The sequence below is a fragment of the Mytilus galloprovincialis genome, chromosome 13 (genome assembly GCF_965363235.1).
Source record: "Mytilus galloprovincialis chromosome 13, xbMytGall1.hap1.1, whole genome shotgun sequence".
In the NCBI taxonomy this organism is placed as follows: domain Eukaryota; kingdom Metazoa; phylum Mollusca; class Bivalvia; order Mytilida; family Mytilidae; genus Mytilus; species Mytilus galloprovincialis.
In genome coordinates this window covers 54,491,178-54,563,266 of record NC_134850.1, presented here as the reverse complement: position 1 = coordinate 54,563,266, position 72,089 = coordinate 54,491,178, and the positions used below count along the sequence as shown (strand labels likewise).

The window sequence follows — 72,089 nt, the reverse complement described above, 5'->3', positions numbered from 1 at the left end:
CAAAATCTTGTAGAATTTTGCAGATTTAGAACGACGAATCATAAATTACCCATTGAAGCTGGTAGATGGTTAAACACCAGCAGACAAATAGAAACTGTATTCTGTGTAAAAACAATGAACTTTATTTTGGAATGCCAATTTTTTTAAAAGGAGAGGGAAAATTACATAGAAAAGTATAGCTACACAAAGCCAAATATTTTAAAGTATAAATTATTAATGTCATCAAAAAAGAAGGTAAAGTTGATTAAACTCTGCAGATTTATCAAAACTATAAATAAATCTGTGTGAACTCCTGGCTTTATCTAGTGTGACGCCACCCCTATTAATTATTTTTGTAACATGTCTTGTACAAATTGTATTTATTGAATATTGTATATATTGTAAATATGTATTTCTCTGTATACCTTTCGATCTTTCATTTGCGCCGATTGTGCACCGGTAAATTGCAGGTGAATGTCACTTTCTATTCATCAATATAATTGTCAACTAGTATCATAAGAATTCCTATGATCTCTTATTGTTCTTCCGAATTCTTATGATATCTTATTGTTCCTCCGAACTCTTATGATATCTTATTGTTCCTCCAAATTCTTATATCTTATTGTTCCTCAGAATTCTTATGACTTTTTATTGTTCCTTCGAATTCTTATGCCTTTTGATTGTTCATCCGAATTCTTATGATCTCTTGCTCTTCCTCAGAAGCCTTGTGACTTTTTATTGTTCCTTCGAGTTATTATAATCTCTAAGACTTATATTGTTCCTCCGAATTCTTACGACTTTTAATTGTTTCTCTAAATTCTTATGATCTCTAATACTGTTCCTCAGAATAAATTATTGACAAAGGTTTACACTCGCTTTAGGATATTGGTTTAATTGAAAGAAAAAGAAAAAAGAAGCCACAACCAGGAATTACTTACAAAATACATTACATTAAGGCTATTGGTAATTCAGTGTTTAAATAAGGGAGCTACCATTTGATTTTATTTTACTCAAAACTCCTGTCCTGCCTTTTTTTTCAAATTTCATGTTATTTTAATTACTCCATTTTTTTCTGCCGTGAAATAATAATAATAAAAAAGATTTACTTGCTCATTTGATTGTCATCACAAAGTCTATTAAAATAATTCAACAATCCAATGTTTCACGCAAAAGGTGTCAAATACTACACTAGCAATCATAATCAAGCATGTATATAAGTTAGATTTAAAGGGGCATTAGCTCCGAGATATAATGAAATAATAAATAAAAATGTTCAATAAAGTGAAATAATTTTATTTCAGCAGCCATTGTCAAAATAAACTAAGATACATCGCTTATGAATTATTCACTCGTAATCTCCGTATCAGTAGTATTCCTTTGGTAAGATATACAGAAATAATCTTGTGTTATATATAATGAGTGGCAAAAGTTTACAAGGCCGTATACGTTAACCGGATGGTACTCTGAATAAAATCTTCTGCGGCTCCTCATTGGATGATACAAAGTTGGAGTTGCTCCAATAAAATTTAAGCGGCGATAGATCATCCATGTAATACACATTCTTGAACCGGTGAGTCCGGACTGTGACCTGACATGACCCCGGACTAGCTTGAAGTTTACTATACCTGCGTGTATTGCATTACGACGACTAACTGTATGTAAACTGTTTATTGTCGTAAAGTATATTGACGGGACATTTGATCAAGCATGTAATACATAAGAAAGTTATAAGATATTTATCCGACATTTAACGAAAAAATGAAATGTAATAGGCGAGTCCGGATGGTGACCTGAAGTAACCCCGGACTAGGTGTATTCGCAAACTATAGACATCGATAGAGATATAAAACTTCACACATTATTTGATGAGACGAACTTCTTCATTTTTATTCATTCAACTTTTTCCTTATTGTATTGTCGTCGGAAACATTAATAAAAGACGTTTACCTTAGAATCAACAAATTAATATTAGGCGAGTCCGGACTGTGACCTGATATAACCTCGGACCAGGAGTATACGGATTGTATATAAATATACTAAATTATTTGTTTAATTGAAAGATTTTTTTCCCTTTTTGCTTTTTACTTTTCCTTTATTCATTTCTCTATTTCTTCAGTTCTTCGTTTGTCATCGGAAAAATCAATAAACGACACTTAAGCGGCGTTCAACAATGTAATACACATTCTTGAACAGGTGAGTCCGGACTGTGACCTGACATGACCCCGGACTAGCTTGAAGTTTACTATACCTGCGTGTATTGCATTACGACGACTAACTGTATGTAAACTGTTTGGTGTCTTCCTCGAATGCCAACATTTTATATCTTACCTATTCCTTGAATGCCAACAAAAATATTTCAATAGATGTTAATATAATAACAATAAGTGTTTTTATAAGTATTTAAATGTTAAAGATAATTATATATATACTGAACTTATAGAATTGCAACATTTCACTTTCTCATATGGAGTAAGCCAAAGGGTTACAATTATTACGAATTTTAAAGAAAGAAAGAAAATTAAAACCTTTTATTACTTTTAATCAAAAAAATATGTTTGGAATAAATATGTTAATTACATAAAAAATATTAAAAATTTGAATGAAATTTAAGTTTACTACAATTATTTCAAACTAAATAAAGATTAGAAGAGATTTGTTTAGTTCCATATCATTATAAATATTTTTCAAGAAAATTCATGAAATAGGGTAACAAGAATTTCAATGAGTTGCGAACAAGACAAATAAACTTAACAATGTTACGAATCACTTACAATAAAAAGGGTGAAATTTTATAACCAAAAAAATATCAGGAACAAACTGAACAAAACAAAATAGTAATCAAACTAGAGATACAAAGTTTCAAGAAATTTAATCAAGTAATAAGGTAGAATATTACAGCACACACAACTATAGAAATAGTGAGAAAAAAAAACCAATCAATTTTTGTTCAAGAAGAAGCAGCAAATTATAATTTTTAACAACTTAACAAACATGAACTAGATTAAGCTACCTGTAATTTACCTATCTGTTTAGTTAGTATGATTGTTTTGATAAGCATGTACTTTTGTTGTGATAACTACTTGTACCTATTCCTTGAACGCCAACATAGTTTTACAGGTAAATTGTCGGTAGATCAAAGGATGTTGGCATTCAAGGAATAAACCAACTGTTTATTGTCGTAAAGTATATTGACGGGACATTTGATCAAGCATGTAATACATAAGAAAGTTATAAGATATTTATCCGACATTTAACGAAAAAATGAAATGTAATAGGCGAGTCCGGATGGTGACCTGAAGTAACCCCGGACTAGGTGTATTCGCAAACTATAGACATCGATAGAGATATAAAACTTCACACATTATTTGATGAGACGAACTTCTTCATTTTTATTCATTCAACTTTTTCCTTATTGTATTGTCGTCGGAAACATTAATAAAAGACGTTTACCTTAGAATCAACAAATTAATATTAGGCGAGTCCGGACTGTGACCTGATATAACCCCGGACCAGGAGTATACGGATTGTATATAAATATACTAAATTATTTGTTTAATTGAAAGATTTTTTTCCCTTTTTGCTTTTTACTTTTCCTTTATTCATTTCTCTATTTCTTTAGTTCTTCGACACCCCGGACTAGGTGTATTCGCAAACTATAGACATCTATAGAGATATAAAACTTCACACATTATTTGATGAGACGAACTTATTCATTTTTATTCATTCAACTTTTTCCTTATCAAATTGTCATCGAAAAAATTAACAAAAGATTTTTATCCGAGAAGCAACGAAATAATACTAGGCAAGTCCGGACCTTGACCTGAAATAACCCAGGACTGGGAGTATACGAGTTATATATACATATACTGTATTAAGTGTTAAATTGAAAGATTGTATTTCCATTTTTCCTTTTTCTTTTTTCTTCATTTATTTCTCTATTTCTGTAGTTATTTGACTATGATCAGAATGATCATTAAAAGACACTAAAGCAGCAATCAACCATGCAATACACAATCTTGAACAGGTGAGTCCGGCCTGTGACCTGACATGACCCCACACTAGCTTGAAGTTTTCTATACCTGTGTGCAGACCTGTGTGTAATAAATTAATTTTCAAACGCCATAGATGAATATTATAGGACAGACAAGGAACAACCAATGAAATGCATATTCTATGTTTTTAATAAAACTTGGGTCAATCGATTGTGTATGAAAGCTCAAAGTGATTGTACAGTAGATGTGCAAGCGATTGTACAGTCAATAAACATATCTGACATAGAGAAAAGGAATATATTTGGAATTCTTCGGGGACAAAGGCTTTGAAACTTTCAGACAGATGAGACTATATATCAGAAAAGGTACGTGAAAAGTCTGATAGAAATGATTGTTTTTTCGATGTTTATTTGACATTTTTGATCGCTGTTGTGAGACAGTTTCAATCGTTTTACTCGGATCTCCACCATTCTAAGAAAAACGTTTGGATGCAAATATCTTTTTTTATTATCTAATTGGTTCATATTTACATAGAAAATGATTTAGATACCAAAATTTGAAGCAGAAACGTCATTAAGTAATATTAGAGTTCATCAAAGTTTCCATCAAGCAACTTATTTTTCAAATGTCGGAGCTATGCTTGAGAGTCTCCCAAATGACAAAAAAAATTACAAAACTGTCAGCACTTAGATGTTATATCCATAGAACATATTTTATTTTGAACAGACGAAATTACTGTTGAACAAAACACAATCCTTTTCAAAAATGTAAATACCTATATTCGCCATACAAAAAGATTCTTTGATTAATATTACTGTATTTTAAAGTGTACTCGTATCCAGCTATTATTGTGTAAACATAATATATTTATTGTATATATTTTTCAAACTATACTGAAATATATAATTGCTGTCATCTTGAAACTTTGTAGATTGTACTTATTTGGAGAGGATTATCTTAAGTTGTTATAACTGGAATCAAATACTATTGTATATTTAGACAATAAAATATGTTTAAACTAATGAGAAAACCGTACAGTTTCGTTCCCACACTGTGTATATGTTACAGAGAATTTGTATAATCAGGGATTATGTAGAATCCCTGATTTTTCAGGGAATATGTAGAATCACTAAAATCATTAGTAATTATATATAATCCCTGAAAATTACCAGTGATTTTACATAATCACTGAACATTTTAATAATTATTCTACAAATTCCCTAATATGATTTCAGGGATTATGAATAATTTAATGATCCTTTGTTTGATAAAAAAAATAATATAGACAACTTATATTTTTTTCTTTCATTAATTCCTTGCCAGATGAAATAATTTTGCTTTTAAACACAGAGGATGATCTAAAAGATATAATAACCAACACAGGATTTCGAGATAAAGTTGAAGACTTCAAAATTAATAATATCAACATTTCCTTTATAGCAATAGCTTTACATGTATTGTTCGTTTATTAAAAGCCAGCGTCAAATGAATATTCAGGTAAAAAAGAAGATGTGGTGTTATTGCCAATGAGTCAACTGTCAACAAGAGACCAAAATGACACAGAAATTAACATCTATAGGTCAACGTACGGCCTTCAACAATGAGCAAAGCCCATACCGCATAGTCAGCTATAAAAGGCCCCGAAATGACAATGTAAAACAATTCAAACGAGAAAACTAACGGCCTTATTTATGCTCTATTTTTAAATCCACAAAGCATGTTATTTGTGATACATGTAAAACAAATGGTGAAGAAGATTATGGAACATCTGTTTTGTGTGGTTTGTGTTTGTTAAAATGAACAAGACATTCAAACTGTGAGAACTTAGGCATCTAAATGTAGGAAAAACAGGCAGAACTTAGGATTGACACATAGAAATGTTTTTTTAGAGGAAGCTTGCATTTGGTGTAATATTCTCATAGCAATTCCACATGGTAAAAAAGGAAAGGGAAACCCGAAAAACATAATGACAATTGTTTAAAAAAAAGTCTGAAAATGGATTTCGCCTGACTACAAAACATTGTATCTTTCTTGCTCGAACCGGTACAAGGTTGCAAATTCCCATCTTTTGTTGGGGTACCTCCTGATGTTTTACTGAACACTTTATTTCACTTAGGCGTGTCGTTAAAATCTGATTCGATATGTGCAGGAAAAGGTTTTCTAAAATGTGGATGTTGTGGTAAAAACAGATGTGAAGCATATTATTATGATATATTGTGTTTCACATTTTCATGTAGTGTGCCTAACATTTTAAAAAAATTTGGGTTATCATTTTGATATATTGTGCTTAACTTTTTACAATTTATGTTACTTTATAATGATGTTTTTATGTGATTTTATAGAATAAATAATATCAATTTTATTCATTTTCTTTATAAGTAAAACTATTTTTTCATTTCAGTTATTATGTAGAATCCCTGACGTTTTTTCTAGTGATTATACATAATCCCTGAAAATTTTAGTGATTATATATAATCCCTAAACTAGCCAGTGATTCTACATAATCACTGAAATTTCAGGAATTCTGCATAATCACTGATTATACAAATTCACTGTAACATATACACAATGCTTGTGACCACAAAACACAGATCAAGTTTAAATTTTGTAGGTGTCATTTAAACCATTCTATAGTTATGTTCTTTTACAAATGGGAAAAATGCTGAAATTTTCGTTTCCGTTCTCTTACGTACATGGTTTGACTTTACCAAATGTTAGGAAACTTATACACAATGCTTAGTACTACAACACAGCGATAAGTTCGAATTTTGGTAGCGTCACTGAAACCGTTCTGGATCCCGTCCGTTGTTATACTCCGTTACAAATGAATAATGAAAATGATATATGATATGCAAGCGGTTGCATCGTATGTGTCCCATGAACACATTCCCCATTTACTCTGAAACATGTTTACTTCTTACTCAGTCGGAAACCCGGTTGAAATAGAACAAAAGAATCGAAGCTTTTTGTTAGAGAAGGCGAGAAATGTTTACTGTAATGTTTACTATAGTGACAAATTTTTTAAAAGTTAATAGAAACAAACAAAATTACAATTTTCTTCTCAATTACGAAGTGTTTTATTTTAAAAACACCATTTGCATAAGTTTTCAATTTATTTAGTACATAGTTGAGCAGAACAATTAGATATCAAGTCGACGACATGGGTATCTTTCAAGTTAGATGTAGAAAATGTATAATCTCCGATTCTTAAAATAAAATTACCACGGACGGAAAACATATCAATCTATTAGTTCAGTAATTTTCGTGTCTGCCCTTCCATTGTGTGATTCAAGAAAAAAAATCAAAAACATGGGTAACAAGTGTATCGAAAAGAGAAAATAGAGTGCACCTTTTTATGTTAGGGCGTGTTTGAGTTGAATATTTTGTCTTGATATCGTACAAGGCAAGAATATTTCATACATCGTCTCGCTTCAGATTCTATCAATTTTATATATCAAAGCTACAGGTTGACTTTATAACATAAAAAAAATCACAGTATTAAAAGATGACATATATGGGTCAAGATATATACTATCACTAATGAATCACAAAAAACAGAGTAGGTGTGTTCGAATAGCTATTTTTTTACTGAAAGTACTTGACGACAGTCTTTCAAGTTGGATGATGAAAATGCATATCTTCGAAAAATTACAATTTTTTTGTGTGTGATAACTAGGGTTTATAGTCTTCAACCACTAAAAAATCTAGTCTGCCCTTCCACGAAATATTAAATTAGAATTTTTTTAAATGTTTATGAATTTTCGAATTTTCCACCTGACAACCGATTAGACAATATTTTTAAGTTGAATCATTGCAGACTAGATCATTAACTGATGCTCATTAGCTAGTTGATACATTTGTCTTTTAAAATACAACTGACATATAAGGATCGTAATGGTGCAATGTGGATAAATTTATCGGTTTCCAAGAGCAAAAAGGACAACTGCCAACTATAGTCAGTCGTTTTAAGCTTTTTTTTTCTTTCTAAGTTTATGATTCAAATACATGTATACGGGATTATAAATAAGATTATTTTTTTAAATCATTTCATAGTTCAACAGTTTTCAAAATATCATTTTGTTCATAACACTTTTATGTAATGCATTTGTTTATGATTCGGTCCTTCCCTAATTTGATTATCAGTATGACTAACGGAATTATTGTGAGGTGACATGACCAGGTATTCTAGTGATTTCCTGTCGGACTTTAAAACACATATAGTACACAGTTCATGCATCGCGTCACTGCTGCCCATAAAAACTACTGTCACGGTATATATCAGTATATGGAGCCGGTTATACAGGTCTGATTAATTTTCATAATTATTATACATGTAATGCATCTTGTTTATTTTTGCAAAAATTAACTTCCTTCTGAATAATTTTAATAAAAAACGAAAAAAATAATTCTAAGAAAATCCACTTTCTCCCTATAATTTATAAAAAAATATTTCCATGTTTTTTAAAATCATTTGTAAACATTCATACTGTATGTATGATTTTTTTTTTTAAAGTAATTGCACAACTGTAAATTGAAGATACAGAATCATTGCAAGGCTAACTTGCATGCTTGTCTTCTCTTCTAGACTATACAAGAGTAAGAGCAAAATTTGAAGTTATCTTATCATTATTATAATGTACTGTGTTACAGTTCTCAAAAAATTATCTTCCTTCTCCTGATTAAAAAAAGAAAAGGTGATTCTATTAAAGAAAATTCATAATTTTTACCCAGTCCGTGTCCGGCATTTAGTCCGGGTCCGGCGTCCGGTCCGGGTCCGGGTCCGGGTTTCATACCAAAGTCCGGGTCCGGAGTCCGGTCCGGTCCGGGTTTCAGTATGTACCCTTTTTATTCTGGATTACAAAAACTATGACCAGAAAAACCTTAAATGATCGTCGATTTATCCAAAAGTTTTGAAGTTACACATAGGTAGTAGTGCTTATTAAGAATCCTTGTGTAGTTCATTATGACTTGTGCTTTTAGATCTTTGTGTCAAAGAACAATTGTATGAAATATTTAATCGCCGAAAATCTCTTAAGGCAAGTAGTTTAGATTTCCCAAATGGCAAAAGTCGTAGGGATATTGTTTGTCATCAATACGTCAGTAGTCTATTATATAACAAGTTCAACTGCATGTTCGTGCTGTTGGCGGCAATTTCAAATTAGAAAAAGAAATTTTCGTAGCTTTTCAATTTGGAGGCAGGTGTGCAAATTAGCGGTGGTCCGAGGTCCGCGACCTTCCACTTTTGCAAGCAGAATTTCGACTAGGATAGTTGGTTTCTAGCTACGCCGGACGTAGTCACCTTCCACTTGAAAGAAAATAAGAAATTACTTTGCAAACCTTCCATGCAAGTCACCAAAGTCTCCAATTAAACGAGCTAAAAACTTATTTTTATCATTATTATTCATGACAGCAATGTTCATTTTGTTCAACCGCTAGTTTTATACAGAAAATCGCCGACAAATATTGTATAAATTCGAGTAAAATCGTATCTGATTGACAATAAACAGCTGCGCCATGAGCGCATGATACGCCCGACGTCTTATGTGGAAGTCTTATGCAATAATCATAAATAGTTTATGAGAAAGTTTTAAGCAATAACCATATATTGTTTTAGAGACACGGCGGGACATGTGAAACCCCCCACCCTGTTTTTTTTTACAAAAACTAAATATTACCAAAATAAAATTTTGAATCAAAACCAAAAAGTATACAAATCTTTAGATTAATATATCAAAGAAGTGTGTAAAGTTTTAAGCAATAATCATAACTTATTTTTGAGATACGGCGCGACATGTAAAAAACCCTCCCCTGTTTAACAAAATACTCAATAACTCAAAAATAAAATTTTGAATAATCACCAAAAAGTATACAGATCTTTAGATTAATAGAACAAAGAAGTGTGTAAAGTTTTAAGCAATAATCATAAATCGTTTTTGAGATACGGCACAACATGTAAAAAAAAACCCTCCCCCTTTTTTACAAAATACTAATAACTCAAAAATGAAATTTTGAATCATCACCAAAAAGTATACAGATATTGAGATTAATATAACAAAGACATGTGTAAAGTTTTAAGCAATAATCATAAATAGTTTTTGAGATATGGCGCGACAAAATACTCAATAACTCAAAAATGAAATTTTGAATCATCACTAAAAAGTATACAGATATTGAGAATAATATAACTAAGAAGTGTTTAAAGTTTTAAGTCATAATCAAGAATTGTTTTTGAGATACAGTGCGACATGTGAAAAAAACACACCCCTGTTTTAGTTATAAAGTGCCGTAACTCAAAAAGTTTAAATCTTATTTTCACCAAAAAGTATACAGATCATTTGACCATCTAGTAACAACTATATTAAGTTTCATGAAATTTGGATAAGTCGTTCTCAAGTTATGGTGCGACATGTTTACGCCGGACAGACGGACAGACGGACAGACGGATGGACAGACAGACAGACAGACGGACGGACACCGGACATTTGTATACCATAATACGTCCCGTCAAAATTTTGACGGGCGTATAAAAACAACATTGTAAACACATAACAATGGCGGCCGTGAAGACAAAATTTTACAATATCGGATTCGATTCCGGAAGCGGATAAGGATAATTCCGGGTTTGGCGATCATTTACAAAATAAATCAAAGCAGGTGAAAAAATAAATCTATACATGGTAAATGAATATAATCACTAGAATTGTAAACCAAAAGATATATGTAAAAGAAAGAAAAAGCAGCAAAATATTTTATACAGAAACTCAAAATTACTTTTATTATTTATAGGAATATTCTTTATTAAGCTGATAACAACCGCCATGTTTTGCAAATTTAAGAAAGGGGGGGGGGGGGGGTGCAAGCCCGCAAAACCCCCGCCCCCCTGAATCCGCCCCTGCATATATTCAAGTATAGGACAATATAATAAATAAAATGAAATATAGGGGGAGTCCCTGGAGTAACCCCACCCCTCCTGTTTGAGAACTTGGAAACGGTCGAGATCCACACCCCTTAACCATATATATTCATGTTTGTGACAATATGAAAAATCAAATGAAATATAGGAAGAGTCGCTGGGGGTCACCCCACCCTTCCTGTTTTAGAATTTAAAAATGGTCCAGATCCCTACCCCTAAACCATATATATTTATGTATGGGACAATATAACAATTAAGATGAAATATAGGGGGAGTCCCTTGGGTCACCCCACCCCCTCCTGTTTGAGAATTTGAAACCCGTTGAGATCGCCACCCTTTAACCATATATTCATGTACGGAACAATATAACAATTCAAATGAAAGATAGGGGGAGTCCCTGAGGTCACTGTACACCCTTCTGTTTGAGAACTTGGAAATGGTCAAGATCCTTACCCCTAAACCATATATACTCATGTATGGGACAATATAACAAATAGAATAAAATATAGGGGAAGTCCCTGTGATCACCCCAACCCTCCTGTTTGAGAACTTGGAAACGGTTGAGATCCCCACACGAAAACAATATATATTCATGTATGGGCCAATATAACTAATTAAATGAAAAGTCCCTGGGGTCACCCTACCCCTCCTGTTTGAGAACTTGGAAACCAATGAGATCCCCACCCCTAAACCACATATATTCATGTATGGGACAATATAACAAATAAAATGAAATGTAAGGGAAGTCCCTAGGGTCACCCTACCCCCAGTGGCGGATCCAGAAATTTTCACAAGTGGGGGCCCTCTCCAGTCACTCTTCAGTGATTCCCTATACAAGCAACCAATTTTTTTCCCAAAAAGGGGGTGGGCGGTACCCCTGCCCCCCCCCCTAAATCCTTTGCCTACCCCTACCTTTTTGAGAACTTGAAAACCGTTGAGATCCCCACCCCTAAATTATATATATTCATATGTATGGGACAAAATAACAAATCATTTACATTTACTATGGGCAGGTCAGTCAGACCTCACCTTTGATCCCTGTTGTAGTGAACATTTGTCTGATTCGTGTCTCATAACTTTTGTACTATAGAACACAAACTCAGTTTTCTTTCCAGGGAAACCAGTCCATTCATACTATTACATGTTCATACTAAGTCAACTTGAACTTCTAGCAGTCAATTAAAAACCAAGGTTAACTACCAAGTAGACCAACTGCAATCATTGGGAACTTGTACCACTGCAGACTCATCATAAAAAAATATACATTGATATATGCATTGCTTTGGAAACCTTGATAACATATAAATTATTTGCCTTGATAAATAAATCATTAGATAAACATGAATGTATACTATATATGAATGTTTAATGTTGACACAGTTTTCATAATTACCGATGCCTTTGGTTTTTGGTTAACTGCCTTCAGCGCTTACAGCGCTTTGATTAGCTTACCCTTCTGAAACACCCCAGGTTTTAGCTTACACTTCTGAAACACCCCAGTTTTTTAGCTTACCCTTCTGCAACAACCTCAATGTTTAGCTTACTATTCTGAAACACCCCAGTTTTGGCTTACCCTTCTGCAACACCCCCAGTTTTTGGCTTACCCTTCTGAAACACCCCAGGTTTTGGCTTACCTTTCTGAAACACCTCCAGTTTTGGCTTACCCTTCTGCAACACCCCCAGTTTTTAGCTTACCTTTTTGAAACACCCCCAGTATTTAGCTTACTCTTCTGAAACACCCCCAGTTTTTGTTTTAACCTCCTGAAACACCCCCAGTTTTTGGCTTACTATTCTAAAACAATCAAAGAGACAACAACCCGACCATAGAGCAGACAACAGCGGAAGGCCATCAATGGGTCTTTAATTCAGCAGTCTCTGTTGCAATTTTTCTACCGTTGTCATATTTTAAATATCATACCAGCTTAGATCGGTCAGGACTGTTTATTGGGACTGTATTCCCACGCAGTTGTTTAACATCTCAACTATCACCACCTTTGGGAATTTAGAGTTGTGCCAGTTCACATCGTAAATAACTATTATTATTTTGGCATATCTCTGTAGTCTTTGCGCCATGTTTGGAAATTTTAAAATTGTTCCAGCGTTCCCTTAAATTGTATTAATTTCAAGATTTTGATAGAGTCTTAATTTGAATTGACATGATTCATTTGTCATCGTGCTATTACCGAGGAAGGATATCTGTTATCCGAAATATCTAACATATTGTTCGTTTTATCGTGTTATTGGTGATGTTGTACCCTTTTAGACTTGTTATATATATATATTGGATGCCATCTTTATGACATATTCTAAAAATAGCTTAATGTAATATTAATGTTTATAATTACATTATTTGTTCTAGTTTTACATTATTACAAGGAGCAGCACATGTAGGTATAATGCCTATAATCACTGTTTAACTCTCATTTAACAACAAAAGATTGTTCAATTCTTATCGCTTTTGTTTTGGGGAGAATTTAAAACACAATCCGAATGGTTTATATGAATTATTAATCTGTTAATTTTAAACTAAACACAAAAGCTTCTTAATACTATTGAACTACCTTAAACCTCACACTTTTTTTAGTTAAATATTTTTTCAAAATGAGTGTTTGTTTTGAACCTGCCAAAATTATACCTATGTCCGGTAAGGATTTTTGTTCTTGTTCTAGCTAACAAATTTAGCGAAATTATTTTACTACAGTTATTCTTATTGTAATAAGCCTCAAATTGTCATATGAATGGTTTTATGTGATATCCCGTCTGACGTGGCTCGGTACTTATACATCTCGTCAATTTGTTTGTATTGTCTTTCATTATTTGGTGGCGTGTTTTGTATATGCGACTTTTTGTATTTCGTTGGTTCTTATAACGTGACTCTTTAAAAGATCCCGTCAGTATGATATTGTTCTATTTTATGTCATTATGATATATTTCTATTATAAATTACAAAATACGTTGAACCATAAACGTCAAAATCATTCAATCGCGTAATGGAATTAACTATTTGTGGATTGTTATAAATTCTATATATAACATTTGGACTATTTTCAATCTCGGTCTATATCTGAAATTTGTTCTTACATGCTTTTGATTTTTTGACCCTGTATGCTAGCATTGCCTATGTAAATTTTTGTATGCACATTGAACGACAAATCTATGTCAGTGACGTATAAAATTTTCTGACGTCAGACACACAAATCAATGAATGTGTTTGTAGATAGATGTTTTTGTGTTCTAGTTAATTGTTCCTTTTAAAATTGTTATACGATGATGACTGATACATGTACCCATGTTTTGACTATTTTATTTATTGTGTCTGTTTAGTTAACGCATCAATGTAAATATAACCGAATTTGATGAGACTGCGCTATAGAACCAGGTTTAATCCACCATTTTCTACATTTGAAAATGCCTGTACAAAGTCAGGAATATGACAGTTCTTGTCCATTCGTTTTTTATGCGTTTTGTTATTTTATTTTGCCATGTGATTATGGACTTTCCGAATTGATTTTCCTCTAAGTTCAGTATTTTTGTGATTTTACTTTTTCCTTGAAAAAGACCAACCTCAAACTTTAAATTAGAACTACATGATTTATGTGTATTAATTCACAGGGACTCGGTTAGCAGATTAAACTTTTGTTTATCAATGTTTTTTATATCTTTTTTTTTTATTTTATCTGTCTATTTGTATTACATTATAAACGTTTTTACCGTTAGCATCAATATTTCTTATTTTCTAGCAATGTGCAATTTACTATCCATATCCATTACCTGAAAAATCCTAGTGAAAAAGAAATATTGATGCCAACTATAAAAACGTGAATAATGCAATACAATCACTAATAGACAGGAAATGTGATTTAAAAAACATTGGTAAACAAAATTTCAATCTGCTAACTGGTCCCTGTGATACTAATGTTTTTATTGCAATGATTATTTTTGCAGCACCATATACAGAGGCCAGTGAAGGTTCCATGACGGTTCACAACAATACAAAACATGATATTAAAATAAAAGTAAAGGTCACCGAGTCATTACTCTTTGCTGCCAAACCAAACATAGCTTTAATCAATGCTGGCTGTGTTCAGATCATTATATGTAAGTATAGCTTAGTGTGTCGTCCATTTCGCTGAACTAGACTGTGTTCATTATTGTTGAGGAGCCAGCGGGAGGCAACATCCGGTGCGGGATTTTCTTGCTGCGTTGAAGAACCATTTTATGCTCTTTCGTTGGGTTGACTCTTTGAGACACTTCCCCCTTCCATTCACTATTTCACATAGAATATTTTCGAATACTATTACTAAGACTAGTATATAGCTTGGTAGGACAAACACCAACGAGCCAGCAATCAAACGACAGAGACAAAATCCTAAGAGGAGGTCAAAATATACGCTATATATATATAGCATCATGACTCTGGAGTCAAACATCTAGACATTGAGAATTGAATACAATTTTTCAAGATTTACATGTTTCACAATGTAAAACTATCCTAATACTTTTATGGTTCAAAATGTAAATTTCTAGCTGTAATTGATGATGTATTGGAATAGAAATGATGTGGGGTTGAACTTGTCATGAACTTGAACCTGAATCTAACAAGCCCAGGGATGACTTGCGATCCGGAATATAAATATGGTAACTTGGATCTTCCTCTGATCGACAGTAAACCCCTTGCCAAAATGGGAACATCCGCTTTGGCTATGTGGGATGTATAAGATAGCAGTCACATCCGATCAGACTGGGTGTTAAATCCGATGCCTCGTTTAAATGGTGTGCTACGCCATTTTGACGATAGGAACCCTTGCAAGAACTCTTTGAGGGGTCCGATGGTGACCCATCCAATATACCCTCATTTTCCAGAGGCATGCACAATTTTCCCGACTCACATTCCTTACAGCCTTTGTTATTACTACTTTATGTACTAGTATCTATTTCTATCCTTTTTTTCGTCCTAAACGTGCAATAAATATTTGCCACTGGACCTTAGCTAGCCAAAAATCAACCAATCTATTTAGGAGCTGCTAGACGTTAATCAATCAACAATAAGTCAATTTTACCTAGCAATTATGATTTCCAATATCTGACATATTTGTCATTATATTATAAGATTTACAATGTATAATTATTTCTTTTTTGCAATTTACCATCGTAACGTTTATTTAAACTGTGTCATACCTTTGCTTACAAGGCATAAACATTGTTAGACACATGCACTGTATTTAACCAGATTGTGAAACAATAAAATAATATGCCCTTGAAGTTAAAAGAAATTTTAAAGTTTTTGTTTATTGTTCATAGTTCATAATTATTTAATAAACAGTATAACTCCCTGTTTTATACTCCTTGTAGTCAGATATAGACCACCACTGATAGACTTTCCCATCAAACCAAAGTCACAGATACAGTATATAGAGCTAAATGGAATAGAAGACAGCAATGGTGTTGTAAGTTTTCACATGATTTAACGTATGTATGACATGAGGAAGGTCTATGCAAAATTTCATGCTTGTAGCAGGATGTGCACAATTCGTCTGAAATATGCTTGTAGCCGCCGGACTATTAATGTTATTTTATTTTATTTCATTTTATTTTCTTTTTTTTCTTTTTTTAAGGGGTACTTTTCGTAAAGTTATACTTGGTTTGAAACGAACAGAAGTCATTAATGTTTAATAATTAGTTACCCCCTTTTGGTACATAAAGATATTGACTCCTTGATATTGTCAATGAAGTCAATTGAAGAAGGAAAATTATCCTCTGGTAGGAAGTTCAATTGGGACAAAATTAGATTTAGATATTTAAACGGCACTCGAATTCAGGATAAACATTTTGTAAACATTCAAAATGTCACAACAAACCTATTACCACCTATAGATGTATCATGTACATCTGAATGATTTCAAAGTATATTACAAACTGAATGGCTGGTTCGGTTCCTAAGTAACCAAAACCATTAGAAATAACAATGCATCGAACCAAAAGCGTTCTCTGTAGTATTCATTACGATATCTTTGTAGTTCGAGGCCCACACTGATAAAATACAACAAAAGAACTTCAGAATGGCATTTCCGGAATCCGAACAGAAGTACACCAATATCGATAAGGTATATAAAAAATGTGAATGCAAAAGCAACGTCCACAAAAATATTAACAAATTAAGAGCATTGGTCATATCAAGTCATTTTGGTTTTAAAGATATAGTTTAAGTAATAAATAGAGAAATAAGGAGATATGGTAGAGTCGAAAATGAGACACCTATCCATCAGACTTCAAATGAAGTGGATGGAAGCAATTTTAGGCCACCGTACTGCTTTCAACAACAAGAAATAAAAAAAAAACATACCGTATAGTCGGATATAAAAGACCATGACATGAAAGATATGAAACAGTTTAAACGAGAAAACGAACGACATTATTCGTCACAATTTACTATCACTATTAGTTAAAGAGGCCGACAGTCAAAGTACATTTGTTAATCACACTATACATGTTGTTGTATACCACAAAAAAGATAGGCGAATGATTCCAAGAAGACATTCAATACTTGCTAGTTGCTGTCTCGTGGGACTTAAACTACTTTTCCTTTATTCACTACAATAATAAAATATGTCAAGCAAATTTCCTCGAAAAGGAACAATCGGTCAGCAAAATAAGCAATAAAAAATAAAAGCATTTGATACATAAACGTTCAAAAAAAGTTGTGACAAATTTATTAAGGTACAATGTAATTATTAGAAATAAGAAGATGTGATATGAGGGTAAATAAGACTACTCTCTATCCAAGTCACAACGTGTAAAAGTAAACAAATGTAGGTCCAAGTACGGCCTTTAACACAGTGCATTGTCTCAAACCGCACAGCAATCTATTAAAGACCCAAAAAACTTACTAGTGTAAAACCGAAAAAAAACCCAACGGTTTAATCTATATAAAAAAATGACAAACACTTATGAACCACACCAACAAACGACAACCACTGAACAATAGGCTCCTGACCTTTAATGTCTGATTGGTACATGTAGTAATTCAAAATACAACAAAACAAAAATGACATTGATTTAAACTAGGTTTTGCCTGTTGTAGGTTATCAACAACACTTGAGTTTCCAGCCATTTCAAAGTAACTTCTCGACTTTGCAGACATTGAATCGGTATAGTCTGATTATTGGTTGGACAATTTAGACTATACTGTGGACAAGGTCTACACCACTGTAAAACAGATTGGCGATAGTGATACTGTTTAACGTACTGTTCGTCAAAACATTGAAGGACTTTGAATATTATGTCCTGTATGTAACGAAAATAAAAACAGCAAACGTGTGTTTTTATCTATGCTTTCTGGTTGTTTATATTGAGACAAATCTTCACTAGAGACCAAATGACACAGACATTAACAACTATAGGTCATCGTAAATGCCTTCAACAATGCGTAAATCCCATGCCACATAGTCAGCTTTAAAAGGCATCGAAATGACAAATGTAAGCAATTCAATGACTTTTATCATATGTTAATGAATTTGATTAGCTGTTATTTCTCGGGTTCATGTTGTAATGTCTTATGTTTTCTAGGTTGTGTTTTATACAATGACAGTTGTTTGTTTTTTCCGGATTTTATATATAAGGAACTTTTGTGATTGATTCTTAAAATTCAGAAGAATAAATAAATAGATATAGGAAGATGTGGTGTGAGTGCCAATAAGACAACTCTCCATCCAAATAACAATTTAAAAAAGTAAACCATTGTAGGTCCATGTACGGCCTTCAACACGGAGCCTTGGATCACACCGAACAACAAGCTACATGTATAAAGGGCCCCAAAATTAATGTCTTTTAATAATTGATTTTCTTTGGCATGGTAGCTCTTGTGGCCATAAAAAAAGTGTTGATTGAAAATACAACATTAGTCTTACATTTGAAAACACAATTGATTGATGTGTTTTATGTTCTTATAGTGACACTTTTTTAAATAAATACACCCTGCAATAACATTTCAATTGTATTATCTATATGGAATTTTTAAATAATCTAACGAATTCAATGTTATGTATTATAAGGGTGATCATTCAACTCGTCTTTTAACATTCAAACAAATTGACAAAATAAACTAAACAGTTTAACATGTGAACAAACTGCTTTTATGTCTATGTTATTTTTTAAAAACTGAAACACATAGTAAAACCGTCCACAGTCCAGCTACTAACAAGACGCCACCACTAAATCCATTGGTATATATATTGGAGGTGTCTTGATAATTTTTTTTGGTCTTAAATGCTAGATTTCTTTTAATAGTTGTGATTGGCTTCGAACTAACTTTCAGTAACTGCATGTACTCTCAGACCTAAACTTTGTGTTTTTGTATTTCTTACTTCATAAACCGTGCATCAGTGAAAAATAAACTTAAGCTGGTTAGATTTGTAGTTTGTATGCTAAGTCTGTATTTACTGGTTTTTGGAATTATATAATGAAGAAGTATACAATTTGTTCTTTGAGGAATGTTCTGTATTCTCGATAAAGGAGGGGTAAAATATACACTATGGACATTCAAACTAAAAACAGACAGACAGCAGTATACAAAACACAAGGGTGTCTTTATCGTGCAAGATATATGGCTCTCTCTTAACACAGTTCAGCCATTTATCGTCCTCTTCCGACGGACTATATACACCCGTGGTGTTGTTCATGTTATTACAATGCCTGGTAATAAGACTGATTTGGTAGGTCATATTTGAGGGGAAAAGTGAACGCGATTGTAGTTACGACAATTGGAACTTATCCGTTATCATCTGTGAAACAGATATTCCATTTAACGATCAACTAACTTGTGATGACGTCCGTAATATCTACAAAGGGAGAATTTCAACTTCAACAACCAGTGGCGGATCTAGAACTTTTCATAAGGGGGGGGGGGGGGGGCTGACTGACCTAAGGGGGGACCCGCTCCAGTCATGCTTCAGTGATTGCCTATATAATCAATCAAATTTTTCCCACGAAAAGGGGGGGGACCTGAATCCGCCTATGACAACTAGAAATATTTTTTTGTATTAGCTTTCCATGTGAGCAGCAGCCCTCTATCAAGGAAATCACCATAGGAAAATCATATAAAATTGATAATGGAAAGGGGGGATGTGTCAAAGAGACAACAATCGACCCAAGTGCAGAAAACAGCCGAAGATCACCAATGGGTCTTCGAATATTGTATTAACTGGGAGATATTAACTCCGTATTCAGACGCTGCTGGAATATAATGCTACATGTACATAAAAATGGAAAGTTCCCAATACGGGAGTTGAATTCATCTTTTTTGTCTCAAAGTTTTGTTTTCAACCGTCCATAATTGTCAATTTCTAAATACAAGTCAAGATAAATGTACAATCAAAGGTAGACAATCGAACTATTCAACATTTTCGTACCTCTCTCAATGATAAAGGCTTTAAGATGATTATTTAAATATTTCGGAAGTCAAGATTAGGGACAATTAACATGTTAAAATATAAAATGTTTTAAGTTAAAACAATTATAAAAAATAAAAAACAATTCGAATCGATATGCTTTATTTTTAGATGCCTCATTTACCAAACATTTGCATCAGCTGTAAAACAGATATTGGTTATCTAAAACAATTAAATTATTTAGAAGTCAAGATTGAGGACAATTAACATTAACTGGTTAATAAATAGATCAATACGCCTTCTGTCTATTAGTCAGGAACTGGTAACCATAACACAAGATACCGCAATAAAAAGTAATGCTGTTAAATACCCACTTCACTAAGATGATAATCGTAACTGACCTTTTAAGTTAGCCATCTTCATTATGGGGTCCGGTGGAAGGTAAATTCAAATTTTAGATTTATTGATTTCAATACAATTATGTTTACAATTTTGACATGGAAAATGAATATTTTTTCCTCTCATTTATATATGTTTTTACAGTTAACAATATTCTATATCGCGTAGCTTTTACATATTTACATATTGTTCAAAGTATAAGAAACAATGATACGAATACATAATGATATCAAATGCGAATTGCATTTCTTTTTTGGAGAGCGGGGGGGGGGGAGGGGAAAGGGGGGGGGAGACTTCTTATGGAGCTTCATCTTTGATAAGTGCATAGAATTTTACATTGGTCCTTACAAAGGTTAGTTTTACAGCCACCCCACCCTCCTCTACAAAATGCTTGATCTGCTCCTGGATATTTACCGGTTGTATGTGCTGATTATGAATTAATATTGAAGCGATACTGTAGTTTAGTATACTCATGATACTAGCAGTCAAACAGTATTTCAATTTTGTATTATATTACATCACTTTATAGTCTGTCTTTATTCTTTATAATGTGACTCTCGTTGATAATTGTTTTGCTATGCTCATGCTGTAAATTGTGTTTGTAAAAAGGTGGTGAGAGAGTACTCAGTCGGACTGAAGAAACAATAATAGTATTGATTGTTATATGGCATTATATTACCTGGATCTGCTATATCAGTATTATCTGCCGATTAAGTCAACCGTCTTAGTAAATTTCCATTAATTCCGCAAATATTGAAATAATTGAAAAAATAGATATTGTTGATAACATGATTAATGTCAAGAAGTAACTTTACCGATAAGCTTAAATTCGTTTTAGACTTCTTTGGCGGATTCAGGGGGAGGGTCCATGGGTTGGAACCTCCTTTTTTTGACGATCAATGCATTTAGATGAAAAAACATGTTTGGAACCCCCTTCTCCTGTGTTGGGACCCCCTTTTGAAAATTGCTTGATCCGCCCCTGACCTTAAACAGATTTACAAAATGTAAGTGAATTCGGGTTTTTCTGAACTACTTATATACCCTAACTCATATAAATTCGACAATTACCAACCAAACAAATAAGTTTTTTTGCGCGAGAAATTGTCCTGTAGTGTACTGATATCAAATAAATCGTAAGATGCAACTAGAAGTAGGCGTTTACTTTTCTACATTGGCTAGAGATATAGGGGGAGGGTTGAGATCTCACAAACATGTTTAACCTCGCCGCATTTTTGCCCCAAGTCAGGAGCCTCTGGCCTTTGTTAGTCTTGTATTATTTTAATTTTAGTTTCTTGTGTACAGTATGGCGTTCATTATCACTGAACTAGTATATATTTGTTTAGGGGCCAGGTGAAGGACGCCTCCGGGTGCGGGAATTTCTCGCTACATTGAAGACCTGTTGGTGACCTTCTGCTGTTGTTTTTTTCTATGGTCGGGTTGTTGTCTCTTTGGCACATTCCCCATTTCCATTCTCAATTTTATCAGTGAATAGGTAATTTAACTAGTCGGAGAGTCCGACGCTCTGCATCAGATTTGCAAGTAGTAATAAAACTTACGCAAATTTGAAAAGAAAAAAAAAGCCAGTTAGTAAAAAGTAATTCGTACGTGACAGCTAATTAAAATGTCGTTTCTCATTTGTGTCTTTCTTTCTCTTATTCAATTAAAAAAAAATGTTATCGTCTTCGGATGTCTGTAATCTCAATGCATTCTTTTTTCAGTAAAAGTGCTTCTTACAATTATAAATTAACATACTTCAATGCGAGAGGCCGCGGAGAAGTAGCTCGTTTGTGTTTTGCCGTTGCTGGTGTTAAGTATGAAGATATTCGTATTGAACAAGCTGATTGGCCAGAGTTAAAACCAAGTAAGTAAACTATGTCAAACCCGGAAATATATATTGTATCTATTGTAGTGGCTGTAATATTTCTTTAAATGGAAAACCCCTTCCTATATTAAGAATAACAAAAGATACAATACTGAATGATAAAGTAAGGATACTAGACTGATAATTTTGTATGCAAGAATATGTCAAATGCGCATTTCGTCTATGAAAGACTCATCATTGCCACTCGAACCACAACAGCCGAGAAAGACCAAATAAATTACTAAGTTGAAGAGCTTTGAGGACCCACAATTTCAAAATGTTAAGAAATTACAGCTAAGGTTATCTGTTCTTGGAGAGAGAGAAACACCTTACCATGAAGTGAGTGTGTCTTAAATACTGTAATGAATCGTTGTTACCAATGTTTCAAAAGTCTCTTAACAAATCCAGAAAGTACAAATTTATTGTTGCTTTTGTTCGTTAACTTTTTTCATAAGTTTAACACTCATGCAGGTGTCTTGTTTCTAATATCGGCATAACCTACACCTTATTCATTTGTCAAATATCACGTTTTCAGCCCATTTGAAACGTAAAATATCAGCCGCGAGTCATAATGTTAACTTTTTGTGGAGAATGTGCAAAGCAAACGATCTTAAAAGCATCAACTTATATTCTATACACAGTATTTTATTAATCAACTATCCCACAGAACTATGCCGAAATCATCATTTAACTGAATGTTATAACGCGTATAAAATAATAACAGTAGCAACCTGTATAATACGTTAAAACCCAATGTTAAAAGCAACTAGCTTATCAACTAGCTTATTTGTACCAGCAAATATTAATCCACCACACTTACTCTGGTTTATGATTAAAGGCTCATCGATTCAAATTAAGGAGACACATAGATCGAAGAAATCTCTTCTACAGAGTAAATGATTCAGACTCCTATTTTTTCAGAGACTCCCCTAGGATTTTTACCTGTTTTAAGTATAAATGGAAATGAATTGACACAAAAATTGGTGATCGACAGATTCCTTGCGGGACAATTTGGTATGTCACTTACGAATGTCTTATTCCGTATAACCTTTCTAGACAAAGGTGTAATTATATCATTTGGAAAATGGAATCAATTTCACGAAGGTGTAATCATATCATTTTGAAAATGGAATCAATTTCTCTAAGCCGTCGTCGTATCTAGTTTTTTTTGTTTTAAAAACAAATGAACTGTATTCACTTTTTAACTTTACTCATGATAGTTTGGGACATTTTGAGCTAGCATGTGACACAATGTCAATGAGAGGCTAAAGATACAGATGGACATTCAAACTCATACTAGATAGAAAATAAACTGACACTCCGTGGCCAACACAGAATCAACAGACAAAACAATAGTACACCGTCGAAAGACGCAACATAGAAAACTAAAGACTAACCAACATTCAAAGTGGTGGCATTTCAAAAACTTATAATTTATTAGCTTATCGACAGAAAGATTAGCTTATTTATTCGATTCTTTGTATTATAAAAAGATAATAAACGTGATTGAATTATATAACTACAATTTACGTCAGTGCAATATTTTTGTTTACCTCCAATATTTTTATGAATATATTTTATATATACATGTGCGTAAAGACTTTCACAATAACTTAACTTATTTTGAATGACTAATTTTGATATACTAGGTCTTCTTGGTAGTTCTGACCTTGAACGATGTAAGATTGACGAAGTAATGACGACGATAACAGACTTTACAGTGCAGCTTTCTGGAACGTTCTTTATCCAAGAAGAGGATGCAAAGGTATACTCTTATACCTATAGTTGTTAATGTCTGTGTCATTTTGGTCTCTTGTGGACAGTTGTCTCATTGGCATTCATACCAAATCTTCTTTCTTTATATCTTATATCCGAAACTTATGTGTGCGACACATTAAGGAAGCTGGCTTATCATGTTTTGTATTTTTTGACAGATTTTCGGAATCCTCTGGTTTTATCCATTTTAATGCCTGGAAAAAATTAGCCCGGTGACCCCCATTTTTCTTATATTAATCTTTTACATGTATAATGATAAGCAATCTGTAAAAGTCTTATAAAATTTTAATTACTTTTTAACAGTTTTTGAGAACTTCAACTTGTCAATGTTAACGTTAAAGCTATGAAAAGTCAAGAGAGAATATTTTCCCGCAAAAATTTCAATGGCATAATTATATCTCGAAAACAAGCACGGCGACCTATATATTTTTTTTTGCTCTTTGGATTCCTTTAATAACCCCGTATCTATATAAACTAGTGTTTTGAAAAGTTTATTACTTTGAAACTGAGAAGCGAACTCCCTTAATCTAACTCATAGAACAATGTAAAATATAAGAAAAAATGTGATTAAGCTTATTGTGTTTAATTATGCAAAAAATAGTTTGAAAAAAAACCTCAAGCACCAAAAAAGGACGGAAAACAAATGTTAAATCATTACAAATTCAGCCCTCTCCCTAAAACACTAACATTCACAGACGCATTGCTTGTCCAAATGTATCACTATGCCACATACAGATTTTGTTTATAGAGTTTAAACCAAAAAATAATAGATTCATATATTTTGAAACGTATTGCAGGCTGCTGCTGTGAAAGACATTATGGATACGAAACTTGCCCCAATGATGGCGTATATCGAGAAGACAATGAATGAGAACAAAACACAGAGTGGTTACATTGTAGGAGGGAAAGTATGTATATCAATGCTGGAATAATTAATCATAACTCTTAAAACAAATTGAATACTTATAGGTTTTAAGTATTCTTGAAAACCTTGGTAATACAACTAATACTACAGTATTTCTTCAATACATATAAAATATATTTTTTTATAATTTTAAATGTTAAACCATACGAGGACGATGAGAATGTGTCATCCTAAAGCATGAATAATTTTTTAAAACAAACGATTTCTAGATTAATTATACACTATACCACACCCTCGAAATCGTGGGGAAATAGAGTGTTTGTAAACTGTCAAAATTTTAACTGGAGAATAGCAGGGTATCAAAAGTTAAAGGTACATGGGGACTGGGCACATTTTGTTTTTGCCCTCCCCCTTTTTCCAAATACCGATATTTATTATTTCCGTTTTTCTGTATACTATGAACATACATATATATTATACTATAGTTAATATATAAAACGGTCACTGATATATTAAAAAGTCACCCCAGTGAACTATTGGAATTTATAGTAAATTATAGCAAATTTGTACAATTTATTCATAGTATATATGTATCAGTGGCGGATCCAGATTTTCATAAGTACGGTCCCACTGACTGCCTAAGAGGGGGCCCGCTTTAGTCACGCTTCAGATGATTCCCTATATAAGCAACCAATTTTTTTCTCAAAAAGTGGGGGACTCCTGCCCCTTAACCCCCCCCCCCCCCCTAAATCCGCCTCTGTGTATGTAGTATACAGAAATATTTCATTGACCGCTTTATCTATAGTATATGTATGATCATAGTATACAGAAAAAACGCAAATGATTTATGGTTTGTCTCAAGTTCTAAATCAAATTATGTTTAATATCAAAACAAGCCTAAATGGCAGCGGAAGTCTTTTATATTTCTCAAAAAGTCAGTCCGATGACGGAAACAATATATAGACGCATTTATTTTCGTTTTCCTCCCAATATAACACAAACTGAAATACTTTAAGCAAGGATAATAAATGCTAGAACACACCCGTGATCACCCGCGAAATCGCGGGCATCTAAGGGTGGTTGGAAGTATGTAAGGTGTTGTAGAATGAATTTTTGTAAAAAAAATAATGACTGGAGAATATTTCAAGAAAGCTGATGAAAAATTATAGGTACTTGGGAAGAGGACAATTGTTTTTTCAACCCCTTCTCCTTTTTTCCCAAAATTTCCGGTTTTTTTTTCTATTTATTTCAATATCAGGCGCGTAGCTCCCTTTACGTTAACACGCAGTTGCGTGCAAATCGATTCGGCATGCAAAAAAAAATAATGGCAAAATAAAAATTTATAAATTGAATGTTAAAGGAAACACGTATGTTGTCACTTTTTTTATTGATGAAATATCATTAAATAACGGCATTTGGTTTCAAAATTAAAGTTTTATTGGAGAGGATGGCAAAATTGGACAGTAACCTGTATCTTTTACAAGATTTGAATTTGTAATACTCAGTCTAAGACATGTAGTTTTGGAGCACATTTTACAGTGTACGGTTCATCAGTTTGGAATGAGATGTACCAATCGGCATTAGAATTATCAGGTCCCTTCGATATAATTGAAAATATGCCGAGGCGATGTGGTCGGCAGACTACCGGAGCCAATCACCCTGCAAACACGCCAAAACAGTATTGGAAAGTCTCATTATTTTTTGCGTTCATAGACCAAATGATAAGGGAACTGGAGAGTGGAGTCGCGTCTAGTATTATCAGAAAATCGCTTCTTTGTGCTGTATCTACTTCATCGTGTTGTAGGAAATATAACAGACGAACAAATCTCAACATTGTCTGAGACATACGAAACTGACCTGGCATGTAATTTTGACGAATTTAATTGGGAGGTCGCTCGATGCCGAACATGTACGCTGGTTTATAACATCTTGCGAGTGCTACTATGGACATCTATCAGTGTACTACGTATGTTGAAAACAAATGTACGATCAACAATGAACAACGACATACAGTTACTGCGTATTCATCGGTATTTCAGTTTGAATATTGACAAAGTAATAGAGGTTTGTTTCTGCCTAGACCCGAAGAGCAGATTTTTGACGATTTTGAGGAAATTCTGTATCACAAAAATGTTTTGTTTATTTATTACTCTATTCAGAAGATTTATTAATAGTTTTACAATCATATTTTTTTTATAAGTCCTGACTACATATAGCGCCTCGTTTAACCGTCTTATGACCGAAAACCGAAAAAAAAAAAAAAAATTCTGCATAAAAGGGTCCCAAAATGTTTTCGCCTCGTTCCGTTCGGCGGGAGTTGCTTGCACATTGTTTCTTTCTAGCTACGCCCCTGAATATGAACATACGTTTAAATTAGTATGTTATGTACATACATTACTATAAATAAAGTGTGTTTGCTTTAATCAAACTAATCAATCAACGGCGGTCATTGATATATAGACCCTCTCTATTTAATATACTTAGTGACCCGATGAACTTTTGTAAGAGATTTATGACTGAAGAATTTAAGAAAAGGTATTAAATAATTTATGTACTTTGGGACATGACAATTGTTTTTCTAGCCCGGCTCCTTATTTTGTTCCTCAGAAACTCCTATAATTACTCTTTTATTGATTTCAATAATGTAATCGTTACTCTGTATATTATGAACATACATTACTATAAATAAAGTGTATTTGCTTTTTACTATCAACTCTCAATTTACTAATCGATCCACGGCGGTCATTGACATATTATAAAGAACCTCTCTATTTAATAAACTCAGTGACCGCCGTGGATAGTATACTTGAAAAAAAATGCACAAATACACGTTATTCATAGTCTTTGGTATGTACACAGTACAGAAAAACGCAAACCGGATGTCTAGTCTGACTTAAAATTTCGTCCAATGACGGGACCATTTCCGGATGCCTTTTTTCTCGTTTTTCTCCCAAAATAACTAAATCTGAATAATCATATAAATGGAAGACAAATGCGACTATGCACTGTACCTCTAGGACACAGAGGCGTGTTGATTACTTTATTGTGGAAAGAAGAGAAGCGACACACAAAATGAGGTCTTCTCGTTTAATAGTTTAGATTTATCAGCATAACACAGTCACTGGCCTATATAGTACTGTAAAACTGGCAAATGTTTCTTTTTTCAAAGCAATCATCCTGATATGAAATTGTCCTATATCTTTTGTAAGATTTAGCTTTCGTTTGACACGTTATTATACTATAATTTGTACATTATATTTGCGTATTACTATATCTGTTTGGGAAAGATTGTTTGTTTGTTTTCCTTCAAACACTTATGTATTTTTTTTTATTTTCGAAACTATCTACTGTAACAATCAAGCGCAAACTCTTTTCGGAGCCACACTACAAATTTGTAGTTAAGAAACTATAAATCTCAATATTTCCAAACGTCCTCATCTAGAGTTTCATAACATACAGTGTTATGTATTCGCGATAAGACAAACTAGACATTGAATCCTTCTTGATATATATTGTGTACATTAGCATAATTATAAATCTGCTACGTTCAAATGCATTTTAACATATCTTAATAATTCTAAATGTATACTTTTAACAGTTTGGGATGTACAATAATTTAAATAGATCAAACTGAGAGAAGACAAATCTCAGCAGGCACAATGTAGTTCGAGAAAAATCAATTACTAGTTGCTTTTGTGTTGCCCCCGTTCCCCGTTCTCAGTTGTGAATGCAATGGCAATTCTGTATTTTGTAAACATTTAGTTATATAAGTTCTTGGTTCATCTTAATTGTAAATTTATAGGCACTAAGATTCAGATTACTTTGTCTCGAATTTATGAATCTAAGGAAATACGTTGCATACGTTCATTCAATACAAGAAGTAGCAACCTAGCTATCAACGACAAAATACTAAAATCACAGAATGAACAGCGACTATCTTTTCTTGCACTTGACTATATTTTAATATACTTAGTACAAATTACTAATTTTATATTGATTTGTTTCAGTTATCTGTAGCAGATTTGACTATTTTCAACTGTCTGGAGACTCTTACAAATCTTTCACCTACAGCCTTAGACAAATACACAAGAATACGAGATCTTAATACAAAAATTGGAATTATAAGCAGTATTGCTAAATATGTGGCAAGTCGGCCAAAAACACCGATTTGATGTATTTAATAACTTTCAGTTCTAACGATGTTCTAAATCAGCATAATTAAAATTGATTTACACGTTTTCCTCGTTTATAATGTCCGAAATGTTGTTTAATTTGTCGTGTTATCTTTATTTTACCGGATTGCCGATTTAGACATTTTGGGATTGAGTGTTGATCCGCTTTGTAGGTGATACATACAAAGCAAGAAACACTTACACTATTAACACACATAGTCTTACTCTTTATAGAGTTAATGTGATTACCTAAGATTTGTGTTCTTATATTTATGAGATTTGGACACCGGTAAATTATGTTGTCTTATAAAAAACAAGATGTGGTATGATTGCCAATGAGACAACTGTCAACAAGAGACCAAAATGACACAGACATTAACAAGTATAGGTCACCGTACGCCCTTCAACAATGACCAAAACCCATACCGCATAGTAAGCTATAAAAGGCCCCGATACGACAATGTAAAACAATTCAAATTAGAAAACTAACGGCTTCTTACTTGTATATACCAGCATTTGTATCATCAGTCCTTATCCCATCAAACAAAAAGAAACACATAGCTCTATGCAAGTTATTGAATTGGGAATAAGAAAGAAAATGGTTTAGAATCAATCTTGGTCGCAGTTTAAAATGTATAAATTTGAATCATAAAGGTTGATGTTGGACTTGTAATAAAGTGTAATTGCTTTTTTATGGGGATGGCGCAGAATATTTTAGAACGGTTGCGTGATTTTGCTTTTATTAGCCTTTTTTTGGCATAATGCTATTTGTTTGTTTTTGGTTTGTCTCGTTAAAAAAGGTTGTCCGGGAATGTTAAGTTCCTTTATGATAAATATTCAGCAACTGGAAAAATAAGCAAAACATCACTTGTTCTGATTATGAAATATACCTGAATAATGTATTGCATTGTTTCTTAATCATTTCTTGCGTAATAAATATTGAATGACAGCGGTTTCAAGCATTAACAGACCTTAAACTACCATCAATGAGACATTATACACTATTTTATTATAAATGTAAAATTAAAATAGCTGTGCACTGTGACGACAGAATATATGGTAATTTTTGGCGGTGCAACGGGCAATTCTTAATAAATTCATGCATACATTATTTCCATATTGATATATCATACATATAGAAGTGAAGCATCTCATTTTTAATTATGCATATGATAAGTTCGTATGTTTATTGAATTAATTAAGTTTGTTCATTTATACATCCAAGAAGAACACAAATTTGTACACAGTAATTTGTTCATATAAAAATAGGAAGATGTGGTGTGATAGTTCCATGAGTTTCGTATGTCCAATCAGAAACAATGTAAGGTTTCGTATGTCCAATCAGAAACAATGGAAGATTTCGTATGTCCAATCAGAAACAATGAAAAGTGTATGTCCAATCAAAAACAATGTAAAGTTTCGTCATAAAATATACATCTCTCTCCTCCTTCTCCCCCTCCTTCTCCTCCTCCTTCACCACCGTTCATTCCACCTGAAATAAAGGTAAAGCATAGTTTTGTGAGAAGTGATGATTTCAATTCCGAATCATATGAATGAATACTTTATTGCAAAAAGCATATATATGCTATAGCAGCGAAAAAAATATTCACAACATGACAAATGATAAACAGCAGAGATCAATACATATAAATCATTACAAGAAAGCAAATATCATAAAATAGTAGATGAGTGATTGATCTGATGACTTTCGTAGTGGGTACTAAAGAGTTAAGATATCAGTATTATTGTTAATAATTTATTAAATTAGCATCACGAAAAAGATAGTTTCAATTAAATTTGATTTACGTCAGAAGTGTTACAAAAAGTAGTTACTCTAATTCATTCAAAAGATCTAGATGTTTTGAAGTAATTAATGAAGAAGCCTAGATTTGTTATTAACATGATCATGATTGTTTGTAGACATCTTTGTCAGAAAAGGTCGGCATCCTTATTGGAATCAATTATGCGTCATCAGCTCGTTTCGTCATAAGCATAAGGCATACTTCATGCAAAAGCTTATGAAAATGCAAAATTGAATCATTACTCTTAACTTTGTGTTCATATGTAGACATATGATATAGGGTCAATTGATTATTTAAACGTTTGATCATTATACTTATTCATTTCATCTTTTATAACACAAACATAAGAATAACTCAGGTTCAGTAAGGTTGCCTTATATTTTTGCCTAACAATTGTCAGTGGATATCCGCTTACAACTAAACTTGATGACACACGATATGATTTCTATTGTCTGACAGTTTATATATAGTGTTCATTTAATGCTTATTTAATGTACATAAAATCGAGAATGGAAATGGAGAATGCGTTAAAGAGACAACAACACGTCCTAAGACCAGTAAACAGGCGACGGCACACACAATAAATCTCGCATCCGGATATCTTCTTCAGCTAAACTAAAATATGTAGAAAAAACCACAACAATACACACATTTAAACTGAGGTTAAAAGGAGTCCGAGTCCGATGTCGTAATAGGTTAAAAAACAAACTAAGCAAATTGATAATGATACATAATCACATTAGATGTATTTTTCATTATGATACTTTATTCTGATTGGCTAACTGCACATCACGTGTTATTCCGTAAGCAGTTGCATTGCTCAATAAAACTTTATTCATGATAACACGTGGTCGCACAATAAAGTGCACAGGTAAATTAAATAAAACAATAATAAAATTCGTGTTTTCATGATCATTGCTGAAAAATGTAATTATAAGTATTGAATGCTTTTTTTTTTTGGAACTTCATAGGGTTGTAAAAGCGTTGAACCGTGTATATATATATATATATATATATATATATATATTGTTTGAAGATATCAATGTTTACTACAAAGCTTGAATTCAGGTTTATACAAACAGAGCAAGCAAGCCTATCAGAATTTTTCTCTAAAAGAATTAGGAAATTAACTCTCAAACCAAAATATGCCATCTTAAATTACCTGACAACAGTGTCGTAACTATAGCACTTCTTAAAGGTTTGGTTTGGTTTTGAGGTTAGTTTCGACAGCTTTGTGCTTTGTAAAGAATATTACCATAACAGTTTTGATATGATGTCTGCATGCTGATTTATATTTACGAATGGTGTTTTTGTACCAATGATAACATTAAGTAAATGTTTGACTAGTTTGTTATAACGAAAACCCTATGTAATAATTGTTCAGTATTCAAGATTTATTTCGTTAAAATCCAATACGTTTTTACATATACACGAAAGAATCGAACACGTTGAGATATATAAACACCATAAGATGGTGACAAGGGAAAATTATCATGCAAAATGGATAATTAACAATACATTCATAAATAGATACATTCCATTTGTACTAGTATGATGAATTTGTGATTTTTTGAAAAAGAGGACGATAATACAAAATGTCAAATCTACAAACACTGAATAATAAGAAGGATGATGAAAGAATTATATTTTGTTTTGTTAAAAATATTAAGGTGGTACCCAACACTTTCCCTAAAATAAATTTGGCTCGTTTAAGTTTCATAAAATTTTGACAATGTATTTACTTTGACCCTTTAACAAAAATAAAAAAAAAAAAAAAAAAAAAAATTTGAACCAACCGTTTTGTCGGAAAAAAAATACACTGGTTATATAGCAGTTCGACAAACACCAATTTTAATCATTGAGACGCTTAATATTCCCTTTACAACACATGGTAATTAAAACGTTTAGCTGACTTGACACAGTTATCTCCCTGTAGTGTTAGGTACTACCTTAATTATGTTGCCATTAATTATGCTGGTTGCAAACGTATTTGAACAAGAACTAAATTCAGGTATCGTAATCTATGTTTATAAGGGAGATAACTAGTATTTGATTGGTTTCTTGTGTGGAGAATAATCAACCTTGTAGCTCTGATAATATACATACTGAATTCGTGAATTCGTCTGTATAATATGATTTTTGAAACACATAGATCTAAGTTTTCTGCATTTTATAGAAAACTGAACTGATCTGTCCCAGTTTTCATCTTAAAAAGTAACAAAATCAGAAAATATTTCTATTGTCGCCTTCAGGTATATAGAAAAAAGTAAAAACACAAAAATACTGAACTCCGAGGAAAATTCAAAAAGGAAAATCAAAAATCAAAAGGCAAAATCAAAAGTCCAAACACATCAAACGAATGGATAACAACTGTCATATTCCTGACTTGGTACAGGCATTTTCTAATGTAGAAAACAACACTACGAATTTCTCTGTATTTGATATACTAACACTATATAACATAGAGATTAATACATGGCCTTTTCCATATCAGCCTGGGTATCATCCCGAGACCCCATATCAGCCCGAGACAGAGTCGAGGTGCTGATATGGGTCGAGGGATGATACCCAGGCTGATATGGAAAAGGCCATGTACATGTATTAATCGCTTTATCATATACTTCCGACAATAGTTTTATGTAAATAAACTCATCAAAGATACCAGGACTAAATAAGGCAAATAAACAAATGCAATAACTAAAACAGTCAAAAACTTTATAAAGAAGTTAAATTATGAATCAAATATACTATAATTGTCCAACAACAGCATCACTACATCCATATATATGTATGGTAACATTTCCTATAGAGGCATTTTGAAACATTGAAAATTTGGAAGAGTTTTATGATCATTATTACTCCATGTTTGTTGTACTATAAAATGATTCTTAATTGTCAATGGCATTTGTTAGAAAGTAATAAACTGGGGACAAAAGTTCCCGTAAATTTTGACGTCGTCATAAAAAATATCTGACGTCACAATTGTAATGCCAAGAATATCGATAGAGTTATCCCTCTTTATACGCAACTTACTTTTTTTGATAATTGTGGTTAATCCGACTTTGTTTTTGTTTTACTCATTGTTTTTACACTTCCTGCAGCATGGCCTGATAAATTTTTGTACGAAATCACGCAGAATACTATCATTCTCCTTGTCCCTTGGTGAATTACGATGTAAGTAATAATGCCATTATGTCCCATATATTCTAGTTAAAGCTATTATTAAGTGATTTGGGGTATAAGTCATGAGAAAGCATATATAGAAAACAGCGTACATTCTACGAACGATGACATTTGTGTAAATATTCATGTGTGAACTTTGTAATGTTTTATTTGTATCCGAAAACAGTATTATTTGGTATATTTCTAAGTCATATGTAATTTTATGAAGACAGCAATTTTTGTACAACTCTAGTCAAGTCAGTTTAGTACATTATCCCCCCTTTTTTTGTGAATTGTATTTTTCCATTGATATGAGTGTTTTCAATCATAGATTTTGGTATTTTATAACTACAGTTGGTAGTTTACATGTTAGTTATGAGTTTTTATTTTTTTATATTGTAGCTTTTCACCAAATGTATGTGGTTTCATGATCTGTCAGCTCCTGACGCATAATGTTTTTTATTGAATAAATGATCTACATATATATGGTTTAACTCTCTGCGCCCAAGGCAGAACAGTGAAAAGATCCATCAGCATGGCGACAAGTGGTGATGGAGAGGAGGAAGGAAGGACAAAACATTTAACACCGAAAGCATATGAACAATACCTAGGTGAGGTTGATAAATATTCACAAGCATTAGCTACACTAAGCAGGGAAAATGACAGACTTATCTCTATTTTGCTATCCAGTGAAGCAAGCCACGAGGAAAAGCTTCATCAGCTGCCCAACTAGAAGAAACAACAAATAAATACATGAACTTATCTGATTGTTATATAGATTATAATCTGAAACGTAAAAATACACTAGACAGTCAACGTGAACTGATATGCTTCATGTAGCTCCACAATGATGCGTCAGAAAGCTCATTAAGAGGCTGCAAGAAAGAGGCTAGAATATGTTGATCAAGAATCAACACTTGTGCAAAAAAAAGCACAGCTAGAAGCGAACACCACTATAGAGAAGGCAAAACTTGAAAAAATGACAAAAGAATTAGAGGCAAAACGTGACGTAGCAGTCGCAGAGGCTGAACTGCAGGCTATGGAAGAAGTATTTGATGAATCAGACAGAGAAACAGAGGTTTCATCCCCATCGTTAACTGAACAACGAACCGCTAAGTATATTATTGAGCAAAGTAAACATGTAAACAGACAATATGAGGTTCACAACAGTGCGCCAGCTGTTAACAACATAGACACACAAACTGTCTTACTCAATGAGGAAAACATGAACGAAGAACTGCCAGTTCACAACAGTGCACCAGCTGTTAACAATATTAACACACAAACTTTGTTACACAATGAGGAAAACATGAACGAAGAACTGCCAGTTCACAACAGTGCACCAGCTGTTAACAATATTAACACACAAACTTTCTTACGCAATGAGGAACATATGAATGAAGAACTGCCTATACCGTTAACTAGAAAAATAGCAAGTCCAGTGACAAGTGCGAACCAAATTGTGCAACAAATACATAAAGAGGTAATTGAACAACTTCCTGATACAAACAATAACAGAACATTAAGTCTAAATTATGGCCAGGAACTTTCCAAATTTTTGATGAAAAAGGACTTAATAATATCTAGACTTTTGAAATATGATGATCGTCCAGAGAATTATTTATCATGGAAAGACACCTTTAAATGCGTAATGTCAGAAATCGACGCGAGTCCTGCTGAAGAAATTGACCTAATGATAAAATGGCTAGGACCTGACTCATCACGACAAATTAACAGCATCAAAATTTCAAATTCAGGAAATCCAACTATTGCCTTATCACGTGCTTGGAACAGATTAGTTCTATGTTATGGTTGCCCAGAAATGATCGAAAGTGCCTTACAGAAAAAATTACAGGCTTTTCCAAAGATAACATACAAAGATAAGAAAAAACTGTTTGAACTTTCAGATGTATTATCAGAAATACGTTCAGTTAAAGAAAAACAAGAATATGCAGCACTACTAGCATATTTCGACACATCGGTCGGTGTGAATCCGACAATTGTCAAACTTCCTATTAACTTGCAAAATAAATGGCGGGATAGAGCAGTAACATACAAACGAATACATTCAGTTCTATATCCACCATTCACATACTTTTGTGACTTCATCAATGACATGGCTTCAACTATAAATGATCCTGGATTTATATTTGAAAGCGATACATATGTTGCCCCCAAGAACGAAGACAAACCATTTAAGACACGACAATTTGCTGTTAAAAAGACAAATGTTTCACAAGACAAACATGAACCACACGCCAACGAAAATTCTAAAATGCGTTGCGCAATACATAATAGCGATCACTTATTGGATGAGTGCCGTGCTTTTAGACACATGAGTATTGTAGATAGGAGAGCTCTACTGAAGAAAAATGGTTTGTGCTTTAAATGTTGCGTTGGGAGACACATTTTTCGCAATTGTGACAAGAACGTTTTATGTTCCGAATGCAAAAGTACTGATCACACAGCGGCTATGCACATTTACGCAAGTCAGGATAGAGTCCAGAAACCCAACAACAGTCAAGGCGGGGAGAGTTCTGTTAACTCGAAATGTACACAAATTTGTTGAAATACATTTGCAGGAAAATCATGTGCCAAAATTGTGTTAGTTAATGTAAGACATACAACAATGGATAAACAGCCAATCCGTACTTATGCAATAATAGACAAACAAAGCAACTGTTCATTAGCAAGGAAGGATTTATTAGACTATTTCGGGGTGAATACTGAACCAGAACAATATTCACTTGCAAGTTGTAGTGGTCAGTTTACTATGACCGGTAGGAGAACAAAGGGTTTCATAATTGAATCGCTTGATGACAATTACTGCATAGATCTCCCTACTTTAATTGAGTGTGACTCAATACCAAACAATAGACAAGAAATTCCGACAAATGAAATTGCTCAAGCTCATCCTCATTTGCAATCTATTGCACACATGATACCGCACCTCGATAAGAATGCTGAAATCTTACTCCTTATAGGGAGAGATGCTGTGGAAGCTCATCACATACTGGAACAAAGGTTAGGAAGTCATAATCAACCATTTGCTCAGAAGCTCAAGATGGGATGGGTTATTGTAGGCGAGACTTGTCTAGATGGAGCGCATTACCCTAGCACTGTCAATGCTATGAAAACCTTTGTACAACAAGATGGGAGGCCATCAATATTAGAACCATGTGACAATAGTATTCATATTTCAGAAAAGTTATCTACGTCATTATTCAAACTTGAGCCTGACGATAACCGCCAAGGTATGTCAATTGAAGACAATATGCGCTTAATGTCAGATGAAATACAACAAGATGAAAATCAAAACTGGACTGCTCCACTTCCTTTCAAGGAATCACGTCTGTTACTACCAAATAATCGTCTACAAGCCCTAAATCGAGCAAGAGCCTTTGATATAAGTTTGCGTAAAGATCCTGTTAAAAAACAACATGTCTTAGACTTCATGAAAACTCTTTTCGACAATAAGCATGCTGAACGAGCACTAAATACAGAGACTCCGAATGAAATGTGGTATCTTCCTATGTCTGGGGTGTATCATCCGAAAAAGAAGGATCGCATCAGAGTTGTCTATGACTCATCCGCTAAATTTCAAGGAACTTCTCTAAATGACGTATTGATGACTGGACCAAACCTTGTTAAAACAGCTTGCTTGGAGTTTTATTGAGGTTTCGCAAGGATAAAATTGCAATTACTGCAGACATTCGGCAAATGTTCTATAGTTTCAATGTAACACCAGAGCATAGAGACTTTCTTAGATTCATATGGCATGAAGATAATGATATGGAGAAAGATTTAGTGGACTATAGAATGGCCGTACATGTGTTTGGAAACAGTCCTTCTCCGGCTGTCGCAACCTTTGGCTTACGTAAAACTGCTGAAATGGCAGAGTCAAAATATGGATCAGATGTAGTAACCTATGTGAATAATAACTTTTATGTGGATGATGCACTGTCTTCTCATTCAAACAGTGACAAGGCAGTAGACTTGTTAAAAAGAACTCAATCTGCATTGCAAGAATTTGGCAATTTACGCCTGCATAAAATATCTTCAAATTCGAATGAAGTTCTGGCAGCATTCGAAAAAGACGATTTATCTGAAGATTTGAAAAATCTTGACTTTAGTGACGATTGTCTTCCTGTACAGCGTAGTCTTGGGGTCAGTTGGAATCTTCAATCGGATAACTTTACCTTTCAAGTATCATTAGACAATAAACCATATACTAGACGTGGTGTACTTTCAGTTATCAATGGATTGTACGATCCATTAGGTTTTGCAGCACCAGTAACCATTGCTGGAAAACTTATTCTTCGTGAAACTATGAAAGAATCAACTGAATGGGACGAACCATTACCTCCGCAATTTCAGTCGAAATGGCAATCTTGGAAAGATTCTCTTAAACTTCTCCAACAAGTGGAGATACCTAGAAACTACAGTTCAGACTGGACGCTTAACAAGGACCTCTGTATATTTTCTGATGCATCTGAAAAGGCTGTTGCAGCAGTTGCCTACATGTACGAACTACTGAGAAGGATGGATCAACACATCTTGGATTTGTACTAGGAAAAGCTAAAGTGGCTCCTAAACACGGCCACACCATACCTCGTTTGGAATTGTGTGCTGCAGTTCTGGCAGTCGAACTGTATGAAACTATTTGCGAAGAACTGAAAACAGAATTTCAACAAGTGGAATTTTTTACTGACAGTAAGGTTGTATTAGGATACATACACAACGAAACTAAACGATTTTATCTGTATGTTGGAAATCGTGTCGACAGAATCAGGAGATCGACAAAACCAGAACAATGGTCTTACGTACCTACCTTACAAAATCCAGCCGATGATGCTTTTTGTTCTATACGACCAGAAAAACTTAATCAAAGTCAGTGGCTTATAGGTCCCACTCAGTTTCTTTGTGAGAAAAACACTATAAATAGCGAAACTGAAGGAGATGAATTTCCTCTTATGTTACCAGAAGAAGACAGAGAAGTCCGTGTGGCAAAAACACTTGTAACTAAACTCGCAATTGGCTCTCAAAGATTTGAACGTTTTTCTCAGTGGAAAACTCTAGTTTCAGCAATACAAACTCTCAAATGTTTTATTATAAAGCAAACTAAAAGACAAGATTCTAGTAAAACCGATTCACTTCAAGATGCACAAAACTTAGTTATAGGTGCTGTTCAGAGAGAAATTTTCAACGTCGAATATAGTGCGCTGATGAACAAACAGAAACTTCCTGCAAACAGTAAAATTTTGCAGTTAGACCCATTTATTGACGAAAATGGTTTACTCCGTGTTGGGGGTCGTTTAAGAAATGCAAACATATTTCCCAATGAAATGAAGCCACTTATCATACCTAAGCATCATATTGCAACATTACTTGTGAGACATTTTCATGAAAAAGTAGCACATCAAGGACGCCATCTCACTGAAGGAGCTTTGCGATCGGCAGGATATTGGTTGATAGGAGGAAAAGGTCTCATTTCATCTGTGATTCATAAATGCATAAAATGTCGTAAACTACGTGGAAAAGAAGAATTTCCAAAAATGGCTGACTTGCCATTTGACCGATTAGATCCAGCACCTCCATTTTCGTATGTTGGAATTGACGTATTTGGTCCTTGGACTATTACTACCCGTAGAACTCGTGGAGGTCAGGCACAAAGTAAACGTTGGGCTGTAATGTTCACTTGTCTTGTGGTTAGGGCTGTGCACATTGAAGTGATAGAGGAAATGTCGTCTGGTTGTTTTATCAATGCATTACGTAGGTTTTGTGCCTTAAGAGGCGAAGTTAAAATTATAAGATCTGATTGTGGAACAAACTTTGTTGGGGCACTAAGTGAACTTAATGTTAACGTTATAAATATTGGAGATAGACCAATAAAAAACTATCTCAGTGACAAGAATATAAATTGGATTTTCAACGCACCTCACTCTTCACATATGGGTGGCAGCTGGGAGCGTATGATTGGGATAGCGAGAAATATTCTAAACAGCCTCTTTATGGAAACGAAACAATTAACACACGAAGTATTAATAACGTTCATGGCCGAAGTTACATCTATTATGAATGCAAGACCCCTGGTACCGATAGATATGGATCCTGACAATTTATTCCCGCTTACTCCTTCAACTTTACTCACATTGAAAAGTGAACATACTGTGAAATCTTTTTCAATAGAGGACTTTTGCGATAAAGACTTGTTAAAATCTCAATGGAGATGTGTTCAACAACTTGCAAACTCATTCTGGAAACGATGGAGAACTCAATATTTGCCTACTTTACAAATGCGACACAAATGGAAACAAGAGTGCAGAAACTTAACTGAAGGTGACATTGTTCTTATGCGTGATGTTAGCTTGCACCGTAATGACTGGCCTATTGGTGTTATTGAACAAACATATGCAAGCTCTGATGGTCGCGTCCGTGAAGTTCAAGTGCGTCTCGGGAAGAACAGGAAGTTATTCACTAGACCTGCTAATGAAGTAGTATTTGTTATGTGTAAATAATTTGTGAACTTTATAGAATGAGAACATTTTTTATTGTGTACTTGGACAAACTTTTTGATTTTTGAAGTATTGTTAAATTTTATTAGTGATATATTCATATCAGACGGGGAGTGTAATGCCAAGAATATCGATAGAGTTATCCCTCTTTATACGCAACTTACTTTTTTTGATAATTGTGGTTAATCCGACTTTGTTTTTGTTTTACTCATTGTTTTTACACTTCCTGCAGCATGGCCTGATAAATTTTTGTACGAAATCACGCAGAATACTATCATTCTCCTTGTCCCTTGGTGAATTACGATGTAAGTAATAATGCCATTATGTCCCATATATTCTAGTTAAAGCTATTATTAAGTGATTTAAGGGTATAAGTCATGAGAAAGCATATATAGAAAACAGCGTACATTCTACGAACGATGACATTTGTGTAAATATTCATGTGTGAACTTTGTAATGTTTTATTTGTATCCGAAAACAGTATTATTTGGTATATTTCTAAGTCATATGTAATTTTATGAAGACAGCAATTTTTGTACAACTCTAGTCAAGTCAGTTTAGTACATTATCCCCCCTTTTTTTGTGAATTGTATTTTTCCATTGATATGAGTGTTTTCAATCATAGATTTTGGTATTTTATAACTACAGTTGGTAGTTTACATGTTAGTTATGAGTTTTTATTTTTTTATATTGTAGCTTTTCACCAAATGTATGTGGCTTCATGATCTGTCAGCTCCTGACGCATAATGTTTTTTATTGAATAAATGATCTACATATATATGGTTTAACTCTCTGCGCCCAAGGCAGAACAACAATGGAAAAGTAAACAATCGATACCAGAAACACCGGAAGTAACTTGTACGAAAAGCACTGTTATGGGTTTTTGCACGAGTAGACGCCCCTGATATGGGTTATCAACCCGGGCTGATATGGGTTATCAGACCGGGTGGGAAATTATGGCTTGTGTACTTCCGCTCATTACATATATGCAAAAGCTATCATATCAACAATGCTAAGTATATGATAAATAGACGTTACGCACGGTGTTCGGTTTAATAATGGTAACGTTAGTTGCCGTCGTTTTTCAATTATTTCACCCTTCTTCTGTACCAAACGTCAAAGCTTTGTATATAGCTTTTTATAAAACGGCTTGCATTTTGATGTTTAACTATTTATTTAAAAAAAAAAAAAACCAACATGATAACATGACTGTACTAGTATATTTTTTTGACATCATATTCTTAACAAAATGAAAGTGTATTTTTCAAATATTTGTCACTGCCCAAGCATGTCAATTGATGCAAAATGCATTTATATATCCTCTATGATTCTCAGAATTCCGTCATCACTAGTATCTGGGACTTGGCATTTATATCGATTGGAAACAGACAGTACCAAAGCTTTTTGTGCTTCAAGAGTATAAATGTTATTAACCCATCTTCAACTAGTTTTCTAACTACAGTTCGCGAATATAATTTCAGGGTCTTTTTATTCGTATTATCAACATCTTAAATATGTGTCTTTCAAGAAGATTATAATGAAAAATAATCCTTGTTCAGGTCAATCGCAGCAACAGCTACTATTTATCCTCTGTTTGCTTTATCTATAATTCTTGTTTCATCCTCAGATTTTAAAATGAAAACGACAGTTTAGAATTGTTGATTTTATTTAAAATTAAAAAGTGATCTATACAGTTCTTGAAATATAATGAGTAATTTCAAATGCGTCTGTTTGTCGGATGTGTGGAAATGACTTTTAGTGTATACAACATATACAATCGTACTAGCAGACGCATCTATGTTACTAGAATCCAAAAACGAAAGCTTCGGTATGTTTAAAGCTTGTGCTACATATATATTCATCCGAAAATTCAGAGTAAAATTTTGATAAATTTACATGTAAATTAACACATGAAAATCGCTGGATCATATCAAGAAAATCATGATTGAATCATGCTTTTAGAGCTGTCTATGTGGTATGGGCTTTGCTCATTGTTGAAGGCCGTACGGTTTCCTACAGCTTATTTCTATGTAACTTGGCTTTAAAATGCAATTCTTTTGCATTAAAAATACCTACCCTTTTGCATGATACTTTTATTTATCCGACGCTTTTACGATCAGCAAATGGCTTAAAAATTTTGATGGAGGTCAAATTTTCTTGTTGATTTAAAAATTATAAAAAAAAAATATCTCCCAAAATAATATCATCACACAGAACGTGTCAAATGCTTAAGAGACAACATGCTACACTTTCAGTAAATGGGAAATACAATTATATATTATAACGTTACATTCACATTCCGTGCAAAAATCGTTCAATTTGGACGTGGTAACATTTACGGGAGACACGGACAACTTGATGGAAATTGATGAAAAATTTGGCGTGTCCTTAACCTTGAAGGCTTAACCAAATCTTTAAAAAAAAAAGCACATTTCAGTAATAACATTTGTTTGCATAGATCGTTTGTCTGTCACAAATCTTAAATACCCTAAATTAGCATCGTACTCAAAAATCTTGAACAATGGCTCTATGGTAACATTTACGGGAGACACGGAAAATATCGAAAAAAAATAAAATGGGAGAAGCTATGTTAAAAATAAAAACATTTTTGTCAAATTCAATAAAATCACATTTTTATGTAGAGGTGGCGAACCTTTCCTATTATTTATATGAAAATAATATAATATTGAAGTGTTAGCTTTCATTTTTGTGTACTCGAATTTTCAAATCTTACAGCTATATGGAATTTCGAAAATGGCTGCTAGATTTCGAACTGACACGATATTTATCGTGACCGTTTAACATAACAAATATGATCATATCATATCCCATCTGTACAAGTTTTATCGAAATCCATTCAGTAGTTAGTATTTCTTCTTCGTTTATATTTGGATGGTTGGCGCTTGTTCTTACGTCTTACACGGCAAATACGCCAAATTATGAACACAAAATCATTGCTTAATCATATAATGAGACATAACATTAAATTTATTAAAATCAGGTTTTATTTAATTTCGATTCAAATGAATAATCAAGACAAATTACTATTCAAAAATGCGTAGATTTGATTTGTTTTTGTCATACAATGTACTTATGCATCAAGAAATGGTCAAATGAAACATAGACCGAATACCGTGCTTAACGTTACAGCTTTAATTGTCTTCTTCTAAATAGTTAAACTATCATTTACCCTTTTTTGGCATACTATTATTTGTCTGTTTTTCTTTACTTTTTTAGCCATGGCGTTTGTCACTTCATTTTCGATCTATGAGTTTGAATGTCCCTGAGGTATTTTTCGCCCTTTTTATTTGTTATATAGCATTATATAAATAACATCTAGCTGAGAGGGTGATAGAGCAGAATGTTACCACGAGAAAACATTGTCAACCGCTCAGCCATGTGATTGAAAAAATTAACACCCTTGTATTATTCTATACATATATGGCATTTTAACGTGAAGTAAAATAATTTCTTATATACCTAGTGCATAGAAAAACAGCATACTGTAATGTTTTACTTACCCTCAGGAAAATAAAAATAATAAGGAGGTGCATCTTGACACAATATAAATCGGAACAAGAACACCAATGAAATAATAAAAAATGAAGTAATGTATTCCTTCATTGTCGGAGGTGTGAAATAAGACGGAGTGACACTTTCTTACCTATTTTATTAAACATTAAGCTCTTTCAAATCACGCTTCTGGTGTCTAACATTTCCATGTAAGGGCCATCAATTAATAAAAAAAATGGAAAATAAAAATGAAATTAAACTTGTGTTCTCGGTGTAAAATTTAATTGATCTGATAATGTTATTTGAAGGTTTTTTTTGTCAGTCATATCCGATTTTCTTAACATTTCAGATAAGCATGACTTATGATGATCTTGTTCTTTTATCAAGGAGAGAAAGGTCATTCAAATTACCTTTCATATTACAAATATAATAATGTTTCAAAAAGCTAGGTCATTGATTGTTCATGTCATGTTAGTATTTACAACATTTTACACGCTATACCTATATAGGTTATACATGGGTTATCCATTCGTTTGATGCGTTTTGACTTATGATTTTGACAATTGATAAAGGACTTTACACTTTTACCTCGAAAATCAGTATTTTTGTGATTTTAACTTTTGGAAACGTTGCAATTAAATTTGACCTAATGATTAGGTTTAAAGTATATATTCTGTGTTCAAGGAATATTTAAAGTCCTGTTTGATCCTTTAACATGTTCAAGTAATATTTTATCCAATAAAATAATAATGTAAACAGTTATATTTTGAAATGAAGAAAAATTGCAATTGTAAGTAAGACAAACAACCATCAATTACTTAATCGAACGTATAAAAGAAAAGAGTTTACTTTTTATATCAATTTTAAAATAACACAGCATCGTCTTTGATCGTCTTTTCCTATGCATAATATTTTTTTTTCAGTTTTGACAGTTTTTTGTTAAATTTTGAGACGATTATTTGAATAGTGTTTTGAACGGAATTTTAACATATTGAATAGAATAGAGAATGGAAACGAGGAATGGGTCAAAGACACAACAGCTCGATGGAAGAGCAGAAATTGCACAAGGTCACCAATGGATCATCAACGCAGCAAGAACATCTAGGATCGAGAAGCGGGGTTTAACTGACCCCTAAATAAATAATATACCAGTTCAGAGAAATGGACGCCACATTACACTCCGAAACATGTAAATGAAGAAGGATTAAAACAACTAAATACTGAACCAAAATTAAAAAACTCAAGACTACTAAAGGCTTGAGGTTCCTTACTTGGATCAGGAGCTAAAATACAGTGGGGGTTACACAACAGTCATGTATTTGTGAAATCTAAACCTTTTCCCGATACCTTAAGGCAATGTGGAATAAACAGACACACAGCTAACACACAGAAAACTCCATTTAAAAATGATCAACATCAATTGGCAATGGACTTCTAGCAGCTACTGACATGACAATTCAAGTCATTAATTAAACGTATTGAAAAAAATTCCCAACAATATCTCCCGTTAGGGGTGAAGTAGCATATAATCATATTATATACAAGAAGAACATAACATGTATCATATCATTAACTGGTGTTATAGTAAATAAGTTTATTTCCAATGCAAAGACACTATGAGTGAAGCGATATCAATTAAAAATATCCCATCTTTAATATAATTGACAACATTATCCTTACTCCATACCATTTGCCAATAAGTCTGTTTAAAGGTTTTTGTTAGCTCTTGAGGTAAACAACGACATTTTCTTGTAAATTTGTGTAAAATATTTCCATAAAACAAGGGATGTGAAATACCTGATCATATAAGCTGTCTCGACGTTGATTTATATTTATAAATGATGTCCATGTACCGATATATGGGAGAAGCTTGTATCTGGCTGTTCCTTTATTCTGGTAGAAAGAAACTTTCTTCTCTGCTAAGCGCAAGACATTAAAAGAATGAAAAATACTGGTCGGATCGGAGATAAATGTGTTCGTGTAAAGTGACCCGTCTTCATGCAAACTGTTTACCTAGTGAACCAACACGTTAAAAACTCCGGCTTATACTATAGATCTAGTGCAAATCAGGATTTATATTCATACCATATTGATATGAGCTTCACTGACGAGTTTTATGTAGACAAAACGCGCGTCTGGCATACTAAGTTATAATCCTGGTACCTTTGATAACTATATTATATCGCTCTCGTCCTGAATATGCATTTCATTTGCCACTGGATGTAATAAACCTATCAATCCATATATTCATTTGTGCTTAAATCGACGAGATTATTATTGAAGATCAAAATAATAAGTGACCAAAAACCATAAAACATGTATCACCTGTTAACAATAAAAAAAAATATTGCAATTCATCAGTCCCAAAATAACCCATGTTATATAATATACAAATGTATGATGCAATGACTGTAAAAAACGATGTCAGATATAACCTATGGACATGTCTGTCTTGCCTGTCTAATTTTACATCGACAGCAACAATCTTGCTCAATTTAATGATGATCTTGTTATCAGAAAAGTATGTAACAATTTAAGTCTGACAGAACCCACCTTTTTGTTCTTCAAATGATCTGACCTTCTAGTTTCCGGTTACGGGTGTCGCATCTATAGAACTAGAATACGCTTACTCGTCAGGTACAACTGTTATCATTCTCTGTGATGAATTTCTCAATATAGATGAGGGTTCGATTTGGAAAACACATCAGATATTGCGGCATTTCTATTCAATATTTCTACATTGCATTCGATACTATTTACATAACCTTTACAATATTCATTTGTAAATTTACAACCTTATTGTATATACATACTGAGGTTCTTTTTCACGGAATTGTATAAATTAGGAAAAGACCAAACAAAAACAGTGGTTATTCAAATGTTCTTTTATATAGATAAGATATACACCGATGTTCTTGTAGTAAATACAAGGTTCATATAATAAAGTGGTAAACAATAAAATGGCAAAGATCAGAATGGATTATGTCGTTTAAGAATGAGGTAACTGACAAGTGTTCATATGTAATGTTCCTATATATTCAAAAGAATGATAGGATGCTAAAATTTCCACAAAATGTCTCTCTTGGAAAAAATGTATTATTGTTAGATCTGTTTAGCGAGGTCATAAAAAACGTCAATATTACGTCATCAAACTGTCATTTCGTTCTCCTCAGCTATGTTGGTCAGTTGCATCTTGATCTCTGTTGTAGTTTGAATCTTTTTCCACTCTTCGAAAAATATAATTATGCATATGATTGCAGCAGCCAATGACGTGATGAAACTCAACCACATGACATAGAATGACCAACCATAATTATAATCTATCGACACGTCATCTCTCTTTGAATCTTCGCCATGGACTTGCTGTATTTCGCTCTGTATGTTAGCAATGTAGATTACCATACCAACCATAATAAAAAGTGCTACAACATGAAATATCATTAATGTTGCGTTTCTGAAAATAGACCAAAATATTTTCCCAAATGCAGTTATTTTCTATTTTTAGATTATAAGAAGTGACTATTAAGGGACCTTTCTAGTTTATAAAAGGTTGAGTACCAAATGATATTGCCAGATCATAATTAGAAGTTGACGACATTCCTGGTATTCAAATATTTTGATTTCAGTGTTCCAGATGAAGTCTAATGATAGTTACTCAAGACAAGCTTTTCAGACACCCGAAATTTATAATGTTTTTATTTCATTTATTTGTATATTCATTCACCAATGTATAAACAGATCCTTGGTTTTTCTGAAAATATAGTTATGATGGTGATTAATCACACACTCTTGTTTGAATGCAGCCAATCAGATTGCTTCATTACATAATTCGGCCTCAAACCTCTTCCGACTGTTTTATGTGTGCACGTGTGCACGATACTGACCTTATATATTAATCATACCTGTTAGCATGTAACTAATGCTTGATACCATTGTTACCCTGAACCATTTGATATTTCCCATCACGTTAAATATCCCAGAAACAACCATTAACATAAGAGCTGTGAGAAACATTGGAGACGATTCTCTTTGTGATTCTGTAAATACGATATTTATTCATAAAAATACGATGTTCATACATAAACATATGTTTTATTTTGGCTAAATTATAACACATTTTTGTTGGTATTTTTATCCATCTATATTAATTCAAAACTTATTGAAATGATACTATAATTTGTGAAGCGACCTCAGTTTAGTTGCCTGATAATAGGTCAAGTACTCTGAATAGGAAAAAAAAGCTTTACTGCAAATAGAATAACTGCTTGCGGATGAACACTATTCTCTTTTTATAGACTTGTATTGCACAATTCTTGATAAACATTGTCCAAACTAAATAAGTTTTGTCATAAAATTGCATAGTACCACAGTTCCAGTTCATTCGTTGGTAGTTAACAATTATGATTATGTAAGCCTTTAAAATGATTACAGGTTTTAATTTGGTTCTTGTGATTGTTTTCTTAAGGTATGTTTGTTTGTACCTCAACAAGTGTTCCATTTTCGTATTATCAAAAAGTAAAATCCCCAAAATACTGAACTCCAAGGACAATTTAAAACGGAAAGTTCCTAATCAAATGACAAAATCAAACGCTTCGATACATCAAACAAATGGACAACGACTGTCATATTCCTGACTTGGTACAGGCATTTACGTATGTAGAAAATGGTGGATTCAAACCGGTTCAAATTCAGTGTTTATTTCTTTAAAAAATATCCCATAAAAACATTTTATTTTGATTATTTTGTTTGTTTCAAGTCATTCGTTGTATGTTATTTCTCGATTTATTTCACTTGACTGGGCGGAGTTTAACCGGTTCGCTCATAATAAACCAGTCCATCTATAGATAGGTGTTTTAGGATAAACTCATCAATGAAGTGTCCAGTCATTGTTTTGTAAATTCCTTTGGTGACACTGATAGGTGATTAGAAATCAGTAATAATTATAACGGCAATCATCCTTATTACACACATCTTCAAATAGACTGTCCTTATGCAAATTAAAACGTAAGCTCCGCCCGATCAGTTGAATTAACAATGTTAATACAGACGACAGCGTTTCAGATTTTGCTTCAGTTTATTCTTTTTCAGAATAAACGACATAACATAACATGAATAATTCAGTTAACCCTTGCTTTTTTTAAGGTTCGTGTTACTTAATCTTAAGATTTGTGTTCCATGGTCTCTACATAAAGGCACCAGTTACTGTAGTATATCGCTGCTGTAAATAGATGACATTCTATTTAAGGTAGCACAATACAAAGATATTTTCACTCCCAATCAGACAACTTTAAACTGATGTAAATCATTTCATCCTTCTTTATATTTTATAAATGAGGTACCAAAAGAAAGAAGAAAGATTAATCTTTCAAATTGTGATAATTTCATTATGACATAATTATTACATAATTAATCATTATGTAATTAGTTACTATATTGTGATGTCCACACTTGAATGAATTTAGCGTCTTTGTTCTTCATTGCATCCCAAAATATTTTATAGATTATTGTATAACACAGCTTGACCTCCAAAACTGTGTCTCAGATTTCCAAAAACATCAATAGAACAAATTGTATACCCAATTGAATTTAGTCGTCTCTTATGAATTGATGATGCGAGCTTCATTGAAGATTAATGAGAGAATGAAATGCAATAGGAAAAATCTGAGACAGGGTTTTGGAGGTCAAACTGTGTTGTGCAAGAATCTATAAAATATTTTGGGATGCTTTGAATAACAAAGAAGCTAAATTCATTCAAGTATGGCAACTAATTACATAACAATTAATTATGTGATTATTATGTCATAATGAAATTATCACAAATTGAAAGATTAATCCTTCTTCTTTCATTTGGTACCTCATTTTTAGAATTTAAAGAAGGATGAGTGGAACTACATCAGTTTAGGGTTGAGATCTCACAAACATGCTTAACCCCGCCGCATTTTTGCGCCTGTCCCAAGTCAGGAGCCTCTGGCCTTTGTTAGTCTTGTATTATTTTTAATTTTAGTTTCTTGTGTACAATTTGGAAATTAGTATGGCGTTCATAACACTGAACTAGCATATATTTGTTTAGGGGCCAGCTGAAGGACGCCTCCGGGTGCGGGAATTTCTCGCAACATTGAAGACCTGTTGGTGACCTTCTGCTGTTGTTTTTATTTTTTTTCTATGGTCGGGTTGTTGTCTCTTTGGCATATTCCCCATTTCCATTCTCAATTTTAAAGATGTCTGATTGGGGATGAAAAATCTTTGTATTGTGCTACCTTAAAATGATATGTTTACTATCAAATCTGTTACATTTTCCCACTTCTTTTAACAGTACAACAGAAATAAAAGAAAAAAAGATATTTTGCCGTTAATGAACCTTATGTTGAATTTGTCGTCTTTAAGTTTTGTAGATGGATGTTTGTATTTTTTGTCGTTTCACATTATTTGCCATGGTTTTATCGTTCTCTCTTCGATTTAATAGTGTTGATTTTATCTTTGGTGTCTTACGTCCTCCTTTTTGTTGTTGAGAGTTTTCGATAGACATTATCATTCTAATATAGTTGTATGGAATGATATAATTTTGTGTTGATACTTGTAGATATGTTTTATGTCGCTTGTTATTTTCAAATGTCTAATAGAATGATGTACGTTGATATTAGGATAAGATAAAAAAAATAAAAAATATTCACCAACCAGCAATTGAAATGGAAACCTCCTGGCGTTGTATTTTCGGTATCTTATAATCCAAATTCTCACAAATTGTGAAATCTGAAACAAAAATATATTTGAATTTTGTTCATATTATTATTTGACCAAAGCATAAGGATTGTTTTATTGAATTTGAAAGCAATGATAACTACATATACGAGGATTCTAAGATTGTTTCGTATCATAAAGATACATAAAAGGCATAGAACATACGTTACTGAAGGATTGATTAAGTAATAAATAAAGTAATGGAATGTTCGAGGGATTAATTGATTGGAGTATATCACCACTGAGGATGACACAGTACACAAAAATGGTCATCCATGAATTTCCCTTGTCCAGCACTAAAACTCTTGCTCAAGTAATGCGTTATTTAAGACAATAACAATCAAAACCAAGGAGTAAACAAAGACTCACAAAACCAAAGGACATTTACATCAACAGTTATGAATAAAAGATTAGAAACAAGACGAATTCCACTAAAAACCGGGAGTGAAATCGGATGCTCCGGAAGGGTAAGCATTTCCTGCAACCTATACGGCACCCGTCGTGTTATTTCTTTGTTTAGTTCGAAAATGATGGAAGGTTATTATGACTGAGGAAGAATATCAGATATGATTTCTGACACACTTAAGCTTTTGTCATAATGGCCAATCAGCTCATGATGGTGACCGTAAAATTTCTTAAGTGATAACCTTAATTTGATTGATTCATAGCCCTGTCTTAACAACTTTTGAGATAGCAGTATTCGGCGGTCAACAAAATCGACGTACTTTGAGCTGGCTCTAGAGGAACGTATCAATCGAGACACATGTATCCCATATGTTGGTGCCGCTGGGATGTTGCTACACAGAAATGGAAAGTTGACTATAGGAAAATTAGAATAATCGCGTTTGTCACAAATTTTAAATGTGCGGGATGAATAAATATGAAGCCATCTCCTGTAAAATGAGGACTTTAAATCAGCTCCCTCCTGTCGAATGGGTGTGATGTTCATCACACTTTAAAACAAATGGAATCTGCGATTTAAATGTTTCAAAGAGCCGACAAAGCAAGCAAGGACATAAAAAAAAAAAAAAAACAGCCAAAGGGTACCAATAGCATGAATAGGTCGTAAACACAGCGAAAGAATCCCGCATCCAGAGGCGGACTTCAGCTTGCTCAAACTAAAACTAAAAAAAGGAACTAAAAAAGGGAATTAAAATCAATATCAGACCAAAACATCTGTGTATGTACATGAAAAATTCACAGGGGTTACTAGTTATTGGACGTAAGTATATATAAACAATTATACTATAATAAAACAACAAACCCATTGCAACAGAACAAAATCGCCACAATCCCATCACAACAGAAATTTCGAATGAGTCTGGAAGACTAGTATTATCCATAGATTCCTCAATTTCTTCATATTCAATAGTATCGTATGTTGAAAAATACTGAAGTGATAGTTTCTCCGTTACATACAACCAGTTGCTTGTGGATATTGAAACTATTGCTGCTAATAATGTCAATCCACCTAATGTAAAAGCTGCACATACTAAAACACAAGATTTGTTAAACCGATCCATCTTAACGACGCACAAACCTTGTAACTGGTGTGGAATTCAAACATAAGAGTGTTACACTTTCCTTTCAGTACATATAAGTCTTTTCGGCGAAAGAAGTAAACGATTTAACTGAAGTTATTATTCAACACTTCAACTGTATTTACAAACTTAACCTCAATGATTTCTAATGAGTATAGTTGTACTATCAGACCGGATGAATCTTATTATTTTCATATCTTGAAGTTTGTATTATAATAAGTGCATATGTAGAATGAAATTCATTTTGATGGCCTATATCGGAAATACTACTATTATAGTGAAATAAATTATTACAATATTATGAATATTATGCATACTGTATGAATTGTTACAAAGTATTCGATCAAAGAGAATACAAGAACCTGATATAATAGGTCATCTATACGTATTACGTACTGTAACAAGCATATAATACACATTTAAAGTGTACAGTCTAAACGCACTAAGCATTAAAAATAATTTACATTTTTGTCCAATTTCAACTGTTTCTAATCGTTATAAATTGTCTATGAATAACTCATTCAATGGTATTTCACATGCTTTTTCTGCTTTTTACGTGTTTACTAAAGCAGATTGTTTTCTCTCTATATATAATACATACATGAAGACGTAAACAAAAGAAGAAGTTTAGGAGAAGTTAATGAGTAAAAGATTTTAAAAATGGTCACATAAAACTGACCTTATACATTTGCCTAAATAATTATTTTGGCCGTAAGTCCAATATCAACAGATTTAGTCATGCAATACGTACAGAATAAGAACTAACGAGCATTTCTTTTGTTCTTAAAACAAAGTCATATTTTAGTCTGATATGTATAATTCAGGAGCCTGTAGTTCAATAATAATTGTTGATTCATATCTGTTATATTTGAAAAGAATAGAAGAGTAATATATTAACACAAATCACGCAAAATGTGTGCAAAACTATGTGGCAAATCATATCAAACACATCTTTAAAGATGTTTCGAAGGAGATGTTCTGGTTCCAATGGACATTGTGATACAAAGAAGTTAAATAACACAAATACCAAATTCCAAGGAAATTACTAGACGGAAAGTTTCTAAGCAATGGCAAAATGTAAAGCTGAAACACGTCAAACGAATGGATAGCAACTGTCATAGTTCTGACTTGGTACAGTAAATTCCTTATTAGAAAGTGGTGAATTAAAGCTACTTTTATAGCTAGCTAAACCTCCCATTTGGGCTAAATTGACATAAAGTGTCATTATATTGACAATTATATAATTGTGTGAACAAAATAAACAAAGAATATGTAAACATAAAAATAATTTTAATCAAAAGCACTTTAGTTCATTGCTAATTTTTATTTAAAAGTCACCGTCATCAGTCAGTAGCATGTCTAGATATCAGGTGAGCGATACAGGAGATTCTGATTTTCATATATATAATTTCACACGAATATCAAAAAAAGATATTGCTAACTTTGTAAATAAGTATTAAGTTAAAAGGTCATTATAAATTGTCTTTGATCTTAAAACTTGAAGACCTCTGGCAAATTAACTAAGTTATTTTTAAGTAACAAAGTTTAAATGTTGTAAAAAAATAATGTTTTGTTTATGCAAAACATAATGTCCTTGTTAATCCGCCTTACATGCAAGGGGATGCAAATATTTTCGTGTTTCCTGTTGTTTTCAAACACAAAAATATGTGTAGAATGCAGGATAACAACATTTTGACGCCTAACCCAATGTTTAACACAAAATAATATGTACACGTAAAGAGTATAAATATACGTGTATCAACCGAACTGTACACATCTTAACTTAGCTTGGACATTTTAAATAAAAAATCACACTAAGACAAAAACGGATACCATGAATGTGTTCTGTCAAAAGGTTATTGTTGTCGTTTACATGGCTGCAGTATTGATGGCTAGCTTAATACAAGCTAGCTACGTAGAACCTGGAGAGAACGAGGGTTATGAAACTTAAAAATGCAAAGTAAGTAGTAAAATTAATGTATGCTTCACATTGATAATAGGAACATAGTTCAGAAAATATATATAGACAATAGACAAAGCAAAGGATTACACGTGCATGCAAAAATATCTAATATAAAAGTTGAGCTTGCATTTTCATTCGAATTGCTTATACTCAAATATTAAATACGAGTAAAAAAAAATAACAAAATGATCTTTCAAACAATACAATTACTGGTAATTAATCCTTTAACAGAAATAAAATTTAAGAAGGGTGGTAGAATTGTAAAATACCCGTAATCTTGGCAGTTTGGCAGTTTTGATATTACAGAATACGTTATAGAAAATTTAGTCAACAATGCATCAACCAACTATGTATTTTGTTTGGTTTTTAACTGATTTCCTTCGAATGTCAGTAAGTAAATGAGCGAGAGTCTGGCGAACAACAATTTAAATCTGGTATATACATGTATAATGAGTTCATTTGTACTTTATTAAACACATTGGCATAAAATAACAAAAAGAGTAAGTGAAAGTACAGGATTTCATGAACGTCGGGATATATGGCGGTCGGGTTACTATGTATTTTAACATTTTTGTAGTTTGCAACATACAACATTATAATATGTTCTTTATAATTTACTGAATATTTGTTTTTATTTACAGTTGAATTGGTGTAAAGACAGAAGTCCATGAGATGTAATGGAAATTGTGAACATTGGTAGCTTTAGTGGAACAGCTTTTTATATCTTATTTAGAAAATAAAGTATATTCTTTAGAAAACATTGTTTTGTTGTGAATTAGTTAATTCAGTATATACATTCACATGTCAATGTCAGTGTTTGGCTTTTAATCAAATTTTGAAGATAGTTAGACAAATGAGGAAATTATTGATGTGTTTAAACATTTGAATCAAAAGGACATGATAAAGACGATGCAAGATCAATAATGGATAGGTGAAATGAAAGAACAAGATATAGAGCTGAGCGCGACATAGTAGCAGGAGTAAAGTAAAATAAAGATCTACTAAATGTAATGGCTGTATTATGAGCCAAGTTTAAATGGTGACGAAAAGGATTTTTTTATATTTTTTAAATAGTTTTTGAACACGTGATTTAGGATAAAATAACCATTCAGTATATATAAAAAGGAAAATTACAAATATACTGAAGTTCGAGGAAAATTTAAAAAGGAAAGTCTCAAATGAATCATATTCATCATATTCTTTGTTTTTTTCGAAAACTATAGTTAAATACATAATAAAGTAACCATATACTGTTTTCTAATTTTAAATAACTGATCGTACACTTGAGCAAGTTCTTTTGGTTAAGTACCAACACCGTTTCCTTGAAAAAATTCTAAGCGCTCTTTTTTGATGTATTATTATTAATGCAAAAATTTCGACGCAAAGGAGATAATTTTTTGTTAGAAGATATATATTAACTCTACTAGTAACAGCATTATACTGGACAAATAATCCTTAGGGTGGACAATAAGCGCTAATGTGCATTAGCTTGAACCTTAATTAGTTTTAATATATGTTACAGGTTTAGTTGGTTACCCGAATTTGTTTTCTCTCAATCGATTTTTGACTTTTGAACAGTGGAATACTACGGTTGCCTTTGTTTGCAATGCTTTTCTTTCTTAAAGTCAAATTAAATTTAAAAAATGCACCGGTTCAAACGTGCAATAAATCAATTGCTAACAGACCATTATTATTCCTTAATATATGCATCTTCAACTAAAATCCCTCCGTTTCCTGCTCATGGAAGCCACGCAACATGAAACATGGGGTTCGTGTTGATTATTCTTTAGTTTTCTATGTTGTGTCATGTGTACTATTGTTTGTCTGTTTGTCCTTTTCATTATTAACTATGGCGTTGTCAACTTATTTTCGATTTATGAGTTTGACTGTCCCTCTGGTATCTTACGTCCCTCTTTTAAAGGTAGAGATTGAGGTTGATATAAATTTATCGAAAGATAATCTCTACCCTACAATAACTAGCCAAATCAATACTTTCACCTTTATCAATCACATATTATAATTATAATAAGGTTTACTTATTTTAATATATAGATAACATAAATTTGAATATTCCTTTGGCATCGTACGCCCACTCTCCCAGGACCACTTCAATATGAACTTGTCAAAGCAGACAGCAGCACAATAATCATGAAAACTATTAAGATTGGTCCCATATAAACTTGCAAACTATATACTACAAATATTTGTTTACCGCATACAAATGAAACATGTTTTAAAGCGAAATGATAAAAATAATGATTCGAAGATAAAAATGGCTTAAAAAACGACAATTAGTCACAAGATAAACAAACCCACACAGAAAACCTTAACTGTGTTAAGTGTTAACCATCTACCGTGCCTTGTTACGAATTTGAACAGGACGATTGCACAATCTTTTGATGAAATATGTTATATTCATATCATTGATTTCTTTCCGTTGACCAAATACTGCAATACTGCATACGTTAAGTATACAAGTGATTTTTTGTGGGCGTTCGTGTTACGCAGTATTCATCTTTATTTATGGCGTTTTTAAGACAGTTATTTGTCTTTTCGTAGTTTTATTTGTTTTGTGATTTTTATGTCTTATATATATGGTTCTCTCTTTGGCATCTTCTTCCTTTTTAAAACCTGATTAAGTATTTCTTAATGAATATTTTAGCGAATTACGTTCACATAGATTAGGTACTTAACTTTCATCTATAGGAAATACTTTCAATACTGCAGAAAAAATGTATTTAAAAACAGGTAGAACCAACAAGGAAGGACACGCCAACCCACCATAAAACAATTGCATTGTAGGGAAATTTATATGATTTCGTCTACCTACATGTCGATAATTTTGTAGTAAACTTATAACAAAAAGTAATATAATTAAGATATTCCTGAACTTGCTGTTCCAGTATGTATTCAACAGCAAAGCAACCAACAATCAATCAACATGTATTCAATAGGAGCATATTTGAAGTCCCTTATGAAGAAAAATAGAAAAATACAGATGCTCAAAGAAAGTTCAAAAGGAAAATCTCTGATCAAATGGCAAACTCAAAAGTTCAAACAGATTTAACGAATTTTTAACAACTGTTATATTCAGAAACATCTTCAGTTAATGTTGAAACACTTTTTTTTTTAAACCAACTTATCAAAATAAGCCTACATTGATTTGAATTAAAATCCACTAAATTTAAACTGTGGATTCTTTTTAAAGTTTATTTAATTCACAAAGTCAGCACTATGGTTTAAGAAAGTACGTGTACATTGTCAAATAAGAATAAGCTGACACATGTATGTTACATGTTTGCATTAACATGTATATATGGAACAATATTTCTCACTTCCAGGTTTACATGATAATATTATTGACCTTTTTTCACCTATTACAACTATCAGCATTGTATATTTATAATTATTACTTCGTAACGAGTTTTGTGGTTACTTAATAAAGACAAATGTCAGATCAAAAGATTGAAAAAATACGCATTTACTTTTTCGTTTATGATCCAGACTTTTGTCCAAAAAAATATGTTAGGTTCAGAAAACAGATGTTTAAACACAACCCTTCAAACTATTATATGTCATATTTTTATGTTCGAATAAAATGTGTCATAGATAATTTCATTTATAAACAGTAATTTCTAATGTTAATCACAGTTCTTAAAAGCAACTTGCAGAATGAATCAAGTTTTGCAAAATGCTCTTATAGTCATGTTGGTTGTGGCAATGCTGTGGACATATGTGGCACAGGCACAATATGAAGCAGATTGGGATGGTGATGAAGGATAAATGGTTTGTTTTTATTAATTATATTTTAAAATAGGTTTAAGATTGTCAAGATCACTCAGTAACCTTAAAATGTGATCATAGGAGACGACCGAGAGTTATTGTGATAGAAACTTATTAATTTGGCTCGTGTAATTGTCGTAAAATTATTTACGTTAACCCTTTGACAAAAATATGAAAATTTCAAAAAATTTGAACCAACCAATTTATCAGAAAAATTACACTGGTTATATAGCAGATTGATAAAAAAAAATTTGGTCATTGAGAAGCCTAATATTCCCTTAACAACACAGCGTAATTAATAGTTATCAAAAGTACCAGGATTATATAATTTAGTGCGCCAGACGAGCATTTCGTCTACATAAGACTCATCAGTGACGCTCAAATCGAAATATATATAAAGCCAAACAAGTACAAAGTTGAAGAGCATTGATGATCCAAAATTCCAAAAAGATTGCGCCCAATGCGGCTAAGGTAACCTATGTCTTAAATAAGAAAATCCTTAGTTTTTCGAAAAATTCAAAGTTTTGTAAACAGGAAATTTATAAAAATGACCACATAATTGATATTCATGCCAACACCGAAATGTTGACTACTGGGCTGGTGATACCCTCGGGAAAACATTTAGATGATTTTAAAGAGTTATGAACCACCCTAAGTGTTATTTTATTTTCGTTAATCAATATCATTTGTGTTACACTTATGGAAACACATGTTTGCAATGTCAAAAAACTTCATTCATATACAAAAATAGTTACAGGAGTTTTTAAAACATGTTTCAACATTTATAAAATCAAGCTTTACCTATATCGTTTCTGATTTTGTGATTTTGGTATGCTTAATCATTGACATACTATATATCCCCCAATACTTTTTCATAATGAGTGAAATCTTACTGTTGCTTTTAAGATACAAATTCATAAGCTAGTTCCCGACTTACTGCTACATGCACTGTATCCATTTAGTGTAGCGTAACACAAGTGGATTCTAGATTATCTGTTTCACAGATGACGACGGATGCTTACATTTTCGTTATCATTATCCGTGAGGATCTGCATTCATGGTTTTTGGACGTGTTTGTATTGCTTAGTCATAATCTTTTATGTTGATTTTGTGTACAAATGTTTGTCTTTTGTTTTTTATTTATCTTTCAACATGGCATTAGTGTGTTTTCTACTTTTGAGTATCCCTTTGAAATGTTTTGCCTCTTTTTATTACATGTTTAACGAACACAAAAAAATCTATAATGACACTACTGAAGTTTCACTCGACTATTTTATTGATGTCACCGCTTGATGTCATCAATCTATTCCATGTTCCTTTATTTTCATCTTATAGTTGACGTGTTTCATAGTTTGTTCTCTGTAACAATTGTTTTAAGAGAATAAAGTATTCATTCATTGGTTTGTAATCCGGATTTATTTTCTCTCAGTCGATTTATTTAATTTTTGAATACTGGTATACTGCTGTTGCCTTTATTTACATCTCACTCAATCGTAACAGCTAATAAACGTTTAATTATTGGTCACGATCTACATAGAATAAAAAGTACACATTGAAAGATGCATAAAAACGTTTATATGCCTGTACCAAGTCAGGAATATGACAGTTCTTGTCTATTCTTTTTTCATGTGTTTTGTCATTGGATTTTGCCATGTGATTATGGACTCTCTGATTTGATTTTCCTCTGAGTTCAGTATTTTTGTGATTTTACTTTTTTCATTCTTTTCCAGACCTGTTTATTATTGTTTTCGTTTTTTTTTATTATTTCATTAGTAAAATTCGATTATGTCGCCAAATGTTCTTGCTTTTATCTGAATTTCAACCATCAAATATTGTGCAACACCATAGACCATGTTAAATTTTAAATATGTCTCACATTTTAGATTTGAAATTTTAAATGTCCCATGTTGAAACAATATCTATCGCGCTCAACAGTGTGGTAGAATCTATATAGAAAAATTAAATATGCAGATAATGTTGTACTAAACTACCTAATAGTTTATATTGTCAAACTCTGTTTGTATGTCACAAACGACATAACCTGATACCAAAATAAAACTGTATATAGTTTAACTGAAAACAGATAGCTTTGGGGTAATAGACCACTTTCGAGTTCATCCGTCACCGGAAAAAACTCGTCAATTATACGCGCCTTTATGACGTCATTTACCAGATAGAGGGGTCGCCTGTATCCCTGCACTATTTACGTTCATCAAGCGTCTTAGTGATCGTCATTGTGCAGGATAAACTAGAAATAATGGATGTTCTGTAGGTACTTAATGACAATTCCCTAATGACAGCAATGCTGATTGTCAATTTTGAGGATTCAATTTGCCGAATAATTCGTACAATATAGAAATATAGTTTTCCAACCACTCGCTCAACATTGGAATGGAAGTGACGACGCCCCTAAACGCACAAATGACGTTCACTAAAACCAGAGTTTTTGACGGAAATGCATCGAACTCGAAAGTTGTCTATTGTATGAAACTCATTCATTGAAGCAATATAAGACAGTGCTATATTCTGTAAGAAGGGCAAAGATTATATTTGTTACATATATTCCACAATGGAGTATATAACGTGGACTTAGTAAGATAACACAGAAACAACTGGATTATATTTGACTCTATATTCATAATTGGTTCATGACCTTTGAGAACTGATTCATAAAATACAATCACACATTGACTAAAAGCTTATGATGGGGATTTTCTTTTTGTCCTGTTTTCCTGCATATAAGTATGAGTTGGTGGATACTGATGAAGCAATCACTTAAATGCGTTAACACAAAACTGGAAGTTTGGTGGCTTAAACACAAGGGGTCCATATATTGACTGATTTCAATGAAGTCACTATCACATGTGACTTTTATTTACCGTTTAATTTTCATTTTGGTCTACCATCATCAGGTTGATGATTTTCCCATCCAAGTTCACAGAAAAACTATTCATGGTACTTTTTGTCCGTTTGTATTATCACTTAAGATTTTAAGAGCGACGGTTGAATCAGCGATTGGCTGTTAGTGCAAACTTATTGAGATATATAGTATTGAAATTCAACTATATTTCATTTGTCTATCTTACTCATTGTTGTTTTCAACTCACCTATATGACATTGGAGATATTGGCAGACTTACGTACAATTATTCAACCGTATAGAAGTAACTGCACCAAATTCGCTTTACGACAAGCAATGTCTATTCAGTATTATAAAAACAAGAAAATTTCAAAACTAAAAACCTAATACGAACATTTATGATGTGATATAAACACAAATGACCAAATGTGTATTATCATTGTTGTTGAAACATTGGATGTGTTTTTAACGCATGTTGTTATATCTTTTCAGATTACAACATAGTTGTCAATTGATTTAATGGAGGGAAGAACTGGCATAAGGACAATCAATATGCTATTTGTACAGATAAATAATCCGATGCAGTTTAACAACATTATGTTAATAAAAATAGAAATTGTTTGTCATAATTTATAAATGACCAGTGAAATACGAGCGGCATTTATTTACTTTATTGATGACATTTTCCATATGACAAAATTAAATATACTTGAAATTAAAATACACCATTCATATGTCTTGATGTGACGTAAAAATGATTCAATATGAAAATAATGAAATGTGATATTCATTCAAATGAGACAAATATCCACTCAAAACATAATGGCGTGGATGTCAATGTAAGATACTTCATTCTATACAATTAAAGGCACTTTGAAAAAGCTTTATTCAAGCTTTTGGAATGAGAAAAAGAACAAAAAGAACAAAGTAATAAAGACACTAACTAATATATCAATGTGATATAATCTCTTGTTAAATACTGTAATATGGTCTTAATATATTCTACGGCAATCCAAAATGACAAATACTAGAATGAATGTGCTAGTTGTCTCTTTCGGTAATTCGTCAACTATGCAAGTTGTTTTTCTTAAAATTCTAAAATAAATCTTTGTTATTTTTCATATCTGTTCTTAATTTATTTTACTCCCTAATTTTCCCAGTTTATTTGCGTTTTTGTATCCCCGCGTTGTATCGTAAAAAGAAGTAAGCAAAGCCTTTACATTTTCTTCAAGCACATGCAATGTTAACAGCTTTGAAGCAGCTGTAACTAGAAAAAAGTTACGACAGAAATCACATTTTGCTTTAGCTTGACAGTAACTAACTTCAAATTTGTTTCTGTTGCTTAATTCGTGGCTTCTGCTTTAGATTTTACTTTTTATATTTCTGATGTGTCTCATCTTATATTTGATGTGTTTCCCTCAGTTTTAGTTTGTAACCCTGATTTGTTTTTTCTCAAACGATTTATGAATTTCGAACAGCGGGGGTACTACTGTTGCCTCTTTTTATCTATTATCTTACCTCTTTTTATTATGCATCTGGTAGATTCGAACTTTTATAATCTTCCTATTTAATCAATCGATCTTCTTTTATATTGTAATAAATAATGAGGGTTTAAGTAGTTTCATCTTTTAATTTCGATAGTCTGTATTCGATTTCACATTTGCCTCACACAATCCTTTACTCAAAGCATAGCCACTATCTGTTTAAAACAAGCATCGCTTAAAGTCCTGTATCAAAAGTTTGTTTATATACATTTTTATTTTAATGACAGTATAGTTTTCATTTATAATATTTGTTTAATTCACATAGTCATTACATTTCAAGACAAAAAGTAAAATCACAAAAATACTAAACTCCGAGGACAATTAAGAACGGCAAGTTCCTTCAAAATCAAATGATAAAAACACATCAAACGAATGGACAACAACTGTCAAATTCCTGACTTGGTACAGGCATTTTCAAATGTAGAAAACGGTGGATTGAACCTGATTTTATAGCGCTAAACCTCTCACATTTTATGACAGTCGCAACAAATTCCGTATTGTTTACAACGATGCGTGAACAAAACAGACATAATCGGTAAAATAATAAAATGTATGTGTGTACTTAATTAAATCGTTTTAAAGCCGGTCTTGTGGTTTTGTTGTTAGCACACAATAGACAAAATGTACTTCATTTTCAATTTCTTCTCATACTGATTGCTTGTATTTATTTCAATCTTAGGTAGGTAATAAGTTACCATGATACTTTCTATAAATCATGAGTCTACAAATGTTTTTTGAAGATATAACAATGGAAATTCTATAGCCTTCATATTTAGCTATTTCATTGCAAAGATACATTGAAAAAAAGCAGACGGAATCATGGCAATTGGTAAATATTCCAGATGCTTTGGCAGGTAAAGTTCAAATATACTTGAGAACATTTAAGTAAACTTTCCATAAGAACACAAAATACTGCACTATCAACATACTTTGCTCAAAAAACAATAACCAACTTATAAACGTATCATCTTACTAACTTTGACAGTGGCTGTAAGTCAAAGTAACAAAAATACACCATCTGATGAGTTAGACGAATTATTATTAAATGAACCCCTTCACTTTTTCATAAACCTAGGTAAATCAGTGTTGTACAATTTTCAGAAGTATAATATTACTCAAATTCCCCATCAATAGAGTATGAAAGATTGAAAGTGCAATACGTTGTTACAATAAATTATCAATTCAGTAGTAGAAGCTACATTCGTTGAATATGATTTATGCTTTAACTTCATCAAAATTTTAAATTGAAATGAAATGAAAACAGTAGTAGATCTTAGGGACAGTTAAAGGCTACAATTCGGGAAATATCTAACCAAAACCCAATTCAAAGTAGTTTATAAATGCTACAAGGACAACTGTTAAAGGTTATATAGCATTTGTTATAGTCTCTATTTTTGTATCCCGTTATCATAGATATTTGCCTCCTTCCCCCTAAAAAAATCATCAATAAAAACACATTACGCAAAAGTAAAAAAAATGTTTAATAAACATGTCGAGTTGTTTTACCGATGTCACGAACCACCAAATCCATATATCGAGAAAGAAGACATATCTGATTGCGTGTACCTGCATATCCTCAAGTTTATTTGAATAAAATTGAGAATGGAAATGGGGAATGTGCCAAAGAGACAACAACCCGACCATAGAAAAAAACAACAGCAGAAGGTCACCAACAGGTCTTCAATGTAGCGTAAAACATAAAACTATAAACAAGAAGATGTGGTATGACACTTCATGAGGAAAATCTTAACAAGAGACCAAATGACACTTCATTTACTAGCTATAGGTCACCGTACGACAATGAGTAAAGACCATACTGCGTAGTTAGCTACAAAGGCCCCGAAAACGCAAGTGTAAAACAATTCAAACGAGAGAACTAATTATATATATATAACAGCCTAATTAATGTACAAACTAATGAACGAAAAACAAATATGAAACACAGCAACAAACGACAACCACTGACATATAGGCTCCTTAATTAGGATATGCACATTTATTCAGAATTTGGCAGTGTTAAAAATGTTAGCGGGATTCAACCTGGGACTGTTTTAGAGTGACCTAGATACAGAAACAAGACTAAAAATGATTTTGATTTATTTTTGATTGCAATTATTTGGAAATGGTAAAGATAAACATGTTTCCAGATATATTAATAATCCCTTTTTCGCACATCTATAACGAATTGAAAAAGAGAATTTTGTTCAGTATGAGAAAACAATGTAAAATTTGTATCTTTAATTTGTTAATCTTGTTGTAAGTCATGACGCCGTTTTCATGTCAAGTTTTAAAAACATGCAGCTATAATTGTCAAAATGGATATCAACATTTCAAATTTCATGTATCTATCATGATGTCGAATTTTGTTAAAAAATAAGCATGTTTGTTACTTCAAAGAGATGTTCTTACACCAACCTTAAACCTATTACATATAGTATGTCCATGTTAAAATAAATTGCGTCGTAGCTAAGTCCGTTTAAAAGCAAAAACGCCAAAATTCAACCGTACTTCGCTAAACCAGACTGCAGGATGAATGATTTTTTGCATCATGCTATTATAGTTGTATTGGCTGTTGTAATGTTATGGACATATGTTGTCCAAGCACAAGAACCGGATGGAGATGGGGATGAAGGATAAATGGTTTGTTTTTTATTGATTTAGTTAAATTTGATGTTTTTGATGATCGAAACACTTCTTATTTGTTGTTAGAGGTAACCAAATAAACCTTAAAAATTATCTAAATTTTTTGTCAAAATTTTCAAAAAATTGGTTCGAAAAAAAATAAATTATTCTTTTATTTTGAGCGGGCATTCAAAACTACAAAAAAAAGCTTGACAGGAATCTGGCTGTTTGATTAAGATAGGAAATAGGAATCGTCATTTCTTTTCTTAATCAATAAATCTAGTTTCTTTTGATAGATTTAGAAATATACATTGTGATTTAATATATGACGATTAATACTTAATTATGGAAGAATATGATTTATCTATAAGATGTAATTGCCTTGAAAACTAGTTTTAAAAACAACTGCGAGTACTCGTTAAACTTTTTATCTATGGCTTTTATGTTAGTTGTTTTTGTGATTCGTACCGGTCTATCTTCTGATGGCAGCCATTTAAAAATGATTTTCTTATGATTTGCTGTTATATCTACGCCCAATGTTATGGGGAAAGATCAGCGCTCAAAACATGCTTTGTACTTTCACATATCTGTCTGCTCGTCCAACGTTAGGGGCCGATAGGTCAATGGTTGTTAATGATACATTTCTGGCATATATTTTTTACTCATGGTTTTGTTATAACTTGTATAAGATATATCGTTAGTTTTCTCGTTTGAATGGATTCACATTTCACATGTGGCCGTCTCTAACTATATCGTGTGGGTATTTTCACATTGTTGAAGGTCGTACGTTAACTTCTTGATTGCTTTGAACTACTTCAGTTGAATCATGGTGGATAAATGTCTTATTGGCAACACTGCCACATTTATATAAGGTTGATTGTAGGTGGTATAAGATTTACTTTTTCATCGTTTTTTTGGTAATATAAATCTTTTCACTCATGTATTACGTATGAATACATCCCCTGACGTACCAAGTTGATAAACTCTTATTGTGTTTTAAATATTTGCACAATAAGTTGAGAATGGCTGTAGAAAAATGAAACAAAAACTCATTTCCTGTATTGGTCGCGATGTCATTCAAGTTTTGTGTTGTGCTGTTTGTTTACTGTATAATGGAATTAGTTTATAACTTTACTCGACTGGTATACGTTAGTAGTGATATTTGAAATGGTTGCATGTATTGGCTGAGGACAGTCGATTTGTGGTCCTCAGTGCTCTTCTACTTTGTACTTTGAAATTCTTTGGCCTTTTTTATTTTTTTTATTATAGCTTCAATGATGAGTCTTTTGTAGACGAAACGCGCGTCTTAAGCATATACAAAATTTAAATCATTATCTAGTATGATGATGTTAAATACATACTTAAAAGTGTATGTTTAAATATATCACAACATTTCGCTTGGTCAAGTTTTATGGTTATGATATTTACATGACCGATAATTTTTACAGAAGTAGTTGTGACGTTATACACGTCTTTATCATGTTTATAGGAATAACGTTATGGTTGCCACATGGTGGTAATGATCTGCTTACTATGCCGGGGCACAGTAGATCTTTATTTGACTAGGTTTATGTTTTTTAGCCGTTATTATGTAAGTAGTGTTTAGCGGGCATGTGTGTTTTATATCGTCATTCGCATTTTGTTATTTTGGCGGTGTCTGTTTCTTTTTAATTTCTATTTTGAAATTCCTCTCAACTGTAAAATTGACCATTAACAACGCGGAAACTTGATGCAATAGCCACTGACCTCTTTTGCTAATCTAAGTGAATATCAAGTGCACAGAAGAACAAGCAAATCCTGCTTCATATGTGGCACTTGTCATCTTGAGCATGGTTAGTATATATAAGATGATAAGTCTCATGAATGAAAGTCATAAAACTGAGCGTTATTCATCAGATACACATGTTGACAAAGTTTTCTGATTTCCTTGAAAAAGGCCAACAAAAAGCTGTTGTTGAATTTCCGGTTTTGTAAAAATGAGTAGTTTGTAAGATGTTTTCCATTTATCTTTTCAGATTTAAACAAAGCATTTCAACAAAGGACGAACTGACATTAGAAATACGAGTACGATGTTCATTAACATTATACATAGATAATTGGAGGGACTTTTAATACATTACCTTTTTTTAATGAAAATGAAAATGATATATCAGTTGTAAAATCTAAATTCGCTGCATTCAACATCAAATAAATTACATAACTGCTTTTATTTACAAATGTACTTGCATACTATGGTGAAATAACAAAACGACCTTCCTGAAGGAAGACAGTACACACGTACATCTCTATGTCAAATCAGGAATATGACAGTTGTTATCATTTCGTTTGATGTGTTTGAGTTTTTGATTTTGCCATTTGATTACCGACTTTCTGTTTTGAATTTTCCTAAGAGATTGTTATTTTTTAAAATTATTTTACTCTCAATAAGCGCATGCAAATGTTTACATATCTAGAGATACAACTGTCAGTTCAAGTTGCGGGTAAAACTGTTAGAATCAGCTATGGGTATCGGTTAAGTTTACAGAACTGCCTAAAGGTGTCAATATAGAGAAGCCTTAGCAAAATGTCATAGATGGCTCACACTAATTAATTTAAACATATCCGTATCCACAAATTTGTCTTGCTTTAATTTGTCAAGTTAAAAAAATTATATGAATTTGAAGTATAATAATATAAATATTCATTATCAGGTCAAACTGAAAGTCAGGTAAACATTTCGTTTCATGAATTGTGACAAAAATATTGTCTTCCCCAAGTTTCTTAGTCTCTTATGAAAAGTATAATTTCCTGTGGTATCTGTTTTTAAGTTTTCAGAAAAAATGTAAAGGGTCCAACAGCGTTAATCGAATATTTAAACATTGTTTTTGGTGTCATTTTTTTGGTGTATTATTTGTTCTTTATTTCAGTGATTGGACTACCATATATATACCTATCAGAAACCATTATGTTACCTGTAACTGGTCAATATTCTGAAAGAATAACAATTTTCTTTCCTAAAAATATTGAACAGTATATTAATATAGTAGCATAACTGATTCTTTAGGTTAAATGATAGTTCAAAAACTGAAAAAAATCAATCATTTCACACAATCTGTTTCTTCATATGAAAAATGACAACGGAAGAACGAATGAATAAGTATTTTCTTTATTGAAGTCAACCTCAAATACAATAATTTTAACACTGGCGATACTTATTTTACAGCCATTGTAAAACAATCTATGGAATTATCTTGTGGTTCAACAAAAATTGATATTTTTTAGTTTGGATATGATATCTCGACTAACTGCTATTCTCTATCTTATTATATTATTGCCGTCTTTTATTGAAAACAGGCAAAGGGTTCAGTCGTCGGATGCGATGTGAAGTTAACACTACAAAGACATCACATTCTCAAATCATCGCATTTAATGGATTTAAGTATTTTCTTGCATTGAATTACGAAATCGCAAACGAATAAATCCGTTCCAAAGCTTCTTTCGTTCATTTTTTAGCCGTTTTTTTCTCGTTTGAATTATTTAAAATTTGTCATTTCGGGACCTTATATAGCTTATGTGGTATAGGCTTTGCTCATTGTTGAAGGCCATACGGTGACCTATAGTTGGTAATTTCAATGTCCTTTGGTCTCTTGTGGAGAGATCGAGTTGTTTCATTAGTAATCGGACCAAATCCATTTTTATATTGTATATCAATCATAGTAGTAAGTAATGCTTACTTTGACAGTAACGTGTCAACTATTTTTAATCACGCCCCCAAATGTGTGCTTCAACTGACCACTAAACAACAATGTGTGATAGTTCAGATAATCAATGTTTCTCATCTAGCATTGTTATTGATGTTTTATAGCATCGGATTGCCTATGTTGGTCTTATGTTAAAATGAGATATCATTTAAATTTAAATCGTACATGGAACGGAAGAGTTTTCATTTGTATAATGTTAAGTTTTCACCTGAATATAATTCTCATTCATGCTTGAACCCCTTGATCTATGTATCTGTATCGCGAATAATAGATCACAGTGAAGATTACGAAAAAAGTTTCGGCAACATGGTTTATCGAAGTGTACACAAAGTGACAAATGACTAACGGACCAATCCAAATCAAGTATTAGTAGATATCAGAAGAGTTATATAATTATGAAAAAAAAACCACTAGAAGTGCATTTAAACAACAAATATCATTAGAGAGTTTACAAAATTTATCACAAAAAACTCTATAGATCAGTGTGAGATTTTTTTTAAAATTCGAATAAGATGCAGTAGAAGATTAAACCCGGAAATAACCACATTCTATGTCATACAAGTAAGAGGTTTTGCAAACAATAAAATTAGATGTAATCCATCATTTTATACATTAGAAAGTGCTTATACCAAGTCAGGCATATGATAATTGTTATCAATGCGTTTGCTGTGTTTTAGCTTTTGATTTTGCCATTCGATTATGGATTGTTTTTTACTTTTGATTTCGGTATTTTTGTTATTTTAATTTTTTCTTATACATATAAAAGTGTTTTAATTGGACAAAAATGAAAAATGACAAAGGCTATGTGCTAATTTAAAACGAATTGCAAAATCATCATAATCATAACATTACCTTGTTCCCAATGTAATCATGTAGCGGTTATTTACAGGCTGATTATTTTGTGGAAGTAAAGATTTAATCACATTTTACAAAAGTAAATACGAAATTAACATGGTTAAGGAGATGAGGTTTAAATGAAAATAAGACAACTAACAGCGAACACCTATGGACAAAAATTTGAATACGGTCAACAGTCATAGATGTCTTTGTATCATTTTAGGAAACTTGGAGTATAAATAAGATTTGTTAAGACGTACATGCATAGTAAAGATGTATATTTAGTCGCATCGCTCATTCTTTTCGTACTCGTCATACCGTGCCAAAAAAACCAATTATCATCACAATTGTCGCCCGTGTCCGTCGTTAAATCTCATATGGTTTTGCTTTTTTCTAAATTTAGTTAATGTATTCAAAAGCTTTAGATTTTACTTTTTATATTCAATTCGAGTGTTAATAATTAATTTTGGGCGTGAAAATCCTAATCTAGTTCTAGATAAACAATTCGGAAGAAATTGTTAAAACCTCTTTTTTCGAGATAATTCCTTAAGTTTTTTTTAATATACTGAGAGCCAATAAGTATAGTTAGTATATAAAAAAACCCACTGAAGCCATCAAATAAAAACATCAAATAATCGCAATACATTATCCAATGAGATCTTAATGATGACCTATTTAAGTCTCAAAGATATATATACATACCCTCATGAAACTTCAGCCAACATAAACTGTAAGCACTAATTGATTCAAGAACCACTGATGCGTTTAATATAAACGAAACGCACGTAGTACATACCAAATAAAAGCATGGTATTTTCACGTGCTATTCTTGTTTTGTTTTTTTGTTTTTTTTTGGGGGGGGGAGGGGATAGGAAAATATTAAATATATCTAGTCGTAAACTTACAGGTATAAACGAACATTTAAGCAATCAATAAATATTTTCGAGCTTTATAATTTACCTTGACTTTAGAAAAGTGTGGAGGTGATTTATCATATGCTTATCCGAGATTTATATTATCAACACAACACCACATCACACCAGGTATATGTATAACCGAAGATAATTCTTACAAGTTTATTTACATTACATGTACATAATACAATAAGTTATTGTGTGATTTAGTTACGTTTGTTTTCTTTAGATCTCTTCCCTCCTGGTTTTGTCTTTTTTACATAACGTAAAGGATCGATCAGCAACATTGTCACACCTCTTCCTTTCCATTGATATATAATACATAAACTTGTTAACTAGTTCAATCAGTCTCTTATGAATAGTTCGGACAACCTAAATTAAAATAAAAATGGTGATTTTATTTACTAGAACTTTGTCAATATCGATGCATTAGACAGTTAGTTTTTTGTGTTAACTTTGCCTCAGTGGTCATTCTGTATAAACGTAAGCTTGTCTTTCTTTTCAATTTCACGTTCATATATCAACAATTATTGAAAATAACCATGGTTCCTATTCCTGAACGCACATTTAATAAATTTTGCTAATCTGTTTTTTTTTTTTAATCAAATGGCTTCTCCTGTTTTAGCGTATATACGTATATGCATCGGGGTTTGCAAAATCGTTTTGTGCAGACTGAATTTATGAAGTGCTAACTGCAATTTATTATCAGCAATCGCCCCAAAACTCCTATTTGTATATAAAGATGCTTATACAACCCAAAACACTTAGCAAAAAAACAAAAAATACTTCCTTTTCAATACTTAAATGGATGTTTGTTGAAGAAAAAATATACCATTATTTGAATTCTCAAGTTTCTAGTGCCATATCACCTTAAAATGAACATTTCGGAGCTCAAAAATTTCCCTTCGTTTCCACTTGTCCACTGAAATAAATATTTACTTCAGGGAATGAGACCACAACGTTTGTTAATTGCAAGTACCTATCGAAAACAACAAAGTCTATAAATGCTAACAATCATTTCATAGTCAGCTAAAGTAGGTCAACACAAGGGTTGATAGTAATGTAAATGTCGATAAGTACATGAAGTATTCTACTATGAATAAGATGTGTTCAGTTAACAAGGTGAAAGCCTCTGGAAGGCCCTACCTGAAAAAAATCTATCTTTAGGTCATGAAATCTTCACTGTGACTATTAAGTTACAGCTTGTTTAGTA

General features: G+C 32.5%; 3 protein-coding genes and 4 long non-coding RNA genes across 7 annotated transcripts; 5 read left to right on the top strand and 2 right to left on the bottom strand.

The window, feature by feature from the left end:
• Positions 1 to 13,457: 13,457 nt before the first annotated feature.
• On the top strand, positions 13,458 to 18,209 carry LOC143056653 (uncharacterized). Its single transcript, XM_076229806.1, has 5 exons — positions 13,458 to 13,528; positions 14,830 to 14,982; positions 16,237 to 16,331; positions 16,902 to 16,988; positions 17,966 to 18,209. The coding sequence occupies exons 1-5, from the start codon at positions 13,486 to 13,488 to the stop codon at positions 17,981 to 17,983; spliced, it is 396 nt and encodes a 131-aa protein (XP_076085921.1). The 5' UTR covers positions 13,458 to 13,485; the 3' UTR covers positions 17,984 to 18,209.
• A 2,377-nt stretch (positions 18,210 to 20,586) lies between these two features.
• LOC143056040 (glutathione S-transferase 1-like) lies at positions 20,587 to 29,408 on the top strand. Its single transcript, XM_076229117.1, has 6 exons — positions 20,587 to 20,711; positions 22,388 to 22,530; positions 23,452 to 23,544; positions 24,180 to 24,295; positions 25,104 to 25,214; positions 29,179 to 29,408. The coding sequence occupies exons 1-6, from the start codon at positions 20,695 to 20,697 to the stop codon at positions 29,341 to 29,343; spliced, it is 645 nt and encodes a 214-aa protein (XP_076085232.1). The 5' UTR covers positions 20,587 to 20,694; the 3' UTR covers positions 29,344 to 29,408.
• A 920-nt stretch (positions 29,409 to 30,328) lies between these two features.
• LOC143057324 (uncharacterized) lies at positions 30,329 to 44,455 on the bottom strand. Its single transcript, XR_012972705.1, has 2 exons — positions 44,344 to 44,455; positions 30,329 to 30,835 (listed from the first exon to the last, which is right to left on the bottom strand). It is a non-coding gene; the product is annotated as an uncharacterized LOC143057324 (long non-coding RNA).
• On the top strand, positions 34,135 to 35,005 carry LOC143057898 (uncharacterized). The gene is made up of 2 exons (XR_012972851.1): positions 34,135 to 34,319; positions 34,710 to 35,005. It is a non-coding gene; the product is annotated as an uncharacterized LOC143057898 (long non-coding RNA).
• Positions 44,456 to 47,205: 2,750 nt separating the features above from the next.
• On the bottom strand, positions 47,206 to 52,710 carry LOC143056328 (voltage-dependent calcium channel gamma-5 subunit-like). The gene is made up of 4 exons (XM_076229417.1): positions 52,338 to 52,710; positions 51,011 to 51,085; positions 48,238 to 48,372; positions 47,206 to 47,757 (listed from the first exon to the last, which is right to left on the bottom strand). The coding sequence occupies exons 1-4, from the start codon at positions 52,594 to 52,596 to the stop codon at positions 47,483 to 47,485; spliced, it is 744 nt and encodes a 247-aa protein (XP_076085532.1). The 5' UTR covers positions 52,597 to 52,710; the 3' UTR covers positions 47,206 to 47,482.
• A 1,606-nt stretch (positions 52,711 to 54,316) lies between these two features.
• LOC143057284 (uncharacterized) lies at positions 54,317 to 55,335 on the top strand. The gene is made up of 2 exons (XR_012972693.1): positions 54,317 to 54,574; positions 55,219 to 55,335. It is a non-coding gene; the product is annotated as an uncharacterized LOC143057284 (long non-coding RNA).
• A 9,944-nt stretch (positions 55,336 to 65,279) lies between these two features.
• Positions 65,280 to 67,594, top strand: LOC143057752 (uncharacterized). Its single transcript, XR_012972813.1, has 2 exons — positions 65,280 to 65,403; positions 67,401 to 67,594. It is a non-coding gene; the product is annotated as an uncharacterized LOC143057752 (long non-coding RNA).
• The last annotated feature ends 4,495 nt before the right edge of the window (positions 67,595 to 72,089 follow it).

Coding starts and splice junctions, on each gene's coding strand:
- LOC143056040 (XM_076229117.1), top strand. Junction 22,531..23,451: donor TTGGCCAGAGTTAAAACCAA/GTAAGTAAACTA, acceptor CTATTTTTTCAG/AGACTCCCCTAGGATTTTTA. Junction 25,215..29,178: donor GTTACATTGTAGGAGGGAAA/GTATGTATATCA, acceptor GATTTGTTTCAG/TTATCTGTAGCAGATTTGAC.
- LOC143056653 (XM_076229806.1), top strand. CDS start 13,486: ATGAGTGTTTGTTTTGAACCTGCCAAAATTATACCTATGTCCG. Junction 13,529..14,829: donor CAAAATTATACCTATGTCCG/GTAAGGATTTTT, acceptor TTATTTTTGCAG/CACCATATACAGAGGCCAGT. Junction 14,983..16,236: donor CTGTGTTCAGATCATTATAT/GTAAGTATAGCT, acceptor TACTCCTTGTAG/TCAGATATAGACCACCACTG.
- LOC143056328 (XM_076229417.1), bottom strand. CDS start 52,596: ATGGATCGGTTTAACAAATCTTGTGTTTTAGTATGTGCAGCTTTTACA. Junction 51,086..52,337: donor ATTTTGTTCTGTTGCAATGG/GTTTGTTGTTTT, acceptor TTTTTGTTTCAG/ATTTCACAATTTGTGAGAAT. Junction 47,758..48,237: donor CATTAGTTACATGCTAACAG/GTATGATTAATA, acceptor TTCATGTTGTAG/CACTTTTTATTATGGTTGGT.